The sequence below is a fragment of the Rhipicephalus microplus genome, chromosome 9 (genome assembly GCF_043290135.1).
Source record: "Rhipicephalus microplus isolate Deutch F79 chromosome 9, USDA_Rmic, whole genome shotgun sequence".
In the NCBI taxonomy this organism is placed as follows: domain Eukaryota; kingdom Metazoa; phylum Arthropoda; class Arachnida; order Ixodida; family Ixodidae; genus Rhipicephalus; species Rhipicephalus microplus.
Genome location: NC_134708.1, coordinates 67,841,438 through 67,913,526, shown reverse-complemented (window position 1 = coordinate 67,913,526; position 72,089 = coordinate 67,841,438). Strand labels below are relative to the sequence as shown.

Below are 72,089 nucleotides of genomic sequence, written 5' to 3'. Positions count from 1 at the left end.
GGCAGGAACAGTAGCAGCTGGTCCAGAGGACTCGCAGGGTCGCGCAAGGCAGCGTAGCCCTGGACTGAGGGCCCCACCCAAGGAAGACTCTGTGTGCATTTGTTTTAATAGAAGTTTACTCTCTCTCTCTCTCTTTCTCAAGAGTTCTGAACTTTGGGCCTCAACTTGGCTAGTGCAGGTCGAGTCACCTGCACGTCTGTCTTCGATTTGACGCCATGCTGCTATTCTAGCCACCCTAGCACGAGTTCGTCGGCACTTGAGCGCTGGCTTTCCCACGAGGTCTTGTCTCGCGCAACTAGTGCTAGGTAAATGATGCGGCTGGTCGTTTTCTCTCAATTCATCCACTGTACTGCAACCACTAGTGTCATGCTGCATTAGCACTAGAGGAACTGGCACGGCATCTGCACAACACTCTCGTGAACCACGCGTAGAAAGTGCCGCCAAATCGAGAAACTTTCTTTCTTGATGACCGGTGGGACTCCACACGTGCTTAGTAGCGCAGGAGATGAGTTTCTACGGACAATGATGATGGTGTCGCGTAAATACCTAAACACTGAAAAAATACCACTAGATCAAACTACCTGTCATCTTGATAAAAAGTGATGTTGTGATTGTGAAAATGGGCAGATCACCGAGAGGCACTCAATGGAGAGAGCGTGAATAATTGAAAAATGGCGCGTATGACGAAGTGTGTGACCGGCACACCTTTGATCACTACCTGCCATGCAATCAGTGGCACCGCATTTTTGTCATTTGATATTGCCGAAATTAGATAGATAGATTTGTGGGGTTTAACGTCCCAAAACCACCATATGATTATGAGAGACGCCGTAGTGGAGGGCTCCGGAAATTTAGACCACCTGGGGTTCTTTCACGTGCACCCAAATCTGAGTACACGGGCCTACAACATTTCCGCCTCCATTGGAAATGCAGCCGCCGCAGCCGGGATTTGAACCCGCGACTTGCGGGTCAGCAGCCGAGTACCTTAGCCACTAGACCACCGCGGCGGGGCTGCCGAAATTAGCGATACATATAACTTGTTTGCTGCTTTGCCCCCAAGCGTACGTATGAGGCCCACGGGACGGCTTTCAGCTCTCACATAATAGAGTACAAAGTACTCTAAATCGTTAACCACTCTTTCTAAACACACAGATCGTCACCTCTCGCTCCTCTAGCGAGCGAAAATGTAAATATGCCTTCTTGTTCGGGACAGCTTTCAGCTCTCCCATAGTAGAGTACAAAGTACTTAAAATCGTTACACACGTTTTCTACACTCACATCGTCAATGGCAGGGCCTCATCAAGTTTGAGGCCCACGGCACGGCTTTATGCTCTCCCATTAGTAGAGGACCAAGTACTCACAATCGTTAACCACTTTTTCTAAAGAGAATGAATTTATGCTATCCAATCATAGAGTATGTATAGTACTCTAAACCGTAAACACTATTTTCAATTACACAGACGATTGGTCGGTAAAAGAAGTAGTCCTCCATATATTTCCTTTTGTGAATAGCTTATAGCTCTCCCATTGTAGAGTTCGTATAGTGCCTCTAAAGCATTCAAAATTTGTTCTAAGCACAACCATTCTATTGATTCGATATTCGAGATTCCATAAGGCTAATTTGGGAGGGGAGGAAGCTCCTAGAGTCGTTGGTCTGTCCATGCGTGTCTTTTCGTGACCGGTTCGTAACCACCTATAGTTGTATGACTCACTCGGCAGGCGGCGCTAGTGTTAGTGACAAACAGATGTACGGACGGACGGATGCATGGACAGACAGACAGACAGACAGACAGACAGACAGACAGACAGACAGACAGACAGACAGACAGACAGACAGACAGAAAGACAGACAGACAGACAGACAGACAGACAGACGGATGGATGCACGCGCACACGGACGGACGCACGTATGGTGCGCATGAACGGATGAACCTCATTGCCAATGACTACGTCGTGCAGCAAATGCTTCCCAAATACTGACTCAGTTGTAACCGTATGCAACCTATCACGATCCGAGGGACATGCATAGACTTGGTGTTTGAAAACCTCACCACTTCAGCCAGTACAAGAACCTCTCTTGCTTGATATCATGGACCATACAACCGTTATAATCAAAGGGCCTCGCAATACATCCGTCATGACACCATTGAAATGAAAAGAACAAACGAAGAAACGTAACAAAAAACAAGAACAAAATAAAGTTGATTTGTATAATACATGCATTGATGTACGTCTTTCTAATGATGTAATGGGGTAACTTTTCACGGAAGAGTTAGTGTTTACCAATGATCTCCCCCTCCTCTCGAGCTTCGTCCACTTATCATCCTTCATTCCTTGGATACGGTGTCATGGATATCTTTTTGTCGATGACGCCTCACCAAGTGTGAGGCCCACGAGACGGCTTCCAGCTCTCCTATAGTGTATAGTACGAAGTACTCTGAATCGTTAACCCCTTTGTTCTAAACACATGTTGTCCCACGGGCCTCACCTAGTGTGATGGCTTTATGCTCACCCCAACAAGACGACTTCATGCTCTCCCATTGTAGAGTTTAAAGTACTCGAAATACAAATGTTTTTGGAGATAGCTTCTCTTCTCCCATAGTAAAGTATCAAGTATACCGTTAAATACCTTTAGGTGCGAAGCAACTCATTGACTAGCCTGTATAACGCTGTCCGCCTGTGTCTCCGTCCTAACGCGCCGCACATCATTACCCCTACAACAGTGGTTGGAACGATGCTAAATAGGTCTAGCCGCTCGTTGACGTCACTCTCTCCCTAATCCACAGCAGCTGCTGGCTCCTCCCAACAAGCCTTTGGTAGTGTTGCTTCTTTGCACGGTGTAAGTTTCTCCGCCCGCTCGCAACACACTTCTCTTTCGCTTCATCATCTCCACCACCCACAACGCTCGACCGCACGTCGAGTGGAAACACTCTTTCGGCTAGTTTATCTGCGATGAAACTTACACGAAATGCCACCCGCCTCCCGTGTCTATGCATTTCAAAGAAATTTTTGCTAGAGTAAAAGCGACGCCGAGTTTCACTTCAAGCTATTCTTCCAGCACCTGTGTCGACGCCCGTTTCAGCCAGTTCAACGGCGCTCGCAGCGCTTGTGCTTCGAATCACATCATGGGAAGTGAGATGCTTCGCATGCCTTCGGGGAGATGGTCCATAATTATTTCGAAGCACACTTCCCGTCCGTTTACTTTAGTTGGACTGCATTAGTGCTCAATGCACGGGCTCACTCGAGTGCACATTGTGAACTTACATCATTAGCTGATCTGTTGACCGCACGAATGTGCAGAAATTTGTTCACAACCTTTCCACCAGATTGATACTTTGAATCCTCTAAATGCCTTGAAAGCTTTGACGCCCGGGTAAACGCCGCCATCTGATGATTATTTTTCTCGTCATTCCGCATACTTCAACAAGACCATCAAGACCGGAATACAATCCACCCCATAATCATACCATACCAAACCTGAATGCAGTTGAATTGTTTGCCAAGTATTGGTATCCCATGTTGCGTTATAAGCTTGACTACATCGTCGACCGATGCAATGATTTCTACAAGTTCGTATGCAACACAAACATAGGCGAGGGCGAGTTTACACATTTACGTGAGTATGGCTACCTACCGTTATGTGTAAGGAGTGCGCTAGTCTCATTCCTGCCTCTGGTATTGGAAAGAAACAGTGAGAAAGTGTAAACTGTTCAGTTTGTATCTGTTATTCTATGCAATTTATAAGGTGAACATATTCGACCGATATCTATCTGGATTGATGAAACTAAAAGTTTACTGAGTGTATACATACATGGTCGGTGGAATCAGGGGAATAAACACCGCAGTAACAAGAACTGTGGGAAGAAGAACGATGGAGAGAGGGATACTGCCAAGAAAAGTTGCTATAGCTTCGGAGCCGGCCGAGCAGTCACCTCTGAAGGAGGAACTGAATCGGTCAAGAAACGTGAGGTCGGTTTAGAGTATCTAAGTTTGAACTTCAATATTTTAACTATAAATGGCTGGAGAGCTTACTTTATTCGTAATTTTATGCACCATGTCAAAGTTTAATCGAGGGATGCAGACGACGCGCGACGTGGAACGTTGTAAATCAGAAACGTACCCATTGGAAAGTAGGTGACGAACTTTATGGTGGTTTGTTCTAATCGATTCGCCCGTGACGAGTTGATTCTCGTCGGTGAGTAGACAGGTATTTAGCGCGTGTGCATTCTTATCAATATGTGGGCTTCCTTAAGTTCGGAGTATAGTTTCTTTTATACAAGCAAGTGCTTTAGGCGATTGTTGGCGTTACTTGTGTGAGCGTACTTTTCGCATGTGCTGGTTTACTGCGCGAATAGTAGTGATACACATCCTCAAATTAAGCTGCTTTAATCCTGTCACCTCAAATTTTTATTATTTAGAATGTATGTACGGTCACAAACGCGCACAAGAGGGTTGTGAGGGTCGTGGTTGCACAACGTGCTTGTACGTATATATATATATATATATTGTAATGATGAATGTAGTGGGTCATGCAAATCTCGGCAAATACATTATCAGTGCTAAGCACGAGACGCTCGGCCCGGACTGTCGCTGATTTCGCTAGCTAGGCCTACGCTCCTATCTGTTCTCGAATAACAGTTTTGACTGTCTCAGTTCTTTATTATAATTGGTGGAGTTTGCGGGGTCTCCTTGCAATCCTGGAGTTGCGAAGCCAGAGCTACCTGCTGTCATGACCACTGCATCTGCCACAAGCCCTCCTCCTATGGCTTCCCAGGCCATCGTGTGCTCCGGCGCAGTCCGTCAGCGGGATCCTCCTATATTCAGCGGCACTGACGATCACGACGTCGACGACTGGGTGGCTACCCACGAACTCGTGAGTGTCTCGAACAAATGGGATGAAGCCACGAGACTGGCCACTGTCGGCATTTACCTCCGTGGCATTGCCCACTTATGGCTTCGGAACCATGAGACCGACGTTCCCACCTGGACAGCATTCAAGGCAACGTTCAGCGAAGTCTCCGGTCGTCTTGCTGTCCGCAAACTTCGTGCGGAGCAGCGCCTTCAGTCGAGATCGCAACTGCCTGGTGAGAACTTTACAAGCTACATAGAAGACGTCATTGACTTGCGCAAACGCGTCGATGTGAACATGACAGAGGTGAACAGGATCAAGCATATTTTTTAGGTTATTGATGAGGACGTCTTCCAGATGCTCATTTCAAAAAGCCCTGCTACTGTCGCCCAAGTTACCGAGCTTTGACAAAGCTATTATGAGCTCCGCCGGCAACGTCTCGTCACCCGCCGTGCTGTCCCATTTCAGGAATCGATGTCCAGCTTAACTACTTCGCAAGACCCCGTCCTCCTCTCGCAGATGAAAGATTTTGTGCGCGAAGAAGTTGCCCGCCAACTGTCGCTCATCTCTCACCTACCGGAGCGCAGTGCGCCACTTAGCCCTACTCTACAGACTATTATACGAGATCCAGTGTCTGAAGTCCTTCCTCCGCAGCTGGCGCCACCAGTCAATGCACCATTGACGTACGCCGAAGTAGCAGCACGACCACGACCACAGACGTTCCAAGCGCCACCTCCACTGCCTGCTCCTGTTTATGCCGCCCAGCCGCCATGACCTCCAGTTCGCCGAGTCCCTAATCCATGGCGCACTGCCGACAACCGACCGATCTGCTTTTCGTGTCGTCTACCTGGGCACGTCGCACGTCTGTGCCGCCACCGCCCACTCCACTCCCGTGAAAACCCACGTCCATATGAGTACGATTACACGTACACTCAATACACTCCAGACCCCGAATTGTACGCTCCTCGACCAAGCCACCGACCAGCTCCTGATCGCCGATCTCCTTCTCCACGTCGATGCTCGCCCTCCCCGATGCGCCGACGCCCCCCTACAATCGAAGCGGAAAACTAAATGACGCAGTTCCTGAGGCAAGAACTGCGTCCTCGTCGCAAAGCCCAAGCCCTCTTTGTTCACCGCCGAATGTAATTAATGCCGTTCTTGAAGGTGTACCCGTACTTGCCCTTATTGATACTGGTGCCGCAATTTCTGTCATCACCGAGAAAGTTTGCTGTTCAATTCGAAAAGTGACAACGCCCTACTTGGGTTCATGTATTCATACTGCCACTTCACAGCCTGTGCAGCCTGTGGCCGCGTGTGCTGCCAGACTTGTAATTCAAGGAGTGCCCTACACAGTGCAGTTCGTAGTACTCCCACACTGTTCTCATGACATCATTTTAGGTTGGGATTTTCACTCCCATCACCAAGCCGTCATTGATTGCGCCCGTGCCGAAGTCGTCTTTTGTCCATTGGCGATGCGCTACCAGTGCACGATCGCCCTTCTTACGCGAAGTTGCTGATTAGTGACAACGCCCAGATCCCTCCACGCGCTACTGTCTTCGCACCTCTGTCGTATTCCGCCGTCGTCGACGCTACCGCATTCTTCACGCCTTCCGCTGCTTTCATTCATCGCCACTTATCACCGCTCCCAACCACTCTCCTTACTCTTCAAGGTGGTGCGACCAACGTGCCTGTGGAGAATACGTTCCCATTCACGATTACGCTGCTTTGAGGCGAATGTATTGGTTCAATAGAATCAATCGAAATCATCGCTACACTTGACGTTCCTGATGAATCATCGGAAGTCAGCGCCCTCCCCTGTAGTTCCGTGAATGACCCTTTCACTACCGACATTTTCAACCGTGTCATCGACGAAGGCCTAAACCCACAACAAAGGTGTGAGCTTTTGAGCCTCCTTGACAAGTTTCGGCCATCTTTTGACAGTCACAGCCCTCCTTTAGGTCGAACATCTACCGTATGCCACCAGATCGACACAGGTAATCACCCACCACTACGACAGCGACCATACCGTGTTTCGCCGACTGAACGCCGTGTCATCGATGAACAAGTAGGTGACTTGCTAAAGCGAGGCGTCGTTCAACTATCAAACAGTCCTTGGGCGTCGCTGGTTGTTTTAGTTAAAAAGAAGCATGGCAAGACACGCTTTTGCGTAGATTATCGTCGCCTAAATAAAATAACACGAAAGGATGTTTATCCTTTGCCTCGAATTGATGACGCCCTCGACTCTTTACAAGGCGCAGAGTTCTTTTACTCCCTTGATCTATGCTCTGGGTACTGGCAAGTGCCCATGAATCCGGATGATAGGCCAAAAACTGTCTTTGTTACACCAGACGGCTTTTACGAATTTAACGTGATGCCATTCGGCCTATGCAATTCGCCAGCAATATTTGAGCGCATGATGGACACTATACTACGAGGCCTCAAATGAAACACGTGTTTCTGCTGCTTAGATAATGTAGTGGTATTCTCGCCCGATTTTCCCACGCACCTTTGTCGCTTGGAACAGGTTCTACGCTGCCTCTCTGCAGCAGGCCTCCAACTCAACTTGAAGAAGTGTCACTTTGGAGCGCGCAAGCTGACCATTCTCGAACACGTCGTTTCGAAGGATGGCGTTCTTCCTGACTCCGCTAGGCTACGTGCTGTTCGCCAGTTCACGAGGGCCGCGTCTCTCAAGCAGCTGCGTAGTTTCATAGGGTTTTGGTCATACTTCTGCCGCTTCGTCCGGGATTTCGCCTCGATCATGGCGCCTCTGACAGACCTACTTCAGGGAAACCGCAATCTATTTGCGTGGTCTCCAGCCTGCGACAGTGCCTTTGCGAAGCTCCGTAAACTGCTTACAACACCACCCATACTGCGTCATTTCCATTCAAGCGCTCCCACAGAAATCCACCAAGATGCTAGTGGTGTCGGTCTTGGCACTGTACTGGCCCAACGAAAGCCTGGTTACCAAGAATATATTGTTGCGTACGCGAGCTGCACTCTTACAAGAACAGAAGCAAATAACTCGGTAACTGAGAAAGAATGCCTAGCGATTATCTGGGCCATTAAAAAATTTCGGCCTTATATGTACGGCCGCCCTTTCGATGTTGTTACCGACCACCACGCGCTCTGCTGGTTATCGTCCCTGAAAGATCCCTCACAACGCTTGGCACGATGGGCTTTACGGCTCCAAGAGTGCGACATCCATGTCATTTATCGCTCAGGCCAGAAGCACGCCGATGCCGACGCTTTTTCGCGTTCGCCTGTTTCTACTGATATTGCGAGTGTCTCCATCCAAGACAACTTCCTTCCACTATTAGGACCCATCAACATGGCTGCGGAGCAGCGCAAAGATTTGTGGATTACGTCTCTGATGGATTACCTATCTGAAACACTCGCCCACCCGCCATCTCGAGTGCTACACCGACAAGCCTCTCACTTCACCATCCCTGATGGAATACCTAATCGCCACAACTACCATCCTGATGGTCGCAAATGGCTACTCGTCATACCCAGGCATCTCCGTGCCAGCATATGTGCTGCTTTCCATGCCGATCCGCAGTGTGCCCACGCCGGTTTGTTTAAAACCTACGTCAGGCTACGTTTTCGGTTTCATTGGCGCGGCATGTACACATTCGTTCAAAAGTACATTCAATACTGCACAGAGTACCAACGCCGCAAGCACGATCCTAGCCGTCCTACTGCACCAATGCAGCCGTTGCCGTGCCGAGTGCGACCATTCGAACGGGTTGGAATAGACCTTTATGGTCCTTTACCTTATACATCAGCTGGGAATCGCTGGAATATTGTAGTGATCAACGATCTCACGAGATATGCAGAAGCGGCCGCTCTACCAGCCGCGACAGCACGTGACGTTGCGTCTTTCCTGCTGCAACGTTTTGTTCTGCGTCGCGGCACTCCACGTGAACTTTTCAGCGCTCGAGGCCGCGTCTTTCTCGCGGATGTTATTCAAGAACTTCTTGCAGAATGCCATGTAATTCACAGCTGTACTACCGCATATCGCCTACAAACAAATGGCTTGTCCAAGCGTTTCAACCGTACTCTTCGCGACATGCTTTCTATGTATGTCGCCTCCGACCACACCAACTGGGATCTTATCCTTCCCTACGTAACGTACGCTTACAACATGACACCTCAAGCGACGACTAGCTTTTCTCCCTTCTTTTTACTTTATGGTCGAGAACCATCATCTCCAATCGACACCATTCTCCCCTACCGACCCGACTCATCCGAAGGCACACCAGTTTCCGTAGCCGCGCGGTATGCGGAAGAATGTCGGCAATTAGCTCGCACCCTTACGACACAAGAACAAGGGCTACAGAAATTTCGTCACGACGATGGACGGTCCAACTACCAATTTTCGCCCAACTCTCTTGTTTGGCTGTGGGTGCCCCTCCGTGCTGCTCCTGGTACCTCTACAAAGTGTGTCAGCAGGTACCACGGACCTTATCGCGTCATAGAGCAAACTTCCGCTGTTCACTACCTCATCGAACCCCTCACGACCACTGTGGACTTTTGTCGCCGAGGCCGTGAAATCGTACATGTGGATCACCTCAAACTATATCACGAACCACTTGTCCTCACGACACCTTAGAACACTTACTTGGCACCATCTTCAGCGAGGGGGAAATATGTAATGATGAATGTAGTGGGTCATGCAAATCTCGGCAAACACATTGTCAGTGCTATGCATGAGACGCTTGGCCCGGACTTTCGCTGATTTCGCTAGCTAGGCCTACGCTCCTATCTGGTCTCGAATAACAGTTTTGACTGTCTCAGTTCTTTACTACAATATATATATATATATATATATATATATATATATATATATATGCAGGCATGGTGGTTGAGTGGCCGTAGCATTGCATATAGTCGAGTAGATCCTCCGTGAGTGGTCACAACGTGGTTTATTTCGACGTTTCGGCCTAGAGTCTGGCCTTCATCAGGATTGAAGGTACAGTTTGTTGGTGCTCAGCTTTATACAATCTCAAATCAGAGGGCAAGAAAAGAGGAAAAAGACAGAAAAGAAAAAAGAAAAGAAAAAGAAGAAAATAAGAAACTCCCCTCGAGCGCCCCCCCTTCCACTCTTCCTCCCACTTCCCCCTTCGACTCTTCCCTCCACTTCCTCCTTCTTATCTATCCCCCTTCTTCTCTTGACCTTTCTGATGTCAGCGGTCTGTGTATGCTTCCTTTCACTAACGCATTCCTCCCGACCAGACGCCGCTTCCTGGCACTTGCGGTTCGGTGTGGGGCAAAAAAGAGCTTTTTTAGGAATTTCTAAGCCTTTAACTACTCGGAGTCCCGTAAACATTTCGTCGTAGAAGGAGGGGTGCCGCGTATTGTGGCAGAGGCTGGTAAGCGGGAATTTTAGAAAGTTCTAAGCCTTTATTACTCGGCGCCCTGTCAACTTTTCGTCGTAAAAAGAGGGGTGCCCCGTATTGCGGTAGAGGCTGGTAAGCGGGCGCAATGCGAATTCCCTGCCCGCTTCTGGATTACGCGTGCAGTGGGGGCCTCCCGGCTGTGCACAGGGTTGCTGGTGGGCAAGTCATGCATGGCACAATGGATTGGGTAGTAAAATAAAACAGAAAACAGACGACAGCTGCACTTAGGAAGAGTAGTTACACTTGGAATTGTTTTGTGTTGTCCAGTGCCCTTCGCAGCTGCAGTGCCGTGAACTCAGTTACTATTTTCATTATGGCCGTTATTGTTTTCTAATGCTTTAATTGCTGCAAGTGTACCAGTGTTCTCATTTATTCCTCTATCGAGGGTGTTAAATAGGTGGATAAGGTATGACTCTTGTTGTTCACGCTCTCGATTTGATTTAAATCCCGTCTCTAAGAGCGTTACTGATAGTTTGTAGAATGCATGGTCGGGAAGATTGAGATGTTTTGATAGAGGTAGACTTGGGGCTGATTTCGAATGGGCTCTGTGATTATTGAAGCGAATTCTAAATGGTATTTCTGTTTGTCCGATGTACTACATACTACACACGTTGCATTCGAGTAGGTATACCACATTAGAGAAATCGCATGTTAGGTTTCCTCGTATGTTAATCGAAAACTTGGATTGTGTGCTGGTTGCTTTGTCTGTTTCTCGCATCGCCTTACATACAAGACATCGTGGCTTTAAACAAGGTCGGCATGAATTGTTGGGGGGTGATGTGTTAATTTGAGAGTGGACAAGGGTGTCTTTGAGGTTACGTGGTCGTCGGTAAACGACGCCTGAAGCGGATGGGAATGCGCGTTTCAGACGTTCACTTTGTTCCAGTATATTGTAATGTCGCTTAAGGATTTTGTTTACATTGGGGAAGTTTGTGCTGTAAGTCAAGCAGAGGTTCATTCGTTGGGGGTCTTCTTGTGGTGGTCGCTTCATAAGTAAGTCTTCACGCTTTAGTTTTCTCGCTTTTTGAACAGCGTCATTATTCACATGTGGGGGGCATTTTTGTTTCTCGAGCATAAGTTTTAGCCTCTGTGAGCTCGTGTCAAAGTCAGCGTCTCTAGAGCAGATTCGCTTAAACCGGTGATCCTGGCTGTATGGAATACTGTTTTACAGTGGCGTGGGTGATCGCTTTGGTAATGGAGATATTGTTGTCGATCCGTTGGTTTGCGATATAGGGTTGTAGAGAGCTTCTCTTCTTCTATTTTTATAGTAACATCAAGAAAATTCACGGTTATTTGCGAGTATGTGTGTGTGAAGGTTATGTTCGGATGTACAGCATTGTAAGTGTCGATAAAGCTGAGAAGTTTGTCCTCGCTGTGGGTCCAAATAAGAAAAATTTCGTCTATGTATCTTCTGTATAACATTGGTTTCAAGGAACTTTGTGCAAGAAATTCAGATTCTAGCTTTCCCATAAATATGTTGGCATAATTAGGTGCCATTTTGGTGCCCATAGTGATTCCGCTGATTTGTCGAAAATACTCTTGGTTAAACTCGAATGAATTTAATTCGAGGACCATCCTCGTCAATGTTGCAATGACAGAGAAATCTGGGGTGTTAAATTGTCTATGGTTTGTGTATATGTTTTGTAATGCAGCTATGCCGTCATCGTGAGTAATATTTGTATATAATGAAGAGACATCAAGAGTAACCAAGTACGAGTTTTTCGGCACACACAGACCTGCAATGTCTCGAAGAAAATGTGTGGTGTCTTTCATGTACGACGCGAGCGTGCATGGAATGTGGCTTATTAGTTTGTCCACGTACCCTGATATCGGTTCAGTTATTGTACCGATGCCTGATATGATTGGTCGACCTGGGTTACCGGGTTTATGAACTTTTGGGAGGATGTAGAAGCGACCTGGACGAGGGTATGCTGCTCGCATCAGTTTGTGGTCAGTGTTGCTTATCTTTTCTGCATCCAAAAGTTTCTTTAGTTCTGTTGATCCGATACGTTTGTATTCGTCTGTTGGATCACCTGGGAGGCGTTCGTAAAATCTTGAGTCGTCTAGTTGGCGGTATGCTTCTTGTAAGTAGTTGGTTGTATTAAAGACTACAACTGCTCCTCCTTTGTCAGTGGATTTTATTGTTATGTCTGTCCTAGATGCCAAATTTTTCGTGCTTATTTTCATACTGATATATATATATATATATATATATATATATATATATATATATATATATATATATTATGAGACCACGTCCGCTACGGCAGCAACCAGGTTATCTTTTTAATCCAGACGCATGAGCCAGAGAGACAGCCCGCGTGACATACGATGATGATCACTACAATGGTTTGGTCATAAAGATGAAGATGAAGTACATAGTCAGCGCTCACACTATTTTCTCCCCTTCGCGAAAGAAGGCAGCAAGTTAGAAAGGGTTGGGACGCCGAATATATCGTTTCCGTCGAGAGACGTGGACGATCTCGCTGTAGCGGCGACGGTGATCAGGAGCCGCGTTGACAGGAAAAACGCGATAGTTCACTTCAGATGTTCGTTCCTGGACGGCGTATGGACCGAGATATCGGTGAAGGAATTTTTCGCAGAGCCCAGGTACACGAACAGGTGTCCACAAAAGGACTTCGTCACCTGGGCGGAACACAACAACTCGACGCTTCGCATCAATGTCGATTTTTCTCTTGTCCTGAATGGTAGCAGTGTTGGCGCGGGCGATTTCACGGCAGCGGGCAATGCGAGCGGTGAACTCTTTTGGGAGAGATGAAGATGGATTGGAAGAAGTGGGCAAAAAGGTGGTGTCCAGAACAAAAGTCGGTACACAGCCATACACGAGAAAAAAAGGGCTGAAATTCGTCGTACGCTGTATGGCAGTGTTATATGCGAACGTGACGAAAGGAAGTATTGTGTCCCAGTTTTTGAGATCCGGTTGCACGTACATAGAGATCATGTCGTACAAAGTTCGGTGAAAACGCTCAGTCAGACCATTAGTTTCTGGGTGATACGCTGATTTGGTCTTGTGGATGGTGTTAGAGGCCTGTAAGACTTCAGCAAGGACATGTGAAAGAAATGTCTTGCCACGGTCACTAATGAGCACATGCGGTGCGTCATGTCGTAAAATATTGGCGCGAAGGAAAAAATCGGCTACTTCAGAGTTGGCTCCAGATGAAAGAGCTGCCGTCTCCGCGTAGCGAGTAAGCTGGTCTACGGGAGTAACAATCCAACGATGACCGGCTGGCGTAAGCGGAAAAGGTCCGTATAAGTCTATGTCCACAAATTCAAAGGGAGTGGACGGGCACGGCAGTGGTTGCATTGGCCCCGCGGGAAGAGACGTGGTACGTTTTCGGTGCTGGCATGACGCGCAGGAAGCAACGTATTTGGCGACTGAAATGGAGAGGCCAGGCCAAAAGCAGCGAGTCTTGAGGCGGTCGTAGGTCTTGTGAAACCCTAAGTGGCCAGCTGTCGCATCGTCATGAAACGCTTGTAGAACTTCCAGACTAAGTGAGCGAGGAATGACGGGAACCCATTGGTTACCGAGAGGATGGTAAATTTGCCGACATAATGTTCCCTCTTGAAGCTTGAAACGGGCAAGTTGTCGTCTTAGGCGGCTGTTTGGAGCACGCGATAAGCCAGTGAGCCGATCGATGATTGTGCGCCAGTAGGTATTGGCATGTTGGAGTGAGGCGAGATCTGTGAACAAAAGAAGGTCCGCCGAGGCAACTAACTGTTTCGAAGCAGCAGCCGTCTGTTTGGTCACTTTCGCGGACGGTGACGAACAGATGGAAGGTGACACTTCGGCGCTTTGCGAGAGCGGGCAACGTGACAAAGCGTCGGCATTTTCGTGCTCTCGGCCCGACCTATATGTGACGCTGTAGTCACACTCTTGCAATCGTAGTACCCAACGGCCAAGGCGTCCCGACAAATTTTTGAGAGACGATAACCAACACAGAGCATGATGGTCAGTCACTATTGTGAAATGCCGGCCGTATAAGTAATGACGAAACTTTTGTATGGACCACACGATGGCGAGACATTCTTGCTCAGTGATGCTGTAGTTTTGCTCAGCAGGTGACAGAGTACGGCTCGCGTAGGCCATGACTTGTTCTTCGGAAGCGTGGTTCCGCTGAAGAAGGACAGCACCGATGCCAAGTCCACTTGCGTCAGTGTGTAGCACAGTATGTGCTGCAGGGTCGAAATGGCGAAGCACTGGCCGTGATGTGAGGCATCGCTTGAGGGTGTGAAAAGCGGTATCGCAGTCATCCTACCAGACAAAGGGTGCGCTCGTGGTCAGAAGTTTGTGCAGAGGAGCCGCAATAGTAGCGAAATCACGTACAAAGCGGCGGAAATACGACGCTAAGCCAAGGAAGCTGCGGAGGTCTTTCTATGTGGTTGGTGTAGGAAAGTGCAGTACCACGGCAACCTTGTTGGGATCGGGCTCAACGCCATGTTTACTGAAGACGTGACCTAATACCTTGATGCTGTGACTGGCAAACTGACACTTCTTAGTGTTGAGCTGGAGACCGGCCTTTGCTAAACACGTGAGGACTTCGTCTAGCCGTTCCAAGTGCTGTGAGAAGCTGGACAAAAAATGACAATGTCGTCCAGGTTGCAAAGGCAGGTATTCCATTTTAATTCCTGCAGTACCGTGTCCATTATCCATTCGAATGTGGCTGGGGCATTGCACAGGCCGAAAGGCATCACATTGAATTCATAGAGCCCATCTAGCGTAGCAAACGCAGTCTTCTCTTCATCAGACTCACTGGAATCTGCAAATAACAGGAGCGCAAGTCGAGACTTGAAAAGTACTCGGCACCTTGTAAAGTATCAAGAGCGTCGTCAATGCGAGCATTCGGTAGACGTCCTTACGAGTGATTTTGTTGAGTGATCTGTAATCAATGCAAAACCGTACCGAGCCATCCTTTTTTTCACTAGTACGACAGGAGAAGACCATGCGTTTGTTGAAGGCCTGATGACGCTGCGCGCGAGCATGTCGTTGACTTGTTCTTCTATAAGCTTGCGTTCAGAAGCCGACACACGGTAAGGGCGTCGGCGAATCACACGGGATCCGTCAGTGTCGATACGATGGGCGGTCACTGTTGTTTGACCCAGACCTTCGGAACAAACGTCAAAGCAAGTTTTGTGCTTCATTATTAACGCTAGTAAGGCATCAGTTTGCGTTAAGTTGAGATGTTCACACAAAGTTGCCTTGAGAGCAGGGAATGCATCTTCCGCTGTCATACACTTTGAGAATGACGAAGCAGATGAACCAGTGACGACACAAAGTGGTGATTTTCTGGTAATGCTGGCAAGAGTGGTCCCCTCTGGCAAAAGAAGTGGTTCTGGCGTCGTGTCGCAGGCAGTGATGCTTGCATAACCACGGGAGAACCGCACTAAACAAGATGCGATGGTGATCCCTCGAAAAATGCAGCGCTGGCAAGGAACAACCACAGCGTCACCACCTAGAATGTCTCGTGACTTGATCGTAAGGACACGTTCTTGTCCGGGAGGCAGGAGGAAATTCGCAGCTGTCACAAGGTTGGGCGACAAAAGGTCGGCAGCAGAAGAAAGCTCAGTGTCCGTAATACGAATGGGGGGCCGACCACACGAAATTACAGCAGACGCCGCTGACAAGAAGTCCCAGCCTAAGATTATCTGATGAGCGCACGAAGACAGCACAGCCAATTGTATGTGATGACGGATTCTATAGGTGAGAACACGAGCAGTGCACAACTCGGTCGGGGGAATTGTACTGTTATTAGTGCCGCATAACATGGGACCGGCATAAGGAGTTTGCACTTTACGCAGGCGAAAACACAATTCACGATCAATTACCGAAATTGCGGCTCCAGTGTCTATAAGGGCGTCAACAAAAACACCTTCCACACAAACAGGCAGTAAATTAGCTGGACGAGATGGAGGAGTTGTAACGTTCCGACAACAAGCAGTTTCCCCTCCAAAAACAGCACCTTCTAGTTTTCCGAGTCCAGAGAGATCGGAGCGGGATGCAGGGGTGATAACGTACGCCGAAACGGTGACGGAGAACGCCGGCGAGATGAACGAGAACGATGAGGACCAGCATGAGACCGTGGAGGGGAGGGCGACTGACGGGAGGTGGATGGATACGGTGCTGGATCGTATTCATTGGGTCTCGGGGCATAGTCCCTCTCGTAAGCGGAGTAACCACGTCGTTCATCCTGCTGACGGCGGCGGCAGAAACGGGATATATGACCCCTTATGCCACAGTAGAAGCAGATGGGGCGCGGAGGACACCATGTAGAATACTGGCGTGGCCTTGGCGCTTGCGTTGTCATCGCAGCCACATGGTCACATTCGACGTCCGCAGGCACGGTTGGAACTGGTGCAGGGGCCCGTGATGCAACTTCTGCGTACGAAGGTACTGGGAAGCGCGCAGGAAACGGGGCATGTGCAGCGCTTGTCATTGATGCCAGTTCGCCCTTGATTATCTGTCGCAGGTTGGGAGGATGTATGTGGACAGACGCAACGGTAGGGTTGCCTGGAATAAGGCCGTGAAGTTCTTCTCTCACAATTGTGCGGATAAGGGCCTGCAATTCATGCTCCTTGGTAAAGCGAGCGTCGCAGGAGGCGTGTGGAAGGCGCATGGAATGAAGCGCGTCCAGGCGTTGGCATGTAGTGATGACGTCCCGGCTGGTAGTCGGATTCTGGATCACGAGAGCATTGAAGGGCACAGAGTTGATACCTTTCAGTAGATGTCGGATGCGATCGGCCTCCGTCATGTCATTTTGTGCTCGGCGACAGAGAGCCAGAATATCTTCAATGTAGAACGTATACGATTCGTCGTCCCCCTGGATGCGGGTTGCGAGCTTCTGTTTCGCTACTACAGAACATCCTGCAGACGTGCCAAATACCTGACAGAGATGCCCCGTGAAGGCCAACTAATTGTAGAAGTCGCTCTCGTGGTTGTAATACCAGGTTTTAGCGACGCCATCGAGGTAAAAAGGAACGTAGCACAGGTTGTGCGCCTCGTCCCAATAACTACAAACGCTGGTTAGATCATAACTGTCCAGCCATTCTTCGACGTCTTCGTTGCGAAGGCCGGAAAATACCGGAGGGTCTCGATGAGAAGTACTCACGGTGTAGTGAAGCCTAAGTGGCTGAGAAGGAGCGGTTGCAGCAGCGGACGCGTTGGGTTCTGCCATCGCTGTGGCTTGAGGGCACAACTGTCAACCAGACCGGAGCTCCAGGGGTGACGGGTAGAGCAGGAGGACGTGGGAACCAAAGCACGCTCCACCACTTATGAGACCACGTTCGGTACGGCAGCAACCAGGTTGTTGTTGTTGTTCTCCTATTGTAAGCGGCGCATACCCACTGTGGGGGATTGGCCAAGAATCGAGTGGTTTCAAAATTTACTGTTCAGATTTTGAATGATGGAGGTTTAACAGAAAGATTACCGATAGCCTAGGAAAGTGTGTTGCTTAATGTAATGCATGCAAGTATTTACATAAACGAATTTATTCGTAGAATAGAGCACATATATGATTTTATACGTATATAATTATGTGGACCGGTTAGGATAATGGAACTGGTTAATTAGTCAACCTATTAGTTTCATCAATATAGTCCCGGACGGCCGCGCATACTGTCGCATTAGAGAAACCAGAAATGGAAGCTCCAAAAGACAAAATGACAGGCAGAGATAAGTCCATACCAATACCACGTAAAGGTATTTCTAATAGGGTTTTCTCGTAATGTGTTAAACCGCCTGCAGGTCAAAAAAGAAATGGTCTATTGTTTCCAGTTCATCACAGAATGCACACAGTGGCGAAGGTGCCTGAGCAGACCTGTGTTTATGGAAATTTAGATTTGGTACCCGGCAACGCAGCCTTGTGATAGCTACTTCTTGTTTTCGAGTGCGGTAAAAGTCTTTTCGCCAGGGATATAATAAATGGCGATATTCTGTAGAGTTTGTTAGAGCTGAACCTTTAAAGACTTGCATAAGCGTACGTCTGCGGAATCGAGCAGCAGTCACATAAGCGGATGATGGACAGAGTGGTAGAATTGGTTCGCTGATTGACGACTTAGCTAAGGAATCTGCTATTTCATTTAGAAACAAACCTTTATGTCCAGGCACCCAAACTAATCGTACTTTTCTCAAATGCGCAGGTTCTAGAGCACGGAACGCCTTTGTTACTTGATTATCAGCACCAATAGAAAGTGCCGCTCAGAGAGATAGGGAATCTGTTATTATGACAGCTGATGTAATTGCTGTATCTAACTTGCGTAAGGCGAGCACTACTGCCAGAAACTCAGCCACAAAAATGGGTATGAAACCTGGTAGTTGAAGGGAATAAATCCAATTTAAAATCGGGCTGAAAATACCAACGCCTGACTTTTCGTCGTATTGCGATGCGTCTGTAGCAATAATAACGTTTGCTGCAATACGGCGCAGGTGGTCTTGTAGTAAACCATCCAAAATATTATGGGGAAGTAATTTGGCATTATTAGAAAAAATGTCGCCGAATTGAATTTCCACTAGGGCAGAATTATGACGACTCGGCATGATGTCGTTTATACGTACGTTTAGAGGCTCCAGTAAATTTTGCACATATATAATTTGCGGCGTGTGAAATCGTGACCATCTAGCAGAAAAAAATGATTCCGGGGTGGAAATAAAGGCTGTTTCTGAATGTCGTAATGGTTATTCATAAATTCTTAAGAATTACTGAACAGTCAGAAGGTGAATTCTACAAGAAAGCGGAGGGACCCTCGATTCGAGATACAACACATTGTTGGCAACTGTTTTGGGAAGGCCAAGGCATAAGCGCAAAGCTTCTTTTTCCAGAAGAATTAGAAGCCACAACTTGTAAGCTGAAACTCCAGAGAAAAGTACACATCCAAATTCCGAAATGGGACGAACGTACATGCAATATATCATTACCCATGTGTCTCTTCTCGTACCTATGCGGTAGTTGTTTAGCCTACGTAATATGCCAATGGCCCGCACTCCTTTTCCGGCGATATATTTGATATGAGGTCGCCAGTTAAGCGACGTGTGATAAATTACTCCAAGGTATTTAACAGATTCCAGCTGTGGTATGTCCTCATGGTGGTAAGACAGAGGGATGTTCACAGGGTATTCTTTTTAGTCCAGACGCACGAGCCAGAGAGACAGCCCGCGTGACATACGATAATGATCACTACAATGGTTTGGTCATACAGATGAAGATCAAGTACATAGTCAGCGCTCACAATATATATATATATATATATATATATATATATATATATATATATATATATATATATATATATATATATATATATACATATATATTTATATATATATATGGGATATGGCAGAACGGGAGCGTTGTCAACAGGGATAAATATATTTATTTCCCAACAGTTTCGCGAGGGGTCCTCCCTTCATCAGGGGATGAGTTATACTGACATGAACTTCCAAACTTCGATGCTGCCACATCCCTCTCGCCTTGAAAGATGTTTGCGAAAGTGAGAGAGAACTAAAAAAAGGAAAGAATGAGAAAAAAATGAAAAAGGGGAAGAAAAAAGACGAAAAGAAAAATAGAAAAAAAGAAAAAGAAAGAAAAGAAAGTAAAAAAGAACCACTGTCAACACTGAGAACAAAACCAACTGTCCGTGTACGTCTACATCCGGTTTTTATCACGCGCTGTTCACTTCTCGACGTGTGTCGGGCCACCCAAGATTGTCGCCAATTTTGGGTAGCCCGACACACGTTGAGATCTGAACAGCGCGTGATCAAAACCGGATGTGGACGTACATGGACAGCTGGTTTCATTCTCAGTGTTGACAGTGGCTGTTTTTTACTTTCTTTTCTTTCTTTTTTGTTTTTTTTTGTTTTTTTCTTCCCCTTTTTTATTTTTTTCTCTTTCGTTTTTTAGTTCCCTCTCACGCTCGCAAACATTTTTCAAGGTGAGAGGGACGCGCCAGCAACAAAGTTTGGAAGTTCATGTCAGTATAACTCATCCCCTGATGAAGGGAGGACCCCGCCCGAAACTGTTGGGAATTGGGAAATAAATATATTTATTCTTGTTGACAACGCTCCTGTTGTGCCATATATATATATATATATATATATATATATATATATATATATATATATATTGCCACCATTAGATGAAGAGCCGCTGTGGCTCATACCCGTTTTGAGCTACGAAGAAGAAGAGAACGTTTTGATTGCTCCGGTTCGGGTGAACTCCTGGCTGCAGATCTTGTTTTTGCTCGCGACATTACTGGTGGAGACGCTGGGTACGTGCACTTCGGCTGTGTCGGCCATCGTGGTGACAGCTACATCTCCCAGAGCAAGAAGCAGCCGCCGTCTGCGTGGGTTACCCCCTGAATTTGGTCCCTTGACATCGACACCCAGAAATATGGCAACTCCGATGACAAGCCAGGTGGTCCAAACCAGCGATGCCCATGGTTCTCTTCTCGCCCATACTTTTCATGCGCCACAGACACCAAAGCCGTCTCATAGAGATATCTTCGAGGATGTTGATGACTGGCTGGACCACTTTGATCGGGTTGCCAGTATGAACGAATGGGACGATGTTCGCAAGCTGGGCCGAGTTTACTTCTACTTGGAGGATTCTGCGAAGACGTGGTACGAGAACCACGAGGGCTCCTTTGCAACCTGGCAAGAGTTTAGCTGTCAGCTCCGTGACGCCTTTCGGAACACTGAGAGGAAGGAGAGGGCTGAACAAGCCATATCCTGCAGAAATCAGCGGCCGAACGAACGAGTATCCATGTTTGTCGAGGACATGCTTCGGCTCTTCAAGCGCGCAGACCCTGCCATGCCCGAGGAAAAGAAGGTGTGACAGTTGATTCGCGGAGTAAAAGAACAGCTCTTCGCTGGGCTCGTGTGCAATCCACCAATGACAGTCGCCCAGTTCATCAGTGAGGCGACCACTATGGAACGCACGCTGCAGCAGCGGTCATCACAATACGAACGCGAGATCCCGGCCACTGCGTGCTCTATCGGCTCTGACAGCGAAAGGCAGGCCCTCGCAGACTTCATTCGAAGTATTGTTCGGGACTAACTGTGACAGCTTCAGGTGGTGGAATCCCATCAACCTGTGTCTGCCCTCGCGGATGTAATCCGACAAGAAGTCTGGCAGGCCGTCACATCCCTGGTCTCGATCGCACCACCGATTCCCGAGGTGCCAGTCCTGACAAACGCAGCGTCATTGCGATCCCCTGCGCCACCGGCTACAGATCCTGCTATGCGGCCCAGGTACCAGGCTATGCAGTCATTTCACGCCACTGCTTCGAGCCCGCCTCTCGGCTCAAGGTTCCCGAGCACACCCACCTATCTGCAGTCTACCTCAAGACAAAGTGGTAGCAAGGCAAGCACGTGGCACACCTCGGATAACCGTCCGCTCTGCTATCACTGCGGCGAAGCGGGTCACGTATACAGGAACTGCCAATACCGGCAACTAGGTCTCCGCGGCTTCCATCCTGATGCTCGATGCCCGCGCTACGGCTAGTGCCCCCGCGAAATCGAAGCCTATCTCACGGGCCAGCGAACACCTTCGACTGTTCAGCACCACCAGTCGAGATCACCGTCGCCTCGCCGGTCTACGTCACCCAGTTTGCCCTCATCGTCTTCCGCTCCTTTCAGGAGCCGGTCACCAAGTCCCCGCAGGGGAAACTAGGAACGGCGACTTCTGGGGGTGAAGTCGCGGCTCGGCGAACTATAAAAGACCCTCGATCGACGCAACGACCAGACGAGGACCACTCCGGTTTTGCAGTGTTCTCTGACAGCAGAAAGATCGTTTCAGCCGAAATCGCCGTCTTCGTCGACAATCATGCTTTGCTTTCAACGCCCTCGTCGACGCCGGCGCCGACTATTCCGTAATGAGCGCCGCACTGGCATCTGAACTGAGCAAGGTTACCACACCACGGCAAGGACCCCAGTTGCGCACGGCAGGGGGCCATCTGGTGATGCCTACCGGTATGTGCACGGCACGCATTCGTATACGTATGTCGACATTTGCGGGCTCTTTCCTCGTATTGCACGTGTGCTCTCGGCCAGTCATTCTAGCAATGAACTTCCTTCGTGAATACGGTGCCGTCATCGACCTCCGTGAATTACTTGTGTCGTTCGAGGATCCTTTTTGCGCTGCAACTGACAGTACACAATTCCGGAAAAGAGCGTTTCGTTTTACCGACGATTCTCTGACTCTCCCACCTCGAAGCAGCCTCTTTGTCGAAGTAGAATTGAGACAGGACATGTCTGACGCAGTAATTGCAGAGGCCAATTTGTCTCTCCTTATTTCACGACAAATCTGTGTTGCCCGAGGAATCATTCAGCTTAGCAATAGGCATGTTCACCTGCTGGTCACGAACTTCAGCGACGAATATCGCCACCTAACGAGACAAACTGCCATTGCATATTGTGAAGAACTTGCCAATGCCCATGGTTCGCGGACGTTAGCTTTATTTTCATCGAATGGCCACCCTGAAGAGGCCTTCGCGAGCACTCTTGAAGTAAACGAGAGACTACCTTCGTCTCAACGAGAAAGCCTTTTGCGTTTACTCGGCTCATTTCAAGAATGCTTTGTTACTACGTCAAAGGTCAAACAGACACCACTTGCTCAGCACCGTATCATCATGGAACCCACCGAGAGACCCATCCGACAACACGCCTATAGGGTGTCGCAAAAAGAGCAGGACGCTATACGTGACCAAGTCAAGCAGATGCTTCAGGACGACGTCATCCAGCCATCAACCAGTCCCTGGGCTTCGCCAGTTGTGCTAGTAAAGAAGAAGGACGGTACGTTGCGTTTTTGCATTGACTACCGTAAACTGAACAAGGTCACCAAAAAGGACGTTTATCCTCTACCCCGGATAGAGTACTCGTTGTGCCGTATACGCAACGCTAAATATTTTTCTTCTATGAATTTACGTAGCGGCTACTGGCAAATCGCAGTGGATGAGCGCGACCGTGAAAAGACGGCGTTTATTACTCCCGACGGCCTGTACGAGTTTAAAGTGTTGCCTTTCGGTCTATGCTCAGCGCCAGCTACTTTCCGAAGAATGGTGATACAGTTCTCGCAGGGCTCAAATGGCAATCATGTATTGTTTACCTTGATGACGTCGTGGTCTTTGCAGACACGTTTGAACAACACGTCCAACGCCTTCATGCAGTACTTCAGGCAATCAGAACAGCGGGGCTTCCTCTCAAACCCGAGAAATGCCATTTTGGATATCAAGAACTGAAGTTCCTTGGTCACGTTGCGAGCCATGCCAGCATCCGCCCAGATCCGGAGAAAACCCGTGCTGTTGCCGCCTTTCCCGTGCCCATAAATGAGTGCGACCTACGCCGATTTCTGGGGCTCTGTGCGTATTACAGGCGCTTTGTCAAAAACTTTTCGAAGATTGCTGAACCCCTCAACAAGCTTACAAAAGACGGTGTCTCGTTTGTTTGGGGTCCCGATCAATGTCAAGCGTTCGACACCCTCCGAAACCTCCTCCAGGCTCCGCCTGTACTGGGTCATTTTGACGAAAGCGCTGACATGGAATTACACACTGACGCCAGCAACGTTGGACTAGGAGCGGTATTAGTTCAGTGGCATAATGACGTAGAGCGCGTGATCGCTTATGCGAGCAGAACGTTATCCCCAGTGGAGAAAAACTATTCTGCAACCGAGAAGGAATGCCTCGCTGTTGTCTGGGCCATAACAAAGTTCCGCCCATACTTGTATGGCCGCCCATTCAGGGTAGTTAGCGACCACCGTTCTCTTTGTTGGCTCGCAAATCTCAAAGATCCCTCAGATCGTCTAGCACAATGGAGCCTTAGGCTACAAGATTTTGATGTCACCATCGTCCACAAATCTGGGTGAAAACAAACCAACGCCGACTGTCTCTCACGTGCACCGGTCGAAAATGCCAACACTGACCTTGAAGACGACGACACTTTTCTTTCTGCCGTATCAGCAACCCGCTTGGCTGAGCAACAGCGTCACGACTCGGAGCTCATTCCGCTCATTGACTGCCTGGAAGGGCGCAATTCCCACCCTCCTCGAAGCTTTGCACGCTCGCTATCCTCCTTTTGTTTCCGCGATGGAGTGCTTTACAAAAAGAACTTTCATCCTACACAAGCTATGTATCTGCTTGTTGCGCCAACTACGCTTCGTGGTGACATTTTACGTGCGTGTCATGATGAGCCATCGTCCGGACACCTCGGCTATACACGCACGCTGCAATGAATTCAACGCTCCTACTACCGGCAACGTCTCGCAAAGACTGTGAAGCATTACGTTCGCACATGTCGCGACTGTCAGCGACGTAAGGTTCCACCTTTACGACCAGCGGGACTACTGCAACCAATAGGCCACCAAAGGCGCCCTTTTATCAGATTGGCATGGACTTGCTGGGGTCATTTCCCACGTCTTCGTCTGGAAACCAGTGGAATGTGGTCGCTACCGACTACTTAACACGCTACTGTGAAACGAAGGCGCTTCCAAAAACAACCGCAGCAGATGTCGCCCAGTTTTTCGTGAACAGCATCGTCTTACGTGACGGTGCTCAAGCTGTCGTCATAACTGATCGTGGGACAGCTTTCACCGCAGAGATGCTGCAGGAAGTATTGCGATTAAGTGGCACGGAACATCGTAAAACAACGACAAGCAAACGGGCTGACTGAACGACTCAATAAGACAATTGCAGACATGCTGTCAATGTATGTGGACATCAATCACAGGACCTGGGACGCCATACTTCCCTACGTAACTTTTGCGTATAATACTGCTGTTCAAGAAAGTACCAGTTTCACACCTTTTCGCTTAGTCCACGGTCGCGAGGTCACGACGATGCTCGACGCCATGCTCCTGCCCGACAACTTAGGAATATACCGCACCGATGCCGCCAAATTCGCGCAGTGTGCAGAAGAGGCCCGTCAAATTGCTAGTCACCGTATCGAACATCACCAAACCGCAGACGCCCGCCGCTACAATCTTCGTCACCGTGAAGTTATTTTCAAGCCCGGTGATGAAGTCTGGGTGTGGACCCCTACCCGACAACGTGGCCGTTCAGAAAAGCTTCTTCGCCGCTACTTCGGCCTTACAAGGTCGTACGACGTCTCAGCGACGTCACATACGAGGTACTCCCAGAAGGCACCTCGAGACGTTCCCGTTTCACCCCGCGAACTGAAGTCGTTCACGTTTCGTGGCTGAAACCATACTTTCTGCGCTGTGAATCGCCAGTGAGCAACTGATTTTATTCGCCTCTCCCTTACATTCTTTCCCATTTTTCTTATTTCTCATTTAACTTTTGGCTCCACAACCAACTATGTTATTCCGCCTTACGCCATTCATTTTGCTTGCATGGTAAATTTGATCTCATTTTATTTTTTTTTTGCCATCATGTACAGCATCGAGACGATGCTTCTTAGGAGAGCGGGTAATTGATGAACGAGCCGCTGTGGCTCATACCCGATTTGGGCTACGAAGAAGAAGAGAACATTTTCATTGCTCTGGTTCGGGTGAACTCCTGGCTGCAGGTCTTGTTTTTGCTCGCGACAATACAAATAGATGAAATGGATGATCAGAGTTTCTTCCGTCTACCGTAATAAAAGTTATAAACTTCAAGAACAGTGCAGTATAGGAAACAAAGCAATAAAATATTTATTTATTCCTAACAATTTCAGCTGGCGGATGAGCCTTCTTCGGTGGATCTGAGTGAAATGGTACAAGTTCCCGTAGCAGAGGGTCACCCTCACAGTTTGAAGATCCTCCAAAAAAATGGGCGAACGAGGTAGCAAGAGAAATTCAGATCACTTACCCACGGAATCAACGAGTGCTCTTGGCGACTGACGTGCCTCCACGACGTTTGGGGAAAACAGAAATTGAATTACTCAATTAATTTATTTATACATACGTGAAGTCGCACACGTAAGTTGGGCAATATAGTGCGTGATACTAAACGAATTCGATGCTACGTGAACCAAACGGCGTGTGTTAGTATTATTAGACTTTGTTTGCATTTCTGAGTACTTTTTTAGTATTATTATTTTTTAACGTTTTTGTTTCTTCATCCTTTACAGGAATACCCATTCATTTATTTTCAGTATGACTGGTTCGGCAGGTGGAGGGAGGGGGAGAGGGCACATTAGCTTTCCAACGTGGCCATTATTTTCCGAAAGCTGGAGCGGGTAGTATGCTTCTTGTGTGTGTGTGTGGCCCGATGCCGCGGGCCAGCCGCCGAACCACGTGAACTTAAACTCGATCCATGTGTGGGATGCGAGTAAGCGGCAACATGCTCCACATTTTTCTGTTTTTCTTGGTCGCCTCCACTGGCGGCGCGTCTTACCTATACCCAGTAACAATGCCAGAATTACCCGCTCATTTCCGGCGGCTCTCCGTCGCTCCTTTCTAGTTCCTCTCTTTCTACTGCTTCTTGTTGTCTGTTGCTACCTCGTTCGCCTGTTTTTTTTGGAGGGTCTTCAAATTGTGAGGGTGACCCTCTGCTACGGGAACTTGTACCATTTCACTCAGATCCTCTGAAGAAGGCTGGTCCACCAGCCGAAACTGTTAGGATTAAATAAATATTTTATTGTTTTGTTTCCTCTACTGCACTATTCTCGAAGTTTATAACTGTAAATATACATATATATATATATATATATATATATATATATATATATATATATATATATATATATATATATATATATAAATATATATATATATATATTTTTATATATATATATATATATATATATATATATATATATATATATATATATATATATATATATATATATATATATATATATATATATTGTTAAGGCGTTTATTAGCCGGCAACGAGCGAGAATATGCAATGGCGACAGTCACAGCAAAGCACGGGCTCTCAGCGCGAGCGGCATCCTTGTTGGGTAGCCCCACTAGAAGGTACGCAAGAGTTCGACCCATTTCATAGTTCGGAGGCTTCGCTACAATTACCCCGGGGTCGAAGAGGGAGCCGCCTGGCGACCTAACAGCTTGTTATTATTAGCGGGTCATAATAAGCCTTCAGGCGCTCCACGTTGACGATGTCTCGCCCACGGCGGCGCATGTCCGAAGATTGTTCAACGGGTTCGATCAGATAGTTGACGGGTGAGGTGCGCTCGATGACACGGTAGGGGCCTTCGTATTTGGGACGTAGTTTGGAAGAGGGGCCAGCGGCAGAGGTCGGGGTCGAGAGCCATACAAGCGCACCAGGAAGGAACATGGGCTCAGAAGTGGTGGAGCCATCACGGATACTCTTCTGCCGCTCTTGATCTTGCGTCGTAAAAGTCTTGGCAAGCTCGCGACACTCTTCAGCAAGCCTGGCTGTCTCGGAAATAGGTGTACACTCAGATGGATCCGGCGTGTACGGGAGTATCGTGTCCATGGTGTGCGACGGGTGCCTTCCGTACAGCAAGTAGAAAGGTGAAAAACCAGTCGTGCTCTGAGGGGCGGTGTTGTAGGCGTAGGTGACGAAGGGCAGTATATTATCCCAATTAGTGTGGTTGGCAGCGACGTACATAGAAAGCATGTCGCCGAGGGTGCGGTTAAAGCGTTCGGTGAGGCCATTCGTCTGTGGGTGGTAAGCAGTAGTTTTGCGGTGGACAGAATGGCACTCCGTCAGAATGGCTTCGACGACTTCCGACAAGAAGACACGGCCTCGATCGCTAAGAAGCTCTTGGGGTGGTCCGTGGCGCAGTATAAATCGATGCAGCAGGAAGGACGCAACATCGCGCGCAGCAGCCGCAGGAAGAGCGGCGGTTTCGGCGTATCGCGTTAAATGGTCAACGGCAACGATGGCCCAGCGGTTACCAGCCGACGTCAGAGGAAGTGGTCCATACAAATCGATACCTACGCGCCCAAAGGGACGGTCAGGGCAAGGTAACGGTTGTAGACTGGCCTGCGACATGTGGGCTGACGGTTTACGGCGTTGGCAAGTGAGGCAAGAGCGAACGAACTGCTGCACATAGCGGTACATCCCGCGCCAGAAGTAGCGTTGTCGAATGCGATGGTAGGTTTTGAATACCCCAGAGTGCGCGCATTGCGGATCAGAATGGAATGATTCACATATCTCTGACCGCAGACTGCGGGGTATCACGAGTAACCACTGCCAGCCGTCGGCGTCGTAATTGCGTCGGTGTAGGAGGCCGTCACGAATGGCGAAATGGCGAGCTTGACGACGCAATGCACGCGTGGATGGCGTTGCGGATAGATCAGAGAGCATGTCGATGAGTGGGCCGATCCAATTATCCTTTCGCTGTTCGGTAGCGATGATGTCAACATCAATGGCAGAAACAGCAGCCGAGGATACTGAGCAGAGCACATCATCTTCAGGCAGAGGGGAGCGTGAGAGGGCGTCGGCGTCAGCATGCTGGCGTCCGTTGCGGTACAGCACGCGGATATCGTAGTCTTGTAAGCGAAGAGCCCAACGGGCGAGACGGCCTGAGGGATCCTTCAATGATGAAAGCCAGCATAGTGCATGATGGTCGGTGACGACATCGAATGGGCGACCATACAAATAAGGTCGAAACTTTGTAAGAGCCCAGACGATCGCCAGGCACTCTTTCTCCGTGACGGTGTAGTTTTTCTCGGCTCTCGTGAGCGTACGGCTTGCATATGCTACGACATATTCAGGGAATCCGGGTTTTCGCTGCGCCAGGACAGCGCCGAGGCCTACTCCGCTGGCGTCCGTGTGCACCTCCGTTGGGGCTGTAGGGCCGTAGTGGCGTAGAATGGGAGGCGACGTCAACAAATGGCGGAGCTTCGCGAACGCGTCGTCGCACTCGGATGACCACGAATTGAAGGGCCCGTTGCTTCCAAGGAGCTTCGTCAGCGGTGATATGATCGTGGCGAAATTTCGTATGAAGCGTCGGAAGTATGAGCACAGGCCCACGAAACTACGCAGTTTTTTGACAGATGCAGGTTTGGGGAATTCGGCCACGGCCTGAAGCTTGGCAGGATCAGGAAGAATGCCGTCTTTGGACACGACGTACCCCAGTATGGTGAGTTGCCGTGCTGCAAAGCGGCACTTTTTCAGATTTAGTTGTAAGCCGGCATTGCTCACACGTGCGAAAACTTCTTTCAGACGTTGGAGATGCGTGGAGAAATCCGGAGCAAAGACAATGACATCGTCGAGGTAACACAAGCACGTGTACCATTTCAAGTTGCGCAGAATGGTGTCCATCATGCGCTCAAAGGTCGCAGGTGCATTACATAGACCAAACGGCATAACGTTAAACTCGTACAAGCCGTCTGGCGTGACGAAGGCGGTCTTTGGTCGAGCGTCGTCAGCCATGGGTACTTGCCAGTACCCCGAGCGCAGATCGAGAGAAGAAAAAAAATCGGCTTCATGAAGGCTGTCAATCGCGTCATCGATGCGTGGCAGTGGATAAACATCCTTGCGAGTGATCTTATTGAGCCGTCTGTAGTCTACACAGAACCGCACAGAACCGTCTTTCTTCGCAACAAGAACAACAGGAGACGCCCATGGACTGTAGGAGGGCCGAATAACGTCGCGTCGGAGCATATCGTCAACCTGATCATTAATTACTCGACGTTCAGCAGGCGACACGCGATATGGACGTTGCCGTAAAGGTGGATGGGCACCAGTGTCGATGCGATGCGTAACAACGGACGTGCGACCGAGAGAACTTCGCCCGACATCGAAAGAAGAACGATATTCTTGTAACAGGTCCAGAAGTTGGGAACGCTGTACGGCCGTAAGGTTGTCAGCGATGGAGGGGCCAAATACATCAGCAGACGACGAATCAGAAGTGGAAACAGCATTGATGGTACACGACCTGGGAGCGCGCGTGTCATCGGGTACGTCCAGGACTTGTGCGTCGTCGACTGGTTCCACTCTGCCGAGACATTCCCCTCGAAGCAAGGTAACAGCGTACGGGAACGGGTTGGTTACAAAAATAGCAGTGTTGCCCTGGTTGACCTGCACGGTCGCGAAAGGTACTAGCAACCCTTTCCTGCTGCAAGCGCGGTCAGATGGCGAAACAAGTCCAATGGTGTCGGAGAGACCAGCGCAGTAGACAGACACAGCCGTCGTCGAGTTTGGAGGCACTGTTGTATCGTCTCTCGTTAGAATCTTGCTCAGTGTCGGGGGACTGTCTTCTGGCGTCAAATGCGAGAAGGGTGAGAGCTCAATTTCGGCAGCGGCACAATGGATGACGGCGTCATGGCGGGAGAGAAAGTCCCATCCCAGGATGACGTCATGAGAACATGCCTGAATGACGATGAACTGGGCGACATACAGAACGTCCTGGATGACAACGCGAGCTGTGCACCCTGCTGTAGGATGAATCCGGTGCAAACTCGCAGTACGAAGGGATAACCCAGAAAGTGGCGTCGTCACTTTTCGAAGTAAGCGGCAGAGTTTTTCGTCCATAACTGATACGGCAGCTCCAGTGTCAATAAGAGCCGATGCACAAACACCGTCCACAAGCACGTCAATGACATTCGAGGGGCTGCTCTGAGGGCTTTCACATTGCGATAGCGTCGCAGTCCTTGCCTCAGGGACTGCGACGACTAGTTTTCCCGCTCATGAGATGCCGCACTTGGCCACATGGGAGACAGGGAACGGCGTCGTGGAGACGGTGATCTTCGAGATGGACCTGGGCGAGATCGAGGTGGCATAGACGGCGGTTCTTCGCGATAAGGACGGCTGAGTTGGCCAGCAACAGGTGAAGAAATTGGAGCCGGCTGTACGCGATGGCAATAACGGGCCACGTGACCGGCGTAACCGCAGGCAAAGCAGATGGGCCGGTTGTCGGGTGTGCGCCATCTGTTCACCGGGGTAGGTCTCACCCATGTCACAAGGGCTGATGGACGGAACGGTGGCTGCATGGTGGACTGAAGCTGAGGCTGAGGGGTTACGTCAACATACGTAGCGGGCATACCCGCTGCAACGGACGGAGGTCGTGCAGCAGCTTCAGTGTAGGTCAGAGGGGCGGGTGCTTGAACGACTTGGGGTGGCCTGGCGACCACTTGCGCATAACTCAGGGACGCAGGAGCCGGAGGCTGTTGGGGGTGGTAAGCAGGCATTACCTCCGCTATTTCCTGTTCAATCGCTCGGCGGATGGGAGGGAGAAGGGTAGTAGCCGATTGTTGAACAGCAGGTTGGTGGGAAAAGGGCAGGAGGGAGAACTGACGCGCGATTTCCTCACGGATAAAGGACTTCAGTTCTGCCATCAACGCCACTTGGTCACAACTGGCCTCCAAGCCAGCAAGCGTTGCAGCTCGTGGTGGGGAGCGTCGGGTCATCGAACGCTGCCGGCGGAGCTCCTCGTAGCTCTGGCACAGTGTGATGACCTCAGCCACCGTGCCGGGGTTTTTGGCGAGCAGCATCGTGAAGGCATCATCGTCGATGCCTTTCATGATGTTTCGGATCTTGTCAGACTCGGACATGGTGTGATTGGATTTGTTGCATAGGTCCAGGACATCTTCAATATAGCTGGTGAATGACTCACCAGCCTCCTGAGCACGTTCACGCAAGCGCTGCTCGGCTTGCAGCTTGCGAACAGCAGGGCGGCCGAAGACGTTGACGATTGCGGTCTTGAAATCGGACCAGGTGGCAAAATCGGACGCGTGGTTGTTGTACCACAAACTGGCGACACCGGCAAGGTAAAACACCAAGTTTGTCAGCTTGCCGTCCTCGTCCCATTTGTTGGGGACGCTCACGCGGTCGTAAATGGCGAGCCAGTCCTCCACGTCAGTGCCATCAGCGCCAGTGAAGATGGGTGGATCGCGGATTCTGGAGACACCGGGACAAGGGGGTGGCATTGGAGGGGGCGTTTGCTGAGAAGCGTCTTGGTGCATAGTAGATGGCAGGGTACGTGATCGTAACTCCAAAGGCATAGACAGGGATCGCAGCACTCTCCACCAAATTGTTAAGGCGTTTATTAGCCGGCAACGAGCGAGAATATGCAATGGCGACAGTCACAGCAAAGCACGGGCTCTCAGCGCGAGCGGCGTCCTTGTTGGGTAGCCCCACTAGAAGGTACGCAAGAGTTCGACCCATTTCATAGTTCGGAGGCTTCGCTACAATGTATATATATATATATATATATATATATATATATATATATATATATATATATATATATATATATATATATATATATATATATATATATATATATATATATATATATAGTATACCAAAAAACAAAAGTGGTGCTGGGTCCGGGAAAAATTATTCGTATAAGAAAGAAGACGCACGTACGAAGTGATTTTATTGACGTTTCGGCCGTGGGTCCGGCCTTCATCAGAATGATGAAGGCCGGACCCACAGCCGAAACGTCAATAAAATCACTTCGTACGTGCGTGTTTCCTATACGAATATATATATATATATATATATATATATATATATATATATCAAGTCTAATAATGCCAAAGAAAGTATATAGGGGAGGGTATTAGACCGAATAGGAATGTAAGTGTGAAGAAAGAAAAGTGGGTGAAAAAATACCTTGCCGTGGGTAGGAACTGCCCACGGCAACCCGAAGACACCAAGTCTGCCAATACAAGACCTCTATACGAGGGACTATTGGTCAGCTGCCAGCTCGTAATAAGTTCACGTGCTACGTGACGCCACACAGGCACATAGAGAGTGTGCCGCACTCGATGCCATGGCAACTGGCAACTGGTGGTGCTGGCTGACACTCCTACGTTTAAATTCACATATATACCCAAAAAAGTGGCTGGGCTAATAGCCACCGTGGTAGCTCAGTAGTAGAGCATCGAACGCGTTATTCGAAGGTTGCAGATTCGGTTCGTGCCCACGGCAAGTTATATTTTCACCCAGTTTTCTTTCTTCACATTGTACCACTGCACATCGGCACTAGCTCTGTGCCAGTGTGAGAAAAGACGACGAAGTTCATGTGTCGCGCTTTCCCTTTCGGCCTCCTGTTTTTTGTGCTGCAGCTGTCTTGCTTGCCCTGGCGAGTTTCTTGCTGAAACTCCTCCGAAGAACACGCTTGTTACATTTGGTGGAGGGCTGCTGGGTTGTTCAACTTTTCATCCTAGAGCTCTGCAACAGTACTTTACCATATGCCCCCGGAATGGCCGAGGACGCCGCTCCTTCCCAAGAATTATCTGCGGTCATGTTTGCTGGGACGCTTCGTCAACATGACCTTCCAATGTTCAGTGGCACCGACAAACTTGACGTCGAAGACTAGCTGGTAGAGTTTGAGCGTTTTAGCGGTCCCAACAAATGGGGTGAGCCTGCTAAGTTGACGCGCGTCAGCTTCTATCTGACCGATGTGGCGAAGCTATGGTACTACAACCATGAAGCCGAGTTTACCACCTGGTTGGCACTCAAGCAAATCATCGCTTTGTTCTTCGATTGGCCTGGATTGCGCAAGCTTCGCGCCGAACATCACCTCTGTGCCTGAGCCCAAAGGAACGGTGAGACGTTTACGAGTTATATTGAGGACGTCATAGATTCTTGTAAGCACGTGAATGCATCCATGGCGGACTCTGACAAATTAAGGCACATACTGATGGCATAGATGACGATGCATTTCATATGCTGATAGCGAAGTGCCCCCAGACAGTAGCGCAAGCTATTGAACTGTGTCAAAGCTTTGACGAGCTGCGCGAAGAGCGCCATTATACCTGTCGCGCCGGAATTCCCACAGTAGAGCTGAAATATTTGGAAGCTAAGAGCACTGGCGCTGAATATTCCACATTACTGCCGCATATTAACGTTATTAGACCGAATAGGCATGTAAGTGTGAAGAAAGAAAAGTGGGTGAAAAAATACCTTGCCATGGGTAGGAACTGCCCACGGCAAGGTATCTGTGAGAAAGTAGCTCGTCAGCTTTCAATTGTCACGTTTGTCACCGAGAGTCCCACGGCACTGGATCACTCGCTCCGTCATGTCAAGGAGGCTCAAGTTGCTGAGGCAGTTTTACATCCTATATCACCAACACAGCCTGCAGTGCCTCTCACCTATGCTGAGGCCGTTACCCGTTCCTATGCTCGACCGACGCCAACAGCATCTGCCCCAGTCACCAACTTCTACTCGCCACCACGCCCTGTTCAAACAATACGCCCGGTTCTCGCGCGAGCCCTCTCACCTCCCGGACCACCTCACAACCCTTAGCTCACTCCAGACAGCAGGCCAATCTGCTACGCCTGTGGCATTCCTGGCCATGTTGCGCGTCACTGTCGCCGTCAGCGCAGTGTTGATGCCAATGATTACATCCCCAACCTTGACTACATGCCACAGTAGCCAGCATATCCTGTTTCCGCCGACTCATCGGGCGCGTCTTCGCGCCGTGCCACTTACCCCTCACGTCAATCTCCTCCTCCCCGGCGCCGCTCTATTTCTCCTATGCTCCACCATACCAACCTCGCGCAAAAGGAAAGCTAAGAGCCGCACTTCCTGAGGCACGAACAGCGCCCTCGTACAAAATTTCAAGGCCTCACCTTTCGCTTCCAAACGAGATCGCGGTTGTTATTGATGGTGTCACGACGAACGCTCTTGTCGACACAGGAGCTGCCGTTTCTGTTTCAAGTGAACATTTGTGCCACAAACTGCAGAAAGTGATGATACCCGTTTCTGATCTTTCATTACGGACGGCGAGCTCGCAGCACGTTGAGCCTGTGGCGGCGTGCACGAAACGTCTTTTTATCAACGACACATTCTACATTGTGGAATTCGTTGTCCTACCAGATGCGCCCCATAACGTGATCCTCGGTTGGGACTTCCTTTCTACAAATGATGCGCTCGTTGACTGCGCTTGAGCTCGACTCGCTTTGTCCCCTTTCAGTACCACAGTCGTCAACATCCCGAGCCCGGTGCCTAAATTGGCTGTCGCTGCTGACGCTGTCATTTCTCCGGTTTTTGCCACCCTGGTGTCCGTTTCCTCAGACTCTGTTTGTGATTGGACCACTCCGTTTACACTGTATGAAGACTGTGCACACCGACGGAACCTCATACTCCTATTTGCCGTCGTTACCCTCGTGAAGGGTGCCGGTGTGGTCTACGCGTGCAATCTCTTTCCTTGCTCCGCAACTCTGTTACGCGGTGAATGTGTTGGACATTTAGACAGCCTTGAGGCCACCTTCCCTCTGGATGCAACGTGCGAAAAGACACCGTTGACAATAAATGCCATCACCTATGCCACGACTACAACCTCCCCTGTCCAAGACATCCTCTTGCGTAGCATCGATAATGCGCTTACGCCAGTCCAGCGCACAAAGGTTGTTCAACTGCTTGAACGCTTTCGTGCCTCTTTCGCCGTTGGCCAGCCATTATTGAGGCGCACGTCTGCCGGGGTTTGTCGAATTGAAACCGGTCATCATGCTCCCCTGTGACAGCGTCGATTTCGGGTATCGCAGGCCGAACGCTGCGTTATTAGCGACGACGTCGATGACATGCTGAAACGTGGCGTGATTTAGGAATCGAACAGTACCTGGGCCTCTCCTGTCATGCTGGTGCGGAAAAAAGACAGTTCAATAAGATTTTGCGTTGACTATTGCCGCCTAAACAAGATTACGCGGAAGGGTGTTTATCCCATACCCCGCATCGACGACGCCCTGGACTGCCTACAAGGAGCCGAATATCTCTCATCACTGGATCTGCGCTCAGGCTACTGGCAAGTGCCCATGGCTGAAGCCGACCATCCGAAAACAGCGTTCGTCACCCCTGACGGTTTATACGAATTTAACGTAATGCCTTTCGGCCTTTGCAACACGCCTGCTACCTTTGAAAAGATGATGGACACCATTCTCAGAGGCCTCAAATGGCGTACCTGTTTATGCTACTTACATGACATTATGTTTTTTTTTTGCAGATTTCCCATCCCATATTGCTCGCCCTGAACAAGCTCTCGAGTGCCTCACTAATGCCGGCTTGCAGTTAAACCTAAAGAAATGTCATTTTGTAGCCCATCAGTTTAACATGCTAGGCCACGTCAACTTCAAAAAAGGAATTTCGCCAGATCCTTCCAAATTTCGAGCGGTTGCCGAATATCCCAAGCCCAGCACTGTAAAGGAACCCGAAGCTTTATTGGACTGTGTTCATATTTTCGGCGCTTGATAAGCGATTTCTCCTCCATTATATCCCCCTTGACACAGCTTCTCGCCGGCAGCAACGACCTCACAGCTTGGAATGCCGATTGCAATGAGTCATTTACGAAGCTTTGCCTACTCCTCACGTCTCCTTCAATTCTGCGCCACTATGACCCCAACGCGCCTACAGAAATACACACAGACGCTAGCGGTGTCGGCCTTGGCGCGGTAATTGCCGTGCGAAAACTAGACTTTGGCGAGTACGTTGTAGCATATGCCAGCCAGTCGTAGCCTCACAAAGGTGGAGTCATATTACTCCGTCACAGAAAAGGTGTGTTTGGCAATTGTTTGGGCAATCGGTTTTTTCGCACCTAACTCTATGGGCGTCAGTTTGATGTTGTTACCGACCACCACGCGCTATGCTGGCTGTCGTTCTTGAAAGACACGACTGGACGCCTGGGTCGCTGGGCTTTACGATTAGAGGAGTATGATATAGTTGTGATTTATCGCTCTGGACGAAAACAATCGGACGCTGACGCCCTATCTCGATCACCACTGCCTTCCTACACTGCCGGCTCACCAGCTTCCACTTGTTATTCATCATCTCTGAGCATCACCGACATGCCGAAAGAACAACGCAAATATTCCTAGATCGCTTCCCTGCTTGACATTTTGTCGCAACGGACCTCAAACTCAACTTCATGCACCCTACGTCGTCAAGTGCAACACTTTGCACTTCGTGAAGGCTTGCTGTATCGTCACAATTACCTGAACGACGGCTGCAGGTGGCTCCTCGTGATCCCCCGTCATATGCGCGCGGACATTTGCAGTGCCTTCCACGACGACCCTCAGTGTGGTCATGCTAGCTCGTTCGAGACGCACTCGCGTCTTCGCCTGAGGTACTTCTGGCGAGGAATGCACCGATACGTTCGCCGGTACGTTCAGTTGTGCCCTGCGTGCCAATGTCGCAAGGTTCCTGCTCACAGCACCGCTGGTCCTCTACAGCCATTGCCCTGCCCTGCCCAACCATTCGACCACGTTGGAGTCGATCTCTTCGGTCCACTCCCGACCACTATTGACGACAACCACTGGATAATAGTCGTCATCGACCACCTCAAGCGGTACGTGGAAACATCTGCGCTACCAGCCGCCACTGCGAAAGACGTCGCGTGGTTCCTTTTTCGTCATCTCATTCTGCGCCATGGGGCCCCACGAGAATTACTTAGTGACCGTGGCCGGGTCTTCCTCTCATATGCCATCGAGGTTCTGCTCAAAGAAGGCCGCATCGTACACCGCACCGCTTCCACATACCATCCTCAGACTGACGGCATTACGGAACGCCTCAATCGTACCCTTGCCGACATGCTGGCGATGTACATGTCGGAAGACCACACAAACTGGGACCGCTTACTTCCTTTCGTCACCTACGCTTACAACTCTGCGTCTCAAACTACCACTGGCTTCTCTCCCTTCTTTCTCCTGTATGGACGTGGACCTTCATGTTCTATGGACACCATTCTGCCGTACCAACCGGACGTTTCCGAAGGCAAACCCATCTTCCAAGCTGCTGCTTACGCTGAAAAATGCCGTAAATTGGCTCGCTTGTACACCCCGAAAGACCCGCAAGATCAGTCGTGACAAAAATTGCGTCATGACACAGCTGCGTCTGATGCCCATTACTCTCCGTGCAAGCTGGTTTGGCTTTGGGACACTAAGCTTTTGTCACGGTACCATGGTCCTTACCGCATACTGGAGCAGACATCTCCCGTAAATTACGTCGTCGGGCTGGTGAACCCATCGCCCGATCATCGCTGCCGAGGCCGCGAAACAGTTCACGTCACGTGACTTAAACCCTGCTACGACCCACCTATAGCGTCTTTTCCTTAAGTCGCCGTCGCCAGGATGGCTCCTCTTTGTGCGGGGAGGAAATTGTACCGGTGCACATCGGCGCTAGCTCTGTGCCAGTGAGAGAAAAGACGACGAAGTTCGTGTGTCGCGCTCTCGGCCTCCTGTTTTCTGTGCTGCAGCTGTCTTGCTTGTTCTGGCGAGTTTCTTGCTGAAGTTCCTCCGAAAAACACGCTTGTTACATTACCATTACGATTCGGTCTAATAACTTACCCTATACTTTTCTTGACAATACTCTCTGTTATGTTAGATCTAATTATTGTTATTGTGTCAAGACACGACCTTAGATACACACTTATTTCCCTTATATATATATATTGACGCAAGGCAAACGCAGTATTTAAACTACGCGCGCTAGTTCGTGCGCCCCCCAAGAGATCAGCGGTTTGATGACCAAACAAGAAAAATGCCGTGACGGCGCGCGCCTCCTCGGCACGGGATTTTGATGAAAAAGAAGTAATGCACGGCTCGAGGGTTTTCTCGGTGATTCATCCCTTTTTGCTGATCGCCTGTTAGAGACACCGCTACATTTTTCTTTACTTTTCGGGCACAAGTTCTCCCCAATAAACAGTTTTTCGTACACCATTTAGATTGTACTTAACTATTCTGGTGGAGGAGCCGGGTAATGATCCCAAACCCAGTTGGACTTCGAGGAAGCGGCCCGGAACCACGAGCAGTCGAACCAACTGAGCTCACGCCAGTTCATCAGTGCTCCAGCCGTCGTCTACGTGGTGAGCCGCCGGAATTTCCCCTGCCACCAGAACCCAGAGTGTCTCCAGCTGTCTCTGGTGAGAGTACCGAAATGTCGTCTCCAACCGCTGCCACACAGGCCGTTTTGTCTTCAGTCGCTGCCACGCACGTCGTTGTCGATGAGCCACGGACGCCGGACCCTTTTCATGGCGATCCTCATGAATACGCCGAAGATTGGCTGGAGGGTTTTGAGCGCGTCGCCAACTGCAACGGATGGACCGAAGAATGGAAGCTCCGCCGAGTTTATTTCGCATTGCAGGACAGCGCACGAACGTGGTTTGAAAACCATGAAGGTACCATTCGATCGTGGGATGATTTGCGATGGGAGCTACTGGCCACATACCCGAGTACAGACCGCAAGGAAAGAGCTGAAGCTGCCTTGCAAGCAAGAAACCAGCGCAACAATGAAAACGTCGCAATGTATGTGGAAGACATGTGCCGGTTATTCCACCGGTCTGATCAAAATATGAGCGAGGACAAGAAACTTCGGCACCTGATGCGCGGGGTGAAGCAGGAGATTTTCGCTGGTTTGCTCCGATGTCCCCCGCGGAACGTCACTGAATTTCGCACCGAGGCGACAGCGGTTGAAAAGACTCTGCAACAGCGAGCGATGCACTGCAATCGAGATGTTAACGTCGCATCCGTAGACGCGGTGTCAGCAGTATTCGGAAATAGCATCGACGTATTACGAGAACTCATTCGATCGGTGGTTCGAGAAGCGCTCCAGAAGCTAAACGGCAGCTTCTCAACGGTCTCGTCATTAGCGGAAGTTGTTCGGGAGGAGGTGAGACAGGCAGTCCGTGAGCAGCAGCCACAAGCCCAGCCTGTTCAAGCGTCGGTTCCGATGCAGCCCGCAGTCTCGTACGCCGAGGTACTGAGAAGCGCCCCTGTACCTCATTTCGTCGCCCCTGGACCTCCTTTCGCTGCCCCTGGACATTATTTCGCCGCAGCAACCACGCATCTGCCGAAACATCGATTTACGCCGTCTCCAGCCGAGACTAGGATCCGAAAAGCTGATATATGGCGCACTCCTGATCGAATTCCGCTTTGTTATCACTGCGACGAAGCTGGCCATCTTTACGGGATGTGTGAATATCGCCGAGCTGGACTTCGGGGTTTTCCCGTAAACGCTGCCTGTCCACGGAATGGGGAGCGACCTTTTGAAATCGAGGAGTACTTGTCAACGCGTCAAGGTGCTCACTCCTCGCAGCAGCATCAGTCTCGGTCGACAGCGCCACTGAGGTATCGGTCACCAAGTCCGCGCCCATCTTCAAGCTCTCCGAGGCGACTTCCCCAAAACCCGCTTCGGGAAAACTAGAATCGGCGACCTGGGGAGGTAAGGCCGCTGCCGACGCAAGAAAACAACCTCCAGTGCCGATTTCAAAATGTGATGATGGACACGAGACTACGTGCGGAAATGGTAACGTCGCTTCTGATTTGTCGGTAATTATAGACGGCTACGAAACGAATGCTTTGGTAGACACAGGCGCAGACTATTCCGTCATGAGCAGGGGACTTGCCAGAACGCTGAAAAAAGTGCTGACCCCTTGGATAGGACCACAAGTGCGAACCGCCTGGGGGACACCTTATCTATCCGGCAGGCATGTGTACCTCTAGAGTCGGGATACGCGGCTTCACCTACGTCGCCAGCTTCATTGTCCTGTCGGAGTGTTCAAGAGATGTAATTATAAGAATGGACTTTTTGCAGGCCAATGGCGCAGTGATAAACTTGCAGGAAACGTGCGTCTCGTTCTCGACGAAACACGCCATCGCGACATTCGAGAGTGAAAAACGATTCGATGCGCTCCAGATTGCAGGTGATGATGTAACAGTACCTGCAAGATCCATCATCGTTGTCACCGTAAAAAGCAATGTGTACAAAGACTATGAAGGAATGGCAGAAAGCAATGCTGGGCTATTACTCGAGAAAGGGATCTGTGCAGCAACAGGTATTGTACGACTGCGTGATGGGTGTACGAGTGTCTTCCTGACAAATTTCCGAAATGAGGTGCAGCACCTTGTGAAGGGAACTGTTGTTGGTTACTTGCACGATTACGTTCCGATTACGGATTTGAATTCTTCCGAGACTGCACCACTGCACCCTGACGGTATAGATTACATACTCGCATCTATCCGCATTGAAGCAGCTCTATCACCGAACCAGAAACAAAAAATCGAGAGCCTTATACGGGAGTACGCCTCATGTTTTTCCACGTCATCGAAAGTGCAAAGAACATCTATCATCAAACACCGCATCATAATTGATCAATCTGTTAGACCTATTTGCCAGCACCCGTACCGAGTGTCACCAAAAGAGAGAGAAGTCATCAGAGGCCAAGTTGAAGAAATGCTCAGGGACGACGTAATTCAACCGTCGGCCAGCCCATGGGCCTCACCTTTAGTACTGGTAAAGAAAAAGGACCAGACCTTGCGCTTCTGCGTTGACTACCGAAAATTGAACGTAGTCACAAAGCGAGATGTCTATCCCCTTCCAAGGATCAATGACACCCTTGAAAGACTACGAGACGCGAAATTCTTCTCCTCTCAAGACCTCAAGAGCGGATACTGGCAGATAGAAGTGGACGAACGAGATCACGAGAAAACTGCTTTCGTGACCCCAGATGGTTTATACGAGTTCAAGGTACTCCCATTTGGCCTGTGTTCCGTACCCGCCACATTTCAGCGGATGATGGATACAGTGCGGTCCGGGTTAAAATGGCAGTCCTGCCTTGTTTATCTCGATGACGTCGTGATCTTTTCGGCCACCTTCGATCAGCATGTGGAACGACTACGGACTGTGCTCGAAGCGATTAGTTCAGCAGGGCTGACGATAAAACTTCAAAAGCGCCATTTTGGGTTTCATGAACTGCTTTTCCTCGGTCATGTGGTTAGCTCTGAAGGCATTCGACCTGACCACAAAAAGACAGCAGCTGTAGAAAAGTTTCCTAGACCGACAGATGAAAAGGCTGTGAGACGATTCTTAGGACTTTGTGCCTATTACAGAAGATTCATCAAAGATTTTTCGAAGATTGCGGAGCCACTAACCCGACTGACGAAAGAAGACATGCCTTTCACCTGAACAAGCGAGCAAGAGGCGTTCAATGAGCTACGACAGCGACTCCTACACCACCCCGTCCTGGCACATTTCCACGAAAAAGCCGAAACAGAGATTCACACGAACGCAAGCAATTTGGGACTAGACGCCGTCCTTGTGCAGCTGCAAAACGTAGAGGAAAAAGTGGTCGCATATGCTAGTCGCACTCTTTCGAGAGCTGAAATAAATTATTCGGCGACGGAAAAAGAATGTCTAGCGGTAATATGGGCCATACAGAAATTCCGACCGTACTTATATGGTAGACCATTTCGAGCAGTGAGCGACCATCACTCGTTGTGCTGGCTCGCAGGCCTAAAGGACTTTTCTGGACGACTTGCTAGATGGAGCCTCAGGTTGCAAGAATACGACATAACAGCCGTATACAAGTCGGGTCACAAGCACAGCGATGCTGATTGCCTGTCACGCGCACCAACAGAATCTGCACCTGTGGAAGATGGAGACGACTTTCCGTTTCTTGGCGCCGTCAGCACCGCAGACATGACTGAATATCAGCGATCTGACGCGGAGTTGCTTAAACTGATCCAGCATCTGGAAGGGCAACCCGTGCGTGTTCCTCGAGTTTTCGTCCGGGGATTGTCCTCGTACCTCAAGAGAAACAACGTTTTATACAAGAGAAACTTCGAGCACAGCAAGGAGAAATTCCTACTCGTCGTTCCTTCGGCCTTGCGACCCGAAATCCTGGAAGCCTGCCACGATGACTCAGCAGCAGGACACCTCGGAATGAGTAGAACATTGGCTCGCATCCGCACCAAGTACTACTGGCCAAAGTTACTGGATGTTGTACAGCATTATGTAAGGACATGTAGAGATTGCCAGAGACGCAAAACGCCTCCATTGAAACCTGCAGGATTTCTCCAACCAATTGAACCACCTGAGTCTCCATTTGAACAAGTAGGAATGGATCTACTTGGTCCATTTCCTACGTCATCAATGGGCAACCGAAGGATAGTTGTGGCGACAGGCTACTTAACCCGGTATGCCGAGACAGCCTCTCTCACCAGGGGCACGGCTATAGAAGTAGCTGAATTTTTCGTCAATAACATTGTACTACGGCATGGTGCCCCAAAGGTTCACGGATCACGGATCGAGGAACTGCATTCACAGCCAATCTGATGCAGTCCATTATGAAACTTACCGACACAAGTCATAGGAAAACAACGGCTTACCACCCCCAAACGAATGGGTTAACCGAGCGACTCAACAGAACTCTAACCGATATGTTGTCCATTTACGTTAACTTGGAGCACCGTACGTGGGACAAGATACTGCCGTACGCCACTTTCGCTTACAATACTGTTGTGCAGAAGACTACTAAGGTGACGCCATTCAAGCTAGTCTATGGTCGAGTAGTTACCACACCATTAGATGCAATGCTGCCTGTAGGCGACAATACAGAGCACAAGCCTGACATCAGCGAATTCATTCAGCGAGCCGAAGAAGCACGTCAGTTGGTGCGACATCACATAAAACAACAACAACGTGTGGATGCAAACCGTTACAACCTTCGTCGGAGAGGAGAAGACTACGCACCAGGCGACCTAGTTTGGATTTGGACTCCCGTGCGGACTCCTGGCCTTTCCGAAAAGCTCATGCGCCGCTATTTCGGCCCTTACCGAGTCCTTCGTCGCGTCAGCTCCTTGAACTACGAGGTGTCACCGCAAGGACAAGTGAGCTCATCAAGATGCCGAAGGAGCACAGAAATCGTGCATGTAGTCAGAATGAAGCCATACTATGACTGGCAATGAACATCGAACTATACACACCCGATTATGAGGAATACCTATTTCTCCAATGGAAACCACGCATTCAGACCATCTCAGCAACACTGCTTTTACGCATCGGGTCGATGCGTTTTTGGAGGAGGGATAATGACGCAAGGCCAACGCAGTATTTAAACTACGCGCGCTAGTTCGTGCGCCCCCCAAGAGATCAGCGGCTTGATGATCAAACAATAAAAATGCCGTGACGGCGCGCGCCTCCTCGGCACGGAATTTTGATGAAAAAAAGTTGTGCTCGGCTCGAGCGTTCTCTCGGTGATTGATCCCATTTTGCTGATCGCCTGTTAGAGACGCCGCTACATTTTTTTTTTACTTTTCGGGCACAAGTTCACCCCAATAAACAGTTATTCGCACACCATTTGGATTGTACGTAACAATATATATATATATATATATATATATATATATATATATATATATATATATATATATATATATATATACATATAAATAAATATATATTATATATATATATATATATATATATATAAATATATATATATATATATATATATATATATTAATATATATATAAATATATATATATATATATATATATATATATATATATATATATATATATGAAAAAGAAGGTGTCCTGGGATCCAGTGGAAAAATACCAAGAAGTGGAGGACGGGCAAAACGAAGATTTTTTATTTTTCCTACGTTTCATCAAGGGACCGGGCTTCATCAGGAAAAAAAAAACACTCAGGGTTTCTTCCCTGATGAAGGGCGGTCCCCGGCTGAAATGCAGGAAAAAGAAAAGTTTTGCTTTTCCCGTCCTCCATTTCTTGGTATATATATATATATATATATATATATATATATATATATATATATATATATATATATAATGAGATATAACAGACAGTAATGCCAAGGAATGTACAGGGGAAGTTATTAACATTAATGGAATGTAAATAAGAAGAAAGAAAAGTGGATGAAAAAATTACCAACTGTAAGCAGGAATCGAACCTACGACCTTCGAATTACGCGTTCGATGCTCTAACCACTGAGCTATTACAGCGGCACTCCCTCCATCCACTTTTTTGGGTTTATCTGTGAATTTAGAAGTAGGAGCGACAGTCAGCGCCATCTATAAGCCAAACAACGAGTGTGAAAACACTCTTATGCGCATGTTTGGCGTCACGTAGCACGTGAACTTATTATGAGCGGGCAGCTGATTAATTGTCCCTCTTATACAACCTAAACACACCAAGTCTGCCAGTACGAGACCCTCGTTCAATGAAATAAGGGAAAGAAGTGTATACCTAAGGGCTCGTTTTCCGTGTTTTTAACACAATAATAATGAGATATAACAGACAGTAATGCCAAGGAATGTACAGGGGAAGTTATTAACATTAATGGAATGTAAATAAGAAGAAAGAAAAGTGGATGAAAAAATTACCAACTGTAAGCAGGAATCGAACCTACGACCTTCGAATTACGCGTTCGATGCTCTAACCGCTGAGCTATTACAGCGGCACTCCCTCCATCCACTTTTCTGGGTTTATCTGTGAATTTAGAAGTAGGAGCGACAGTCAGCGCCATCTATAAGCCAAACAACGAGTGTGAAAACACTCTTATGCGCATGTTTGGCGTCACGTAGCACGTGAACTTATTATGAGCGGGCAGCTGATTAATTGTCCCTCTTATACAACCTAAACACACCAAGTCTGCCAGTACGAGACCCTCGTTCAATGAAATAAGGGAAAGAAGTGTATACCTAAAGGCTCGTTTTCCGTGTTTTTAACACAATAATAATGAGATATAACAGACAGTAATGCCAAGGAATGTACAGGGGAAGTTATTAACATTAATGGAATGTAAATAAGAAGAAAGAAAAGTGGATGAAAAATTACCAACTGTAAGCAGGAATCGAACCTACGACCTTCGAATTACGCGTTCGATGCTCTAACCACTGAGCTATTACAGCGGCACTCCCTCCATCCACTTTTTTGGGTTTATCTGTGAATTTAGAAGTAGGAGCGACAGTCAGCGCCATCTATAAGCCAAACAACGAGTGTGAAAACACTCTTATGCGCATGTTTGGCGTCACGTAGCACGTGAACTTATTATGAGCGGGCAGCTGATTAATTGTCCCTCTTATACAGCCTAAACACACCAAGTCTGCCAGTACGAGACCCTCGTTCAATGAAATAAGGGAAAGAAGTGTATACCTAAGGGCTCGTTTTCCGTGTTTTTAACACAATAATAATGAGATATAACAGACAGTAATGCCAAGAAATGTACAGGGGAAGTTATTAACATTAATAGAATGTAAATAAGAAGAAAGAAAAGTGGATGAAAAAATTACCAACTGTAAGCAGGAATCGAACCTACGACCTTCGAATTACGCGTTCGATGCTCTAACCACTGATCTATTACAGCGGCACTGCCTCCATCCACTTTTTTGGGTTTATCTGTGAATTTAGAAGTAGGAGCGACAGTCAGCGCCATCTATAAGCCAAACAACGAGTGTGAAAACACTCTTATGCGCATGTTTGGCGTCACGTAGCACGTGAACTTATTATGAGCGGGCAGCTGATTAATTGTCCCTCTTATACAACCTAAACACACCAAGTCTGCCAGTACGAGACCCTCGTTCAATGAAATAAGGGAAAGAAGTGTATACCTAAGGGCTCGTTTTCCGTGTTTTTAACACAATAATAATGAGATATAACAGACAGTAATGCCAAGGAATGTACAGGGGAAGTTATTAACATTAATGGAATGTAAATAAGAAGAAAGAAAAGTGGATGAAAAAATTACCAACTGTAAGCAGGAATCGAACCTACGACCTTCGAATTACGCGTTCGATGCTCTAATTAATCAGCTGCCCGCTCATAATAAGTTCACGTGCTACGTGACGCCAAACATGCGCATAAGAGTGTTTTCACACTCGTTGTTTGGCTTATAGATGGCGCTGACTGTCGCTCCTACTTCTAAATTCACAGATAAACCCAAAAAAGTGGATGGAGGGAGTGCCGCTGTAATAGCTCAGTGGTTAGAGCATCGAACGCGTAATTCGAAGGTCGTAGGTTCGATTCCTGCTTACAGTTGGTGATTTTTTCATCCACTTTTCTTTCTTCTTATTTACATTCCATTAATGTTAATAACTTCCCCGGTACATTCCCTGGCATTACTGTCTGTTATATCTCATTATTATTGTGTTAAAAACACGGAAAACGAGCCCTTAGGTATACACTTCTTTCCCTTATTTCATTGAACGAGGGTCTCGTACTGGCAGACTTGGTGTGTTTAGGTTGTATAAGAAAGACAATTAATCAGCTGCCCGCTCATAATAAGTTCACGTGCTACGTGACGCCAAACTTGCGCATAAGAGTGTTTTCACACTCGTTGTTTGGCTCATAGATGGCGCTGACTGTCGCTCCTACTTCTAAATTCACAGATAAACCCAAAAAAGTGGATGGAGGGAGTGCCGCTGTAATAGCTCAGTGGTTAGAGCATCGAACGCGTAATTCGAAGGTCGTAGGTTCGATTCCTGCTTACAGTTGGTAATTTTTTCATCCACTTTTCTTTCTTCTTATTTACATTCCATTAATGTTAATAACTTCCCCTGTACATTCCTTGGCATTACTGTCTGTTATATCTCATTATTATTGTGTTAAAAACACGGAAAACGAGCCCTTAGGTATACACTTCTTTCCCTTATTTCATTGAACGAGGGTCTCGTACTGGCAGACTTGGTGTGTTTAGGTTGTATAAGAGGGACAATTAATCAGCTGCCCGCTCATAATAAGTTCACGTGCTACGTGACGCCAAACATGCGCATAAGAGTGTTTTCACACTCGTTGTTTGGCTTATAGATGGCGCTGACTGTCGCTCCTACTTCTAAATTCACAGATAAATCCAAAAAAGTGGATGGAGGGAGTGCCGCTGTAATAGCTCAGTGGTTAGAGCATCGAACGCGTAATTCGAAGGTCGTAGGTTCGATTCCTGCTTACAGTTGGTAATTTTTTCATCCACTTTTCTTTCTTCTTATTTACATTCCATTAATGTTAATAACTTCCCCTGTACATTCCTTGGCATTACTGTCTGTTATATCTCATTATTATTGTGTTAAAAACACGGAAAACGAGCCCTTAGGTATACACTTCTTTCCCTTATTTCATTGAACGAGGGTCTCGTACTGGCAGACTTGGTGTGTTTAGGTTGTATAAGAGGGACAATTAATCAGCTGCCCGCTCATAATAAGTTCACGTGCTACGTGACGCCAAACATGCGCATAAGAGTGTTTTCACACTCGTTGTTTGGGTTATAGATGGCGCTGACTGTCGCTCCTACTTCTAAATTCACAGATAAACCCAAAAAAGTGGATGGAGGGAGTGCCGCTGTAATAGCTCAGTGGTTAGAGCATCGAACGCGTAATTCGAAGGTCGTAGGTTCGATTCCTGCTTACAGTTGGTAATTTTTTCATCCACTTTTCTTTCTTCTTTTTTAAATTCCATTAATGTTAATAACTTCCCCTGTACATTCCTTGGCATTACTGTCTGTTATATCTCATTATTATTGTGTTAAAAACACGGAAAACGAGCCCTTAGGTATACACTTCTTTCCCTTATTTCATTGAACGAGGGTCTCGTACTGGCAGACTTGGTGTGTTTAGGTTGTATAAGAGGGACAATTAATCAGCTCCCGCTCATAATAAGTTCACGTGCTACGTGACGCCAAACATGCGCATAAGAGTGTTTTCACACTCGTTGTTTGGCTTATAGATGGCGCTGACTGTCGCTCCTACTTCTAAATTCACAGATAAACCCAAAAAAGTGGATGGAGGGAGTGCCGCTGTAATAGCTCAGTGGTTAGAGCATCGAACGCGTAATTCGAAGGTCGTAGGTTCGATTCCTGCTTACAGTTGGTAATTTTTTCAACCACTTTTCTTTCTTCTTATTTACATTCCATTAATGTTAATAACTTCCCCTGTACATTCCTTGGCATTACTGTCTGTTATATCTCATTATTATTGTGTTAAAAACACGGAAAACGAGCCCTTAGGTATACACTTCTTTCCCTTATTTCATTGAACGAGGGTCTCGTACTGGCAGACTTGGTGTGTTTAGGTTGTATAAGAGGGACAATTAATCAGCTGCCCGCTCATAATAAGTTCACGTGCTACGTGACGCCGAACATGCGCATAAGAGTGTTTTCACACTCGTTGTTTGGCTTATAGATGGCGCTGACTGTCGCTCCTACTTCTAAATTCACAGATAAACCCAAAAAAGTGGATGGAGGGAGTGCCGCTGTAATAGCTCAGTGGTTAGAGCATCGAACGCGTAATTCGAAGGTCGTAGGTTCGATTCCTGCTTACAGTTGGTAATTTTTTCATCCACTTTTCTTTCTTCTTATTTACATTCCATTAATGTTAATAACTTCCCCTGTACATTCCTTGGCATTACTGTCTGTTATATCTCATTATTATTGTGTTAAAAACACGGAAAACGAGCCCTTAGGTATACACTTCTTTCCCTTATTTCATTGAACGAGGGTCTCGTACTGGCAGACTTGGTGTGTTTAGGTTGTATAAGAGGGACAATTAATCAGCTGCCCGCTTATAATAAGTTCACGTGCTACGTGACGCCAAACATGCGCATAAGAGTGTTTTCACACTCGTTGTTTGGCTTATAGATGGCGCTGACTGTCGCTCCTACTTCTAAATTCACAGATAAACCCAAAAAAGTGGATGGAGGGAGTGCCGCTGTAATAGCTCAGTGGTTAGAGCATCGAACGCGTAATTCGAAGGTCGTAGGTTCGATTCCTGCTTACAGTTGGTAATTTTTTCATCCACTTTTCTTTCTTCTTATTTACATTCCATTAATGTTAATAACTTCCCCTGTACATTCCTTGGCATTACTGTCTGTTATATCTCATTATTATTGTGTTAAAAACACGGAAAACGAGCCCTTAGGTATACACTTCTTTCCCTTATTTCATTGAACGAGGGTCTCGTACTGGCAGACTTGGTGTGTTTAGGTTGTATAAGAGGGACAATTAATCAGCTGCCCGCTCATAATAAGTTCACGTGCTACGTGACGCCAAACATGCGCATAAGAGTGTTTTCACACTCGTTGTTTGGCTTATAGATGGCGCTGACTGTCGCTCCTACTTCTAAATTCACAGATAAACCCAAAAAAGTGGATGGAGGGAGTGCCGCTGTAATAGCTCAGTGGTTAGAGCATCGAACGCGTAATTCGAAGGTCGTAGGTTCGATTCCTGCTTACAGTTGGTAATTTTTTCATCCACTTTTCTTTCTTCTTATTTACATTCCATTAATGTTAATAACTTCCTCTGTACATTCCTTGGCATTACTGTCTGTTATATCTCATTATTATTGTGTTAAAAACACGGAAAACGAGCCCTTAGGTATACACTTCTTTCCCTTATTTCATTGAACGAGGGTCTCGTACTGGCAGACTTGGTGTATTTAGGTTGTATAAGAGGGACAATTAATCAGCTGCCCGCTCATAATAAGTTCACGTGCTACGTGACGCGAAACATGCGCATAAGAGTGTTTTCACACTCGTTGTTTGGCTTATAGATGGCGCTGACTGTCGCTCCTACTTCTAAATTCACAGATAAACCCAAAAAGTGGATGGAGGGAGTGCCGCTGTAATAGCTCAGTGGTTAGAGCATCGAACGCGTAATTCGAAGGTCGTAGGTTCGATTCCTGCTTACAGTTGGTAATTTTTTCATCCACTTTTCTTTCTTCTTTTTTAAATTCCATTAATGTTAATAACTTCCCCTGTACATTCCTTGGCATTACTGTCTGTTATATCTCATTATTATTGTGTTAAAAACACGGAAAACGAGCCCTTAGGTATACACTTCTTTCCCTTATTTCATTGAACGAGGGTCTCGTACTGGCAGACTTGGTGTGTTTAGGTTGTATAAGAGGGACAATTAATCAGCTGCCCGCTCATAATAAGTTCACGTGCTACGTGACGCCAAACATGCGCATAAGAGTGTTTTCACACTCGTTGTTTGGCTTATAGATGGCGCTGACTGTCGCTCCTACTTCTAAATTCACAGATAAACCCAAAAAAGTGGATGGAGGGAGTGCCGCTGTAATAGCTCAGTGGTTAGAGCATCGAACGCGTAATTCGAAGGTCGTAGGTTCGATTCCTGCTTACAGTTGGTAATTTTTTCATCCACTTTTCTTTCTTCTTATTTACATTCCATTAATGTTAATAACTTCCCCTGTACATTCCTTGGCATTACTGTCTGTTATATCTCATTATTATTGTGTTAAAAACACGGAAAACGAGCCCTTAGGTATACACTTCTTTCCCTTATATATCTATATATATATATATACATACATCTATATACGTATATATATATATATATATATATATATATATATATATATATATATATATATATATATATATATGCATATCAGTGCAATCGTAGGGTGCATCTATATATCTGCTTTGAATATGAAGCACCGCCAACACGAATAAGCGAGTGTTCAGAAGCACACGACCTTATTCATTAGAAACCTAACAACATGGATTGCGAAATAAAAGAAAAGAGTACTCCTAACACAATCAGAACTATAATGAGCCTTATCTCAACACAGTGGTCCAAGCATAGCTCTGTTTTCTAATGAAGTGAATGACATGCTTATTCAGCTTTTGATGGAGCATTGGAAGTCAATCGTATATATGCTATCGGCAGCACGAGCCACAGCGTATAGTTGGCCCTAAAATTGTTAAGACCTTGCTTGTAGCAGTATACCAACGCAGCACAAACGTACTAGCGGCGGTCTTCCGGAAAAGCCCGCTGCACATGAGCCTTCTTCAACCTTGGGCTCACTGGGCGGGTTCTTCAACCTGAATTAAATGTGAGGCATTTTGCCGAAGGGGCTCAATTTTTCCGCGCACAATGCCACTATTTCCTCTGTTTGGCGAGTGACATCTTTTATGACGATAAAAATGAGGCGGTCCGCGGCCAAATACTTTGCGGAGCAGCGCTATCCGGCTACACAATAAAGAAACTTCAGCACAGCGCCAAGCGAAATTGTCACGTTAACCTTGTTAAGCGGAGTCATCTTTGTTTTTCGGACGAGTGTTGCCAGCGCACAGCGTTTTCTAGAGTTTCGAAATCACAGGACAAGCGCTAAAAACTGTCTTACTCCTTCTGCGTCATGTGTCAGCAGAGCGCTTCTTGCGCAAACGTGGCTGCGCTGCGTGCGAAGTGACCTTCGTCTTATCATGAATAACGAGTCTGGTAAGCGCGCGCGGAAGAGAAGGCACGCTTCGTGGAGGCGACGGCGTTTGGAGCGCGCCCGACGTGAGCCCATTGCACAATACTTAGAAGCCATGAGTGCCTTGTTCTCGCAGATTTATGAAGGAGGAGCCTGTTGTGTTTAGAACACATATGAGTGGCTTCGTCTCTGACGCTCTAAGTCGCAGGTTGTGTGTTGTGATACGGCAAATCCTGTTGGAGGACACGGACTTTCTTGGCACCCAGGATAGATGCATTTCTATCGCGCCTGATTGTAACACCTTTAGTGTGCTCTCTATTAGGCGCATGTGAAGTAACACCACGGGGTCAACATTAATCAGACGTACCCAACCACGGCATGCCGTTTGTCACGGAGCGCATGAAAGGCCCTGTCGTGAGTGTTAGCAATGCAATACAATCAACAAACTGCACTGAATTAGAATTGTGTGTAACCATGGTCAGACATCGTAAATACATCTCGACAATCAGAATAAGCGGTGTGATGCATAAAGAGCATCCTGCGCTCCGTCGCGTCGCGCCTACCTTCTAGAGCTGCTGTTTACCAGGTCTTGCGAGTCGACGTGCCGAGTAACAACGAACTTGTAGGTGTGCATCCTATTGACGGAAAGAGTGGGTGTTTGCCCACTTTTATTTTAACTGACTTTAAATAAAGTGTAGTAACGCAACCGCAAATTACCGAGCGGTTTCTATTAGTTGTGTATTATACACGAAACATGCCCCTCATGAGTACATCTCATATGTTGTCTGTGTTTTTAGCGCAGCCATAAATCAAGTTACAGGTTTGTACCAACCAACCCAAGTGAAAGCGTTACTCTTTCGAACGGTTACGCTTCTTTCGTACTGAAGCGATGTCAATGCAGCTACTGTGGTCCATTTCAGATCAGTCGCAACCTCTCCCTCCCCCTCCTCCTCTGCCCGTACCCGTGGCCGCATATTGAGCTCATGTGCCGCTACTATTTTACTGTATGAAAGCGAGAGACGTGTCCAAAGAGAATACGAACGCAACCGTACACGCTTCGCATCTGCGGACATTGTCAGCAGCTGAGTGGGAACTACATATTTGACAGTTTCTTGGGGCAACTAAAATGAGAGCAGCTGCTTTGTCAATTGCCAGATGCAACGGTATGGATCCGGATGCCTGGTGCAATTGAGTTCCATTTCCTAAATATTTCTTGCCCCCTGAGAAAATAGGCGCAAAGCATATTTGTGGCGGCTTCGAATAAAAGTATATGTGCTCTCATCACGATAATTATCGAAAACTGTCTTGTCATGATCCTAAAATGGCAGCAACAATTAAAAACAGTGGTCAATGGTTTCCTCAGCTTTACATAAAGCCTATAAACGAAACTTCTCATTCTATACGTTTATATTCTAGAGGTAAATTACAGCTCAGTGTTGACAGCATCTATTGACGGGTCATAATGTGATCAAGGTAGCATTGATTGATGCGCCGTGCCATGAATATAGGATCACGCTTTTACCAGCCACACTCATACAGTCAAACAATAACGAACGAACTCGACAAATGCAACCCAGAAGCGATGTGCTCATTAAAGAGTGCCTTTGCAAGTGGGTGTGAGCCACCTTCTAAAGCCATCATCATTATCATATCGACTCGCCCGGTTTTTCGAGCGAGTCATCCTTCCTGTCTTCCACGTAGCAATATAGGTTGTTTTATTAGAGTCCAAGGCGACACCTTGTTTTTCAGCGTGCGCGATCACCGCCTGCTTCTGCCTGCAAGCGGCGAAATCACGGTGAGGTCATTTGTTTTCTGACTTGTTGGCCTGTGTTAGTGCTACGCTCTTAAACGGTACCCTAACTAAGAGTTGAGTTTAAATACTTTGCGATAATTTCCATGAAGTGGTAATTCAGCGATTCTAACCAGAATTAATAGCCAGACAGACAAATTATTTCGTTAATTAAAATGGTAAATGTTTATATGCTACGCACTGGGTAGAGATCATCAATAGCCTAGCATGACAAGTCTTTATCCAATTTCATAACTGCAGTAGAAAATCAGAAATTGTCCTGAGGTAGAAGTAGTCAGAGTTTCATGGTATGTAGCGTTGATGCATTCGTTGTATTACGGCGGAAGCTTTAGATTTCTCATCAAACGTGATAAGCCACTGCCGGCACCGGCGGTGTTATTATGACGTGATGATGGCCGCAATATGAAGCCACATGACGTGATGTAGCTCGATGGCGTCATCACACTACATCGTTGCTTGCTCGAATATGCACCGAGATCAGAGACTCAGCAGGAGCAGCTAAGGTGAAGAAAGAATACCACTTTCGCGATGTTGGAGGCTGTCAATAACCGCATCCAGAGCGATAAGCTTTGGGCTGGTTAAACTCTACCGTAGGAAAAAACGAAAGACGCTTCCACCTTCCGGCCGTCTTGAGCAAATACTTGCTCCGTATTCAAAAGTGCTCCTTGACTTTAACTTGTCGTGCCACAGCCTTTATTTAGCAAAAACGCCGCTTGAAACGCGCTGCATTGCGGCGTTGCCAAGTCAGGTTCAGGTGAAGGAGCGTATGGTTTTAGACAATGCCTTCTAAAAATGTAAGATGAAGAGCATCTTTTTCTCGCGGGTATGTCCCGTGTCCTGCGTCCGCATTCGCACTACGCATGCGTGACTCTTTACCTTCCGTCTCTCCAACATATGCGCGTTACTCTTTCCACATATCTCTACCACCTGGTCGCGCTTGCTCCTCAATGCGCATGCACGTCTCCTCCACTCCACTCTATCTTGTCTCTTACGCTTCCGCTCTCCTTCCTCGCAATGTCGATGCAAGGAGCGTCTACTAACTCACGCGAACTCCCCCCTTTCCTTTAGACATTTCTCACCACGGCATCTCGCAGAGCCGACGCAGGCAGCCTCTGCTACACCACCGTTAGAAACACCATTGCCCGCGATTCTCCGCATCACCCTATGGTCCCGTTCGGGAAGATGGAGTAATTTTTTGCCGTCACTGCCGCCACAGAGCTTCCTAATATACACTAGAGGCAACTCAGATGCTAGTGTCTACGGGAGCTGCAACGCACGGCACTCCAGCGATCATGAAAATGATGGGTAGTACACGGATTTGTGTAATATTCATACTTCTGGCTCAGTGTGTGTTCGTGTGGCTTGAAGTTGTTTTCTCATGAAACAAAAATTAGCAAATGTTCAGCGATTGCGCTTCACCACCTTATTCCTTTAGGCTTGCCTTTTCAAATCGGGTCCCGAAGTTCAAAATACTTCAATTTTTCTTTCGAAACAAAACCGAAACACGGAAATAAACAAAGCCACAGGTGCGATTCGCAACCCGCAAGTACGAAGACTAGAAAAATCTATGTACTTACTGCCCATCATTCGCATGATCGCTGAACGATCACAGCGCCAGAGTTGGCTCTAGTTAACCTTAGGAAATTCGATGACTGCCGCTACCACCATGCTGTGCACAAGGCATGATTGGTAACATCGCCCTGCCCTTCGTATTTTCTACGTTCTAGTAAAAGCGCTCTGAGCGCTGGGAATGAGCGTGGTTGAAGCAGAGATTACATGAGTGGTCGTCTCCGTCACACGAAAAGCACATTCATTGATATCGCCAGGCGTGCGATGCCTGGAGTCGATGGCTCGTCCAGAAGAGAGAAAACACCAAGTGAAGGCATGTTAATGGCCAAACTCGAAAGAGGAGCTACGCGGCTCCCTTTTACAACAAAAGTACCTACGCACTTTCATCATGAATGTGTGATTCACGTGCGTTCCTTTCACACTACCTTCTTTCATCGAATGTGCAGTTCGAAATTTCGTACACGTGGGAGCCGATTATGAATTATTTTTAGTCGGTGTACCTGCCCACTTCATTGCTCAGTCAGGTCGCAAGAGGAGGACGCCTTCTGTGCGTAGTTAACTCAAATGGCATTCGCTGCTACTGAATGTCTTAGGTACTTTGCTGTGAGACAGACGACTTCGAAGAGGTTGAAGTTTGTGATATTGGATAGTAGGTCATCTCCTCTTGGGTGGACGTTGAACTCGAGAGCATTAGTCGTTACTTTAGCCTGATTTGATGTCGGGGCTCACACCCTACACATGCTTTCCCGGTGTGGGCGTATTGGCACGAGAGTTATTCAAATGGGCTAGGCCTAAGCCCACAAAGACTGAGAGCAATACTTGGTGCTAATCGCTCTTCAATGTTCAAGGTCCCTTGCCTTTCTTGTAGCTCATTTCTTTGAGATAGCGCATAGGACACGACCACTCAAGACTATTCCAGAGCTTATGCGATCACCGGTGATAAGGCTAGAAAGTTCAACGCGCGATATAAAAAAGATGGCGCATTGCAACGATGATCAGTTGATCAAGTACCGACGCTCTGTTCACAGTTATCACTGCCAGTGTGTATCACTGTAACCCAAGTTTCTGCTTACCGGTCATAAGTTTGACCAAGCAAACAGTTTCACTTTGGACTTTCACCGTTACGACTCAATGGTCGGTGAAGCTGGGAACAAGGTTGCTCGGAAAAGGTGAACGCTATGCCCTCAAGTTAAAATTTAGCCTGAACAGGGCGAGTGGCGTCCCAGGACAAAAAACTTGACGTAAAAGCTGGAAAGCTGTCTACCAGAAGATGTTCAACGGTTCCAAAAGACGTCAAGAATGCACTTTTATCCATGAAATTTCACTGGGATGAGAAATCCCAGGGATGCACGCCAGAATGTATAGAACCTATAAAGTTTCAACTCGGCGGCACTTCAGCCGTGTTTGTACCAAGCCTTTGCGCTCTTTTTCACTGGCGTGTAAAACATAAATTGCGCGAGGATATGGTGTTAATTTGGGATTTATTCGGAACATGATGGTGAACGGAGTGGCAAAAAAAAGAAATCACCCAGACTGTTCATTTCTTTGCAATTGCAATAACAGGACAAAGCAAGGCAGACAATTTTTGACCCTTGCGATTCTGCTCAGCAGTCCAATCTGTAGCCGTTATGATATAGCATTTCTGTGCAATGGCAGTAAGCAGGCATAAACACCGCAACTGGTGTTCATTCTGAGGCAAGTAAGTTATTGTTTCAATGTAACGGGTCGGGTATACGTTGTGTAAGCACAAGGGTTTTTTTTGGATATGGAGACTGGCTACGTAGTTAGGTTTTTGTTATTCCTCGCTGTAAGAGGTTATAGCAAAAAGCAAAAAAAAATACACATGGTCAATAATCAGAGCTTCAAGTTTTCTGCAGTCGGAGCTACGGGACGACGTTACACCAAAAAAAAAAACTTTCAACAACACCACCTTGACCACCTGAAATTGCCTCAATATCAGCCGTTATGCCCCACCATGTCGATCTGTTGGTTAAGGCACTCGACTACTAATCCCAAGGTCGCGCGATCAAATCTCGACAGCGGCTGTTGCATTTTAGACGGAGGTGAAACTTCTGCAGTAGGCCTGTGCTCTCCGATTTGGGAGCACCCTAAGAAACCTCAGGTGGTCCTAATTTTCGAAGCTCTCTACTACGGCATGTCTCATAGTCATATGATGATTTTGGGACGTTAACATTCCCCTTGAAATTATTATTATTACTCCATCAGCAGTTCAGCTGACGACTAGGCGTGTTGCACTGACTCGGTTAAATAGACCATTCTTTGCATCGAACGCGAGAGGAAAATGCTGTTTTTTGAGACCAAAATATGTGGAAAATGCGGGAGGAGTCGATGAAGTCTCTGGTAAAATAGGCGAGCTTTCTTGAAAACAACTGCACTTGGAAAATCAGCTAACACTCGGGGGTGTCGTTTCGATAACTCCCCCACCCAAGTCCTTAAGTGGCCACTGCCGTACCATCGCGACGACAATCGCAGAGAAACATTAATTGTCCGACATCTCATAGTCGACCTCATGGGTGGATATGAAATTTGCCAAATTCTTAACCTATATCGTAAGTAGCAGTACGAGAAAACGGGGGTCTTTCACCCTTCACTGTGGTTTTCACTTTCGTGCTGGTGATCTTCCTATGTTACGTGAGGTGTACCAGTTTAGCAACAAGTTTTTGAGACTGAGACAAATCTGTTCGTCTGTTGTAAAAGCATTTCGCATGGTGCTCTCGAAGGGAAAGTTATCAGTTTAAATATTGCCGTTCCCACCCGTATGCATTGTTATCATTGCTGTGAAAGAAGCGGCAACAAAACAAAATGTGATGAATGCCCCAGGAAAAGTGACTAACCTTCCCAGTCTATTGCGGTAAAATTCAAAAATCGGTACTTCACCTTAAAGAAGCCAGGTTCGCAGGTGTCACCCATTGCTCATGTAAGAATATTTATTTATTCATTTAAATTTCTTCAAACTAAAAACACCTTACAGAAGACATTGGTAAAGAAATCAAAGCAATGTATATAGGAAACAATATTCAGCAGCGGAAATGCAAAAATACTTGGAGGGGCCACAACGGAAGTCCGCAAGTAGTTCGCTCTTTGACTTTATGCAATATGACACAGTTCGAAAACATGTTTGTACAACCAAATGAATTTCAATTTTATGATGAAGAAGCAAGAGGAGAAAACAAAAATGGCGCTATTACCAGCTAAAGGGACTCATGTGTGGATGTGAGGGATTGAGAGATATGTCAGGTTTAACGCCCCAAAACTACCATATGATTATGAGAGATGCTGTAGTGGAGAGCTCCGGAAGTTTCAATCACCCGGAGTTTTTTAGAAGGGCCCTATAATGCTTGAGAACATTGGTGCCGACTGCACAATTTGTAGTGGCGCTCGCCAGAACTACTGCGAGGAGAAATGACGCTGGAAGGTTGCCGCCATACGTCATTGCATCAAAATGGGGATTACTATTGGATTTATTTTTAATTAGCATGATTTTTCATTCAGAGTGACAGAGAATGAAGCTCTTCCACTTTTCTAGCTTGAAAACTTCAAAGCTGGTCAAAGAATGCGCAATGTTCTGGAGGAAACGTGCCGGCAACGCACCGGGCACGTTTTGAAGAAGCAAAGTAAAAAAAAAATTATAAGAGCGTTGATATATATACGTCATTGGAAAAAGAAAGATCTGCTACAAAACATTATAGAAGCATGCGAGAGTTGGCTCGTTTCACACGTGCTGTTGGACATTGTTTGTTATACCATTGCAATGGCATCCTCAATAATGCAGTGTGCCATTCATCAAGCTTAGTTATCACCCCAATGCATTACACAATTCTCAGCGCAAACCGCGCCTCCAGTTTTCGAGAAGCTTCAGGACTGTAGTAGATAATTTGGATATGATCATACCCACTCCGCGAACTGAAAGATTATTCTGGAACACTCGTCACCGCCAGCGATAACGCGAGAACATTCAATGACAAGAGTATAAATGCCGACGCACATCGCCGCTTGTCAGTAGTTAATAGACGGCCAACGCTCCGTTCACTGCTATCTGTGTAAGACTGCTACTGTAATTGGACTTTCTGTTCACCGGGCACAGGTTCGCCCAAATAAACAGTTAAATCCGAACATAAAGTCTTCTATCTTCAGCAACGTCACGATCCCGTGACATCTGGTGGAGGTGCTGTTTCTTCTATGTACCGGATGCCTCCGTCAAGCCGTGAACCAGGCCCACGCCGTGAAGACACCGACGCCAGCAACGAGCAGCGAGTTAGCCGCAGGCAACAAGGTCTGCCACCGGAGTACGGGCTTTTACAGAACAAGGCTCAGAAAACCAGGACGGTGACGTCGACCACGGTGACCATGTCAACGCTGGTTCCACCCACACCCCTCCTGCTCCGGCAACCCAAAGAGCCGCTAACTTTCCGTGGTTCACCACTGGAAGACCCGGAAAGCTGGATCGAAAGGTTCGACCACGTCGCCGTTTTCAATGACTGGACAGACGATGACAACCTCCGGCATGTGCATTTCGCCTTAGAAGATGCTGCTCGGACCTGGTTGGAGAATCAAGAGCGAAGCCTTACAACGTAGGACGTCTTTCGCACCCGGTTCCTCACCACTTTCGCGAGTGTGGTGCGCAAGGAGAAGGCCGCAGCCCTCCTCCAAACCCGCTTGCAGATGTGTCACAAAACGAGCGCTCAAAAAAGGGCGCGCCGCCAAATTCTCGCGAAGAAACGCCGGAGTGACGCCGTGAAGTCAACGATAAAACAAAAAAAAACATCCAAAGACTTCCCGGGCGCGCTACTCTCTCCCCTCAGAAGCGTAGGTTCGCCGAAGAACCTCCTCTTATCGGCGCCCGAGCAAGCCCTCGAATGTTCTAGATGGAAAGGGGCGTGGTGATGCCGGGTTGCGTCATCCATCGCGGATGGCCTTCGAACCGTCTCGCCCTCTCCCCAGCCTTCGCTGCGCATCGCGCCGACGAAATGATGAGAACTTTCTGGAATCTCGCACGGAAGGTATTTAATCGCGCAGCCGAGATGAGAGATCAGAAGAAGACGGAAGTTAGCGCCAGAACGCGTAGGGATTCCGCCGTGTAGTCGGCGAAGGTTTTGTCCGTAGAGACAAAGCAGGAGAAGATGATTTCCACCTGAGGGGTGGAGACTCGAGCTACAGGCAAGAGTGTGTGTTTACCGCTATCGAGCGAAGACGCGTGGCAACAGCTGCGTGTGTGAAGCCGACGTGCTTCCAGCGAAGAAGTTTGAAGCTTGGAGAGTGGCCACTTGAAGACGCGAGGTTTCCTGGAAGAGAAACTTCGGGAGCACTTGAAGACGCGAGGTTTCCTGGAAGAGAAACTTCGGCAGCACTTGAAGATGCGAGGTTTCCTGGAAGAGAAACTTCGGGAGCAGCAGAACGACCGAGGTTTCCTGGAAGAGAAACTTCGGGGGCAGTGGAACGACAACAACGCTGGACATTGAGTGAGTGATTCTCGAAAGAGTATCATCCAGACTTTTGTTCCAAGAACTTTGGACTGGATAGGTTTTCTACCTCTTTCGTCTTCAAGTGTCTTGGTTGTTCAATGCATGCGACTGCATTGTAGTGCGTATCGTTGTCTGTGTCCGTTGTTTCGAGTGAGGCTGATGGTACTGTGTGGTACGTTGTTTGATTGGTGACATATTGTACTCAATTATTGTGGAGCGTGCATACTCGTGTATTGTTTTTGATCTTTCATTATTGAGAATATAATTTTGTTTGTTTATCAACTCTTGGCTCTGAGTTGTTCTTTGGGCCACAGCCGGCGTCCGCTGGCGCGCCAAAAAGGACCACTTATAAATTGTCCACGCTTTCGTGGTGCGGTTCAGGGGGCCGGTACTTCGGCCCTTGGAATTAGTCCGGTGATCGCCTCTCTAATTAACGGGACACGTGACAAGATGCCAAATGAAAACGGGGTGCTATTCACGGAAGAAATGATCAAACTCTTCCGCCACGCTGACTCCGACATGTCCGAGGAGAAGAAGGTCCGTCGGCTCATGCGAGGAGGAAAGCAGAAACTCTTCGCCGAGCTGATCGGGAACCCGCCAAAGACGGTCGCCGAATTCATTTCAGAAGCATCTACGATAGAGAAGACGCTCGATATGCGTACGCGGTAATGTAACCGTAGCTTCACGTCTACAAGCTACACCGGCATTCAAGCGCTAGGAACCACTGACTTGCGTGAGATGATCCGAGCGATCGTGCAAGAGGAGCTGCGAAAATTACTTTCTTCCGCACAGCCTCACGTGGATTCCATCACGGACGTCGTACGCCAGGAGATCCAGCAATCGCTGGGCGTTCCTCAGCCTCAAGAGCCGCAGCTGCAAGTCATGAGCTATATGACTTGCAGCTGACTTGCAGCTGGACATAACGGGCTTTATGGCATGCAAGCTTCCTTTACGGTGGGCGTTTCAGTTCTTTTCATAGGGCAGCCTTCCTACGTCAGAGGGCGAGAGAAACACAGTAAAGTGAGCCCGCGAAAATGGAGTTTAGGGTAAGCATCTATTGTATTGTATTATGACAACTGTACGCTAATAAACTTTGCACTGCGTTGCCCTATCACTGCCGTTCTAGCGGCACTTATCTCTTGAACCGTCAGTGTACGCAACCAGCTAGAAAAACATGTAAAACTATGAAGTGACGAAAAGATCTAGAGCGCCTTTTTAACGTGCTTGGATGCGAAGGAGCAGGTGCTAACGCCTACACTGGGGCTGGCGTTGATGCTGGCACCGATCGTGGCGTTCCGCAGGAGAGAAATTTGCGAAGGCCCAAATCACGCAGTGATGGACCAGCGTCGCAGCGATGAGTAGGTCCATCACTGAAACTAGGCAATGAGACAGAAGAATCCGACTGAACACTGGGCACAGAGACCCGGAGTCCGCTTTAGTTAACGCGCGCACGCTGCAAACTTTTATTGTTCAACAACGCACATAGGCAATCACTCACCGGCACTGCATTGGAGGTCAAGATCCAGTGCCAATATATACAATATGGCGAGTGATTTGTTGTGAAGCGTGAGCCGTCCGTTTTTTTAATGAACAAGCTTGATAGCAGGTGGTGCCTGCGTCGGAAACGGGAGGTGACAGAGGGAGGAGCGTAGCAGAGGAGATGGAGGCGCTAGGAACGCGCATGTGTACTGGCGGGGATGGCGTGTACACTGTAGGAGTTAAAGAGTAAGGCTTACAGCCCCTGGCGTAAGATGCTTCGCATACAGTGGCTCTTTGATGAGTTCACTCTTCAGGTGTGGATCACAGGAAGTATTTTCACATCAAATCAACTCAAACTAAATTGTCCACAAGTTTCATTTTGTCCGCGTTTTGACGGAAATGTGATCGTGTACCCCGTATAAGTTCTGTTAAGGGATTCTGAAAATGGTCAAATAATTTTTATAGTTGGAATAAAGTGAGCATTCACGAAATTTTCAATGTGTTTACGTGTTTTCTGTGCTAAACGACAACTGCAAACATTTGGTCAAGATAGTAAGCCATTCTCAAGCTTTGCACAGTTACATATATGTTATCATTGTCAAGTAAGCCGCGCATACCGATGTCTAGTGAGGTGTGCTTGGATCTTTTTTTTACAATAAAACAGATGCTGTCAGGAAAAATGACTGGACTTTTGCTCGAACTCATCAGATTCTGGAGTGCATGACTTTAATTTAAAATGCGGTTCATATGCCTTACGCGATACGGCAATAGCTAGCTACGCAACAAAATCGCATTGCTTGCGAAGTGAGATTCGATTGTGAAGTTGGATTTGCTTCACGCTGGCTTTATTACACTGACAGGGCCCTTACACGACTTACGTAAACTGCGCGAATTCGACGAGTCATTCAGTGATTGGTACCAGTTGATGGTAGTTTCGGTGAGTCAGCGAGTCAACTGAAATGATGACTAGCTTCTGTACATTTCACATTAACACAGAAGTGTGTCATAAAACATAAAACATCTTAGAAAAGATTAAAGCGAGATGAGTAAAATTACTCTCTTAATATACTGTACGTTTTTGCAGGGTACTTTTCGGGCAAAACGAGTTTATCTACCCGTTACATATTAGCACATACTTAGTTTATTTTATTTACGTTTCCGAGGGAGGCGAAAATGTTGTAGGTCCGTGTGCTCAGATTTGGGTGCACGTTAAAGAACCCCAGGTGGTCCAAATTTCCCGAGCCTTCCACTACAGCGTCTCTCATAATCGTACGGTGGTTTTGGGACGTTAAATCCTACATATCATATCGTATCCTACTTACGTCTCACGTATCTGAAAAAAACATTTCACTATTCTTAACACATTCCTAACAGGGTATTTTTCGCGTTTGTTCTGATAATGCAGGAGTCGGTGGAAATCTCTACATACAAGAGCCGGTCTCCCGAGGACAACGCACAGGAGGTGCAGCAACAACGTCGGATCGATGTGTTCCTCGTCTCCTTGATCGTTGTAGGGCTTGGATTGCTCTTCATTTTAGTCGCATTCACAGTCGTGTTTGGCTACCAGTCACAAGGCGACGTCACAACGGTGAGACTTTCAGATCGAAAGATAAATCAATACTTTTGAAGCGAACGTTTTCTGAATATATATCGGTGGTCGCGACAGCATATAGCGCGAACAAGCTCACTGCCGACGCGTCTGCAGATGGCGGTACACACAAATATGCTTGGAAGGGGCGCCGATCAAATACGTATTTCACAAGTATGTGATCGCATTTGCTGATTGCGTGCATCAGTGATCGCCGCTTCCGATATGCAAATGTCATCTTTTATCGGGGTAACCAGTCATTTCACATTGCCATGGTTCATTGCCGCCTTTGATTGATGTATGTCATTACTCCATGCGTGACCGTTGTTGTTTCCTCGAGCCACAGTAGTGTTGCTCATTTAGGCAAGCGATTGAATATTCAATCGACGTCACGGAGGAAGGAGAGAGTTTGAAGGGAGCATTGGGCGGTGCGACAGATATAAATATAGTTGGTCATGCTCTAGTACGCCGATAGAAATAAGGTGCCACCTAATTTTATTTCTTTATGTTTGTTAGCATCATCGCGTTAGTTTTGGCGTCCGCAATCAGAAAGCCAGACAATCGGGCAAAAACAAAATGAAATGTCATATGTACTGCTTAAAAGAGTCTGTGGCTTGTTATTGTAAATTTATCATTACTCAGTGAGTCCTAAATGAGCATAAGTGTATCTTTTACATAGGTCTTGAAGTACCTACTTATCAAAAGTGTAGTGATGTTGTACTTGAAACAAAAGTTGTGCAGTTGATACTTTTAAAAAAGACTCGTTTAGTGCTTCAATGACACCACAGTGCAAATAAGTTGAAGTGAAGTGTGTCAGTTGGCCAAAAGTTTTATGCTTATTAGCCGCAAACATAACGTCTACGGTAGGCCGGGCAGGTTTTCTCTGCAGTCTGACATGTGGAAGGTTAGCAAAGCCGGCGCCATGCGAGGAACGTACGTTTCTACGTATAATACTTTACATTGCACTAGTATACCTTCTCACTCAAGTATTTCTACGCGAAATGGTCACACTTGATCACACTTGAAGGCACAAAGCATAGCGAACGTTAAAGCAAAATCAATGTCAATGTCTGTTTTGCATTACGAGATGAAGCATCCTCAATAACACCAAAATTTTAATAATAAATGTTTCGTATTTTTAACATTCATGACATGAATATGGGCTGAAATAAATCTTGTTGAGACTACCGCGTTCTAAGTGTTAATGCTTAGCCCCCCTCCCCCCAAAAAACAAACAAAAGCAAAACAGAAATAATGCTATCTTGTTTGCCAATATTTATTTCTGACAATATTTTTATTTACTTTTATCATGCGCGAACTACTTCAATTTCGTTATATACAAATTTAAATATCGGAACCGTGGGGAGAGCAATAATACCAAGTCAAGTAAATTATGACGTACAGTCAACCAGAAAAGCTTGCGCAACAAGCAAACGTGTGCAAACCTGCCTATCCGTGCCACCTAGCGGTGCGACCTCTACCATCGACCGCTGTGCTAGTCCGTTAACGTGTCCTATTGTTTTCACGGTTCTCTCAATTTTCTGCTGGCGCGTAGCTCACTGTTTATCCGCAGTTTTCCCGTGAAGCGCTCATTTGCAGCATGACTGTCTCATTCCTATTCTCGTCGTAGGACAAAACCTATGATGGCATGCCTAAAACGCCCATTCCGTTGGCTAGGTATCCCTTTGTGATAAAGATTGCAACTAATAACAGTTATTCGTTGACTGATTGATATGTGGGGTTTAACGTCTCCAAAATAACATATGATTATGAGAGATGCTGTAGTGGAGAGGTCCGGAAATTTCGACCACCTGGGGTTCTTTAACGTGCACCCAAATTTTGATAACAGATATGCTCATAAACAGCAAGGGAAGCAGGAATACGTAGACTTTTATACCAAAATGCGCGTCCCAATAAAAAGTGAAAGGTGGAAATTATTTGTACCTGGTCAGAGAAGTGGCAGCCCTTGATTAAGGGGGGGGGGGAATGCTGCTCGGGCGCTGCGGTGCTGTCGAAGGCCGTTGACTTAGCGGAAGCAGCGGAAGTGTCATGAAGAACCTGTTCGACACCTGCACTTTTGTGGTTGGCTGTACATGATATGCTTACTTGAAACAGTTGACGTGGCTAAGCTAGGAGATCATTAGAAACCGAGCTTCCAGCCCAAATGTCGGAGAAAGATTTGATCTTTTTTATCCCAAAGACGGCTTAAAAAATTTCAGGTGTATTTTCTCTACACTAAAGAGAGACAAGCGAATCTTTGCAACCACGTGCTTGATGTACAGCAAGTTTAGGCTGAAAGCTTTAGATACCCTAAAAAACGGGAAAATGCAGCTCGAGTGAAGGAAATGGTAGCGTAAACATGATGGACGAAAAAATACCACCACAAAATGTCGTTATTATATTACGTCACGTATGGTCAAAAGTTGTGAAACCATAGCGACGTCGACTGGAGGTCACGGGGACGTCACATTAAATTTTCAGCTGGTGAAAAGTGATCCAATCACGTAAGCAGGGAAGAACCAAGAGCAGAAATCTTTTAAGGGATTCGAACCTGGAAGCAGGATAAAAACCACGTAAGACTAGGCGACGGAGCTGGCGGGGAAGGTTCGATACACACAGTGTAGACAAAAATAAAATGGTTTCACTTTCGCACCGTGTTAGGCTAATGCATCAGTGACCTTGTGAGTTTTCTTTCCTGTTTTCTTTCTCAGTGCACATTGCTCGCTCAATACTGTTTCCTTGCACAATGACGGGGATAGTACCTTTATCCGCGTGCTTAATACCGATCCCAAGATTTCAGCGTGTTCTCTTGCTTGACGTACCACAGATACATTTTTGCGCATGCTGACAAAACTCAGGTATTCGAGTATTTGGCAGGCTTGTACTGAGGCACTCTCCATAATGACTTCGTGGGAGCATTAATCCCAAAGCATTTTTATGTCATTATTAGTCTTTGCGTGCTTAGCAGCACGAAACATCAGTTGCTGCAGATTACGACGGCGATGCGCACAGGTCCGAATGAGAGAGAAGTGTGGCGTGTGAAATGACAATTCGCCTCGACCGAACATAACATTGTCACACGAGACACATCTCATCAAAGACAAGGCTAGGGTCGACAAAGCACAATTAATTGGAAAACGGCTCGTGGGTAGGCATGCGACCAGAGCACATGAGCTCTGCATTTCGGCATGCTTGCCTCTCCGGGTTTTTCGCCGACGCCACCAAGACGTGCCAGTTACAGAGGCTTCGCGTCGATGTAACGGTTTGATTAAGTTAGTCAGCATTTGGACTGCGTGCATTTGTTCACTTAAATGCAAATTGTGAACTCAGAGCATTACTTGATCTGGCGATGGCATGGAGGCGTACGAGCTTGTTCACAACTCTTTCCAACAGCTAGATACACTGGATCCTCTAAATGTTTTGAGAACATCGGGGCCCGGTATAACTACGGCATCGGAAGAATATGCTCCCGGATACTTCCACGAGAGCGTCAAGCCCGGGGTACATTCCACCCCACGATCATTACAATACCAAACCTGAATGTACCGGAATCGTTTGCCGCTTATGGGCATCCAGGTTGCGGGAAAAGCTTGACTACAGCGTTGACCCGTGCAAGGACTTCTACAAATTCGTCTGCAATACCTTCAGGGGTGATGACGAGCTCGCACGTGTGCGTGAGTATGGCCACCTAGAGTTCCGTGCAGTGACAACTCTGCAGCATCGCAATTTTTTTTTGGTGGTGGTTCTTGACAGCTACGCAAGTGCAAATGAGGCAAAGCAAGTTAATAATTCTATCTGTCATATAATGGGTGAGAATGACGCTCATTGATTTTTCTAGGTGAACAGTAGATAGATAATTAAAAAAAATTAAGGGACCCTTAAGCTCCGCTCTAACAGTTAACGCGATAGTGATATTCTGTCTCTAGTGCGTACTCAGACTTGGTGTATGAAATCTTTTCGGACTCGATATGCACCCACTACGCAGCCTTCATGCACCCACTACGTGGATGACCAGCTTTGAACTATCAGGTAATTATGATTATCCTATGTTGTGAAGACCCATGGCAATGTACGCTTGTACCACACAATATTACGGCAATATATCATGCTGTACTGTGAAGTAAGTATGCTGCACGCGTGTGATTGCAAACCACGAAAGTAACTTTCAGTGCATTTCATAACAGAGGAAGTTATTTTTCCTGTATACGAAATCAGAGAGATGGCTGTGTGGTAGAACTTCCTCTTGCTACACAAATGACTTGGCTTCAACCCCGCTCAGACCAAAACAATCCGGCTTGGATCCGCGCTGGCACCCAGGAGTATCTTTATTTTCATCCTTTTCGATTTTTTAGTTAAGCAAAGATCATATTTTTTCGCTCACAACCAACAACGCCAAAGCCGACAACGACATTTTTCGAAATGAACCCTTCAACGCCATCGCGTTAATAACTAATCTTCACTTCACACCACGCATGTAAGATAACAGTTGACTCCGACATAAGCGCGTGACACCAAAAGTTTGTTTGCGCCTCAGGGAGCAGTGTACTAAGTTAAAATTCGGGAAGCACTGCCTGCGTATTCAATTAACCACGGCACACCATGGAATAGACGTTATCTCGCGGACGATCACACCATGGCGACAAGCCTGTATTGCACTTCCTGACTCTGATTTTTGGTCGGCCATTTTTCGTCGTGTAGGTTGATTGCCGTCAGAGGTAAGGATCGGCACCAAGAAACAGACTGTAAACAACGATAACTTGTACAGGACTTGATATATTCACGATAGTAAATAAAATGTTTTTTCGGGGACAAAACAAAACGTAATAAATATTGTTTTGATTTTGCGTCCTAAAACTACGATATTATTATGAAGGACGTCGTTAGAAAATGAATCCGAGAACTTTCACTATGCGATGTCTCTCTAACGAGATCATACTTACACAAATTATTCTTTTAAATACCAGTACTATTCCAGCTGTAGTGCAGTTTGGCGATACTAAACTCGTTATTAAGTAGTTTGTATGCATGGTAATGGTAGCCGGCAATTGTAGATTAATGAAAATTGTGGCAGCTGCAAAATATCTTAGCTTTCATCGCTAGAACTGCGTTTGAAAAGAAGGTTGCCATATTAATGTGAGAAATAACCTGGCGATTTGGGAGCACCCGGTGCTCCTCTTTATGTCGTTATGTCATATAGACGCTGTTAATTTTACTGTGCTAATCGTCTTCCGGAAAGCCACAGTTTATAACACCTCAAGTCCAATAACTGGATGGTAAAAGTCTGCAAAAGAAGATCAGAGGGAACAACGACGACCGACGAGCAGTTAAGATGAACTCAAGTTTATTTGAGTAAACACGAATACCTTTGCCCATGAAGCTGACAAAAAACACATCATTGACGCGCCCGTCAATAAAATAGTAAAAACTGGGGAATTCTGAAGCTTCACATTTAAAAATGGAACGCCGTACGTCCCTTGTGCATACTTCAAAACTTAGTATATGAAATATTTTCGAACTTGCTATGCATCCACCACGTCGCCTTGAAGGGGCCCTCCAACACTATTGAAGCATCTGTTTTGTATTTGTGGTTTGCGTAGACCGATAGCTGTGGGCGATTTTAGCATTGATCTAAGCGTGGATGTCGTACGAATTAGTATTTCAATCACGCAATAAAGTCACCACATGGTTGCCGACCACCACACCACGTAGTGGTGTTCGTCAAAACTTCGCGGGCGAAGATGACGCCGGAAGACTTCCGCCATATCATTGGATTAATGTAACGCTAGAAGCGATCGTGGATTAGGTTAAAAAGTGAGTTTACTTAACTCTTTCATTTTTCGTCTGTGTGATTTTTCCTTGAACCCCGAACAGACGTGGCCACAACAAAAATGTCACTGCGACTACAAAGCACGACAGAGACGCTGGCTGCTTTTTTGCCACTGGATTTTCGCCTTGCCCGGGTTGGATGACCATACGAAATAACTCTCTTTCATCCCTAATCTTGGTTTTGAGAGTTTGTGAGCCCTTTCTTTCCGCACGTGGGCTGTTGAGAGGGTGCAGCGCATCATTGTTGTTCGTCGGGCTGCTCACCGAACAACGCGAGAAGGGTCAACATTATTGCACTGTCGTGGTCGTTCCACAAGCTCCTTTCTCAGGATAAGAGTAGGGAGTGACTCGGTATGTTGCAGAAAATACCTCGCTTTGACACAGTAGCTCCCACTCACGTTTTGGCAAGCTATCTGTCAGACGCAAGATCAACAATGCTTTCAAAATGAAAAAAAAAACAAAAACTAACAATGGGGGTGTGAGCTTCCCCTACTTAGGCGCTTCCAGCTTATTTCATTGGGGCAGCTTTCCGACATTATGGACGCGGGAAATGTGGACAAGTGACCCCACGAAAATTGAGTAGAAGGTCCACGTTTTTCTCCTCGGATTTTGAATTTTCGAAGTCGTATACTTTTAGGCTGCAGGCCACTATCACTGCCGTTTTTTCAGCATTACTCTATCTGTACTTCACTCTGCATGACCCGCAAATAACACATGGGGCATTGAATAGTGTTGGAGGGCCCCTTTGACAACATATGCACAGTTACGTGTTTGCCTTTTGTAGTGGGTGACAGGCTTGAAACCACGAAGTCACAATGATAATCACATGTTCTGATGCCCGATGGCAAAGCACGCTTGTACCACGCATTATTACTTTCATATATTGTGCTTGGGAGTGAAGTATGCATACAAGATGCACGTGTTTGTAAAACATTTTACTTCCAGTACAATTCCAAGCAGAGGAAATTATTTTCACTGTATTCATAAGCAGACACACGGCTGTGTTCTCTTTATCACATACACGCTCAGCCACGCCTCTGCTTGTTTGGTACATACCACATGAATGCATGTGGTACATGCCACAGTTATTACAGACCACATGAATGCAGCTGTTCGTGGTTATCTAAGGTAGGTGATCTTAAGTATCCGTTGTTTGTCAGATTTTCTAACAAGTACTTGTTTTCGGTTCCACGCAAAAAAGCTGTACAGAGATGTGTGTGATGCAATTTTACCTGTTTCAATCTACAGAACTATCCACTATAGTGAAGGTCAAGGTCCGAACGTTCAAAAATCTTGTTTTTTAGGCTTCACAATGGTACTTTTCACATGAAGGTAATTTTTAAAGTGCAGGGTGTTCTTCTACTTCGTAAGAAAGATTGTCTTTTTTGTAACATTCCCCAAACTATTGACTACGTCTTTTCATATTGCTGGGAGGGAGTGTACTTTGGGAATGTATTGCATAGCACAATCAAAAAGAAAAAACCGCTGGACCCATAGGGTATCAGAGTTCTCCCAAAAATAGGGAAAATGGTTTACTATTTATTCTAATAACGTTAACAGGGTTTTACTATTTTATGGAGGGCCAGTATAGAAGCATTTCACTGTAATCCTGACGTGAGACCAAGATTTCCTAGAGTGCATGTCGAAATTTGTAGGACATCGAAAAACACGGGAATCAGTACCTGGCGGTAGTCACAGGTGGAATACTTGACGACTCCCAAAGAACTTGAAAATTGGTGTCCGTCCAGTTGGACTGCGACTACTTATTGTGAACTTTTCGTCATTGTCCATGTACACAGTGCCCTAGAACTGGCAATGAAGCAACAAAAAAAATTTGCAGCATATCCACAGAGTGAATGATGGAGAGTGGGGCGAAGCATTCATCCGTCCATTCGTATCTATCTATCTATCTATCTATCTATCTATCTATCTATCTATCTATCTATCTATCTATCTATCTATCTATCTATCTATCTATCTATCTATCTATCTATCTATCTATCTATCTATCTATCTATCTATCTATCTATCTATCTATCTATCTATCTATCTATCTATCTATCTATCTATCTATCTATCTATCTATCTATCTATCTATCTATCTATCTATCTATCTATCTATCTATCTATCTATCTATCTATCTATATATCTATCTGTCTGTCTGTCTGTCTATCTATCTATCTATCTATCTATCTATCTATCTATCTATCTATCTATCTATCTATCTATCTATCTATCTATCTATCTATCTATCTATCT

The 72,089-nt window shown here is 47.1% G+C and overlaps 12 non-coding genes across 12 annotated transcripts; 10 read left to right on the top strand and 2 right to left on the bottom strand.

The window, feature by feature from the left end:
- Window positions 1–44,798: 44,798 nt before the first annotated feature.
- On the bottom strand, window positions 44,799–44,871 carry TRNAT-CGU (transfer RNA threonine (anticodon CGU)). The gene has a single exon. It is a non-coding gene; the product is annotated as a tRNA-Thr (tRNA).
- Window positions 44,872–45,707: 836 nt separating this feature from the next.
- Window positions 45,708–45,780, bottom strand: TRNAT-CGU (transfer RNA threonine (anticodon CGU)). The gene has a single exon. It is a non-coding gene; the product is annotated as a tRNA-Thr (tRNA).
- A 1,053-nt stretch (window positions 45,781–46,833) lies between these two features.
- Window positions 46,834–46,906, top strand: TRNAT-CGU (transfer RNA threonine (anticodon CGU)). Its single transcript has one exon. It is a non-coding gene; the product is annotated as a tRNA-Thr (tRNA).
- A 382-nt stretch (window positions 46,907–47,288) lies between these two features.
- Window positions 47,289–47,361, top strand: TRNAT-CGU (transfer RNA threonine (anticodon CGU)). Its single transcript has one exon. It is a non-coding gene; the product is annotated as a tRNA-Thr (tRNA).
- Window positions 47,362–47,743: 382 nt separating this feature from the next.
- On the top strand, window positions 47,744–47,816 carry TRNAT-CGU (transfer RNA threonine (anticodon CGU)). The gene has a single exon. It is a non-coding gene; the product is annotated as a tRNA-Thr (tRNA).
- A 382-nt stretch (window positions 47,817–48,198) lies between these two features.
- Window positions 48,199–48,271, top strand: TRNAT-CGU (transfer RNA threonine (anticodon CGU)). Its single transcript has one exon. It is a non-coding gene; the product is annotated as a tRNA-Thr (tRNA).
- Window positions 48,272–48,652: 381 nt separating this feature from the next.
- On the top strand, window positions 48,653–48,725 carry TRNAT-CGU (transfer RNA threonine (anticodon CGU)). The gene has a single exon. It is a non-coding gene; the product is annotated as a tRNA-Thr (tRNA).
- A 382-nt stretch (window positions 48,726–49,107) lies between these two features.
- On the top strand, window positions 49,108–49,180 carry TRNAT-CGU (transfer RNA threonine (anticodon CGU)). The gene has a single exon. It is a non-coding gene; the product is annotated as a tRNA-Thr (tRNA).
- Window positions 49,181–49,562: 382 nt separating this feature from the next.
- Window positions 49,563–49,635, top strand: TRNAT-CGU (transfer RNA threonine (anticodon CGU)). The gene has a single exon. It is a non-coding gene; the product is annotated as a tRNA-Thr (tRNA).
- A 382-nt stretch (window positions 49,636–50,017) lies between these two features.
- On the top strand, window positions 50,018–50,090 carry TRNAT-CGU (transfer RNA threonine (anticodon CGU)). Its single transcript has one exon. It is a non-coding gene; the product is annotated as a tRNA-Thr (tRNA).
- A 381-nt stretch (window positions 50,091–50,471) lies between these two features.
- On the top strand, window positions 50,472–50,544 carry TRNAT-CGU (transfer RNA threonine (anticodon CGU)). The gene has a single exon. It is a non-coding gene; the product is annotated as a tRNA-Thr (tRNA).
- Window positions 50,545–50,926: 382 nt separating this feature from the next.
- TRNAT-CGU (transfer RNA threonine (anticodon CGU)) lies at window positions 50,927–50,999 on the top strand. Its single transcript has one exon. It is a non-coding gene; the product is annotated as a tRNA-Thr (tRNA).
- The last annotated feature ends 21,090 nt before the right edge of the window (window positions 51,000–72,089 follow it).